Genomic DNA, 72,089 nt, shown 5'->3' with positions numbered 1-72,089 from the left:
ATCTTTATTTAAGGTATTTCTTGATGGTCTTTCAGGACAGGAACCCTCCCAGGGTGGCATACAGCAATAAAACACACATAATAAAAAAACCAATACAGTAATAAAAACAATAAAAACAGCACCACAATAAAACTCATGTAATAAAAACCAATATGGTAATAACAACAGCAACACAGCAACAGCAGCAAGCATCCTCAAAAACAGCAAACCCTAGTGTAAATGGATTAGAATTAACTAAATAAAGGTTTTACATTTGCTTGATATTATCTGCCTATTTCACCAATGCTTCGAAATATTCACATTCTCAACTCTACCTTCCTGGACTTTGATGCAGTATAACAATGAAAGCTGCAATTCTAAACCCTCTTACTAGCAGGGTGACCATGTGTCCTATTTTATAGAAAATAATCCTCTGTTTGAAGGCATCTCTATTAAATAGAACCTATTTGAAGTCCAGGTCCAGTTTAAAGATAAAAGAACCATCAGAAGGGAGAGTAGCAGGACAGCAAACTGAGCAGGCACATGGGTCACCAGGGGACTGTCTAAATGTTGTCTTTGCCCTGGGGTGGCTCTGAATCTGTGCTGCGTCGGTTATATGACGCAGCTGCAAATTTGGGGCCATCCTGGGGCAAAGAGCCAGCGATCTACAGCTGAAAAGTTGGGGACTTATCCCAAATTTTCCTGCTTGAGTGAGGTCAGCACGGCTCTTCCGCCATCTGTCCTTATTCTGGAGCTGTGCCAGGGATATTCCTGGGCAGAAGGCCACCTCCCATTGGTCGCTGGAGGGGTGGGGCAGTGAGCTTAACGGCCACCAGAAAGCCCATGCTGACTCCCCCAGTGGGCATTATTTGGTGTTGGAGTGGCACCCACCCAGCACTGTGAAGGCCATCTTCTGGTCACCATCTCCCCCACTATGGCGAGATGCACTGTATATATATTCCATTTTAAGTGTAGTAATTATTTCAAAATTTGCATTTGCCCATATAAATATGCAAATATTATGCAAATGTGTGTCCTCTTTTGTGATGTATTTCCCCTTTTTTGATGGCGCATAAGTGGTAACCATTGAACTCACTGGGGCTTAATTCTGAGTAATTGTACATAGGATTGAGCTGAAAATTATAGCTGGCATGCATTCTTTAATGAAAGATGCATTTGTGGTGACTGCTTCAATATTTAGCAAGCAATTAATTGCAGCCAATTGAAAAATGCAGCAAAACTTCCTTTTCTTTCTTTCCTCTTTTTCTTTTTTTCCCTTTTACAACACATGTGCCACCTCTGGATTTAGCCAGCCAGATTTTTTCTTTCTTTCATTGTTTTAGATTTAAAGATAACGATTCTAAAAACAGCATGGCAGTGAGGAGACTATCTTTGCCATTCATCAAACCTTTTTAAAAACATACTGATGGGAAAGTTTACACATCTGAGGTCATAGAAAACTTTCCTGTAAGAAAACCAAAACCATGGATATCCGGAACCAGATTTTTCTAAACTGGTGCTCTCTGGATGTGTGGACTACAACTCCCATTTTCCCCAGATAACATAAATTGTCATGATAGCTGGGAGTGATGGGAGTTGCAATCCAACATATCTGAAGGGAACCAGGTTGGGATCTTGGGGGGCGGGGAAGATATTTGCATGGCACCAAGATTTTTTTGTGCAAAATCGCGGGCTGATTTGTGCAAAACCATGGCTGTAAATAGTTCAATTTGTGCAAATTAGACCATGTACAGTCACAATTTTGTGCAAATGGCAAATTGCGCAATCCTCCCCCCACCCAGCAAAATCAATGATTTGGCCTGACTCAGCACACGTCAAGCCAGCCCAATTCATGGATGATCGAGCCAGGGCCAAGCTGGCGAAAACACACTGAGCTCCACCCCCAAAACAGATTCCTCCAACATCCCTACTGTGAGAAGGGGAGGATGCTTGAAGGCAAGAATTGGTGTGCAAATCCTATTCTTCTTGCCTGCCCCTGCCCCACCCCATCCCCGGGCTTTGTAAACCACCCAGAGAGCTTCGGCTACTGTATGGGGTGGTATATAAATGTTATAAATCATCACCACCATCATCATTATTATCCCCGGGCTAAAACTAACACTTGTTGTACCATTCACAATATTGGCCTTAGCCCAGGGAGAAGAGGGGAGGAACATCTCAGTGTTTGTCCCCATTTAAGGCAGCAAAGTGTCTTGAGTGGCACTGGAATATGTCTAAAGATATAGCTACATGAGGAAAGTGATGGCATCTAAGTCTGCTCATGTCATCGAGCTAAAATCCATAAAAATGTTTTTAAATAAAAATAAATGAATAAAATAAAATTCTTCATCTTCATCATGCGCAAAGGCCCTTACTCTCTGGGCACCTATTCTTTATGGTAAAATATGTATTATTTATTTAAAATCACCCCTTTTCACATATTCCCACCAGAAGCCATTAAGGTAAAATACTGCTGCTGGTATTCAGAATTTACTTGAAAGTGATGAAAATATTTTGCACATTTTTATCTCGGTAACAACCACCCTGTGTGGTGCATCAGGACTGCAGAGCAATGGTTTGCCAAAGGCCACTGGACTATTGACCATAATAAATAAATGTAGGGTGACCATATGGAAAGGAGGACAGGGCCCCTGTATATTTAACAGTTGTATTGAAAAGGGAGTTTCAGCAGGTGTCATTTGTATGCATGCAGCACCTGGTGGGCTTCCCTTTTCATCACAATAGTCAGGAGCTGCAGGAGCTATACTAGAGTGACCTGATACAAAAGAGGGCAGGACTCCTGCAGCTTTAACTGTTGTGATGAAGAGGGAATTTCACCAGGTGCTGCATGTATAACAATGATACCTGCTGAAATTTTCAATACAACTGTTAAAGATACAGGAGCCCTGTCCTCCTTTCCATATGGTCACCCTACATTTATTTATTGCAGTCAACAGTCCAGAAATAAAACTGAACAAAACAATGTAAGCAAAGAAAGACAACAAAGGCTCCATCAGCTCAGGTATATATAAATACAAAATAGCAAATGACCTGAAATAATCCCTCAAAAACAACCTCCCAAAGTCAGAGAGATAATTCCCCCCCCCTCTAGCTTGACCAGATACAAAAGAGGGCAGGGCTTCTGCAGCTTTAACTGTTGTGATGAAGAGGGGATTTCAGCGGGTACTACATGCATACAAATGACACCTGTTGAAATCCCCTTTTCTTTACAACTGTTAAAGATACAGGAGCCCTGTCCTGCTTTTCATATGGTCACCCTAGATTAGGGTTAACACAGAGTCAAAGCCCATTTGAGAATGGAAAGAAGATGACAACCCAATGCATACAACTTTCGGAGAGAGAGAGAAAGAGACAAGCCCTATTCAGGGGTTTGCTTGAATGCGTAGGGGCTCAAAATGTGTACTGAGGCAGGGCCATGCATGCTAGAACCATCCCCTCAATCCAGACCTTCCCGAGTTGATCCAGCAAGCTCTGAATGGGAGTTAGAATTCTCCATGTGATTGGGAACCCTGACTGGAGGGGCGGGCAGGGCTGGCATGCATGGCCCTGTCTCAGTACACATTTTGGCCATATCATTAGGGACATGGCCAACAAGCATGGGACCTTCCCTGTGCAGACTTTGAGCCCTCAGACATTCAAATGAATGCCTTAATAGGGCTAGGACAATGGATCAATCTCCACGATAGCTGGTACGCTAAACCCTCTTCATTCTTGTTAAGCAAAACAGTCATGCATAAACACTATGAAACTTTAAAAATGAAAGCCTGTTATTAGTAGTATTGATATGACTAGTATTATTATTATTACTACTACTTCTACACCTGAAACCACCAGGTGCTGACAATGCCATGCCACGGCAAGTGAAAGCAGATATGGGGGGGAGTTTTCTCAAAGCTGCCAATGGATAACATTGAATAATTAACATGCAACCAGAATGTTTGAACATTGAGATCTACCGTTGACTTTCTGTGGAAAGCTGCTGTTTAAGACCAGGAGAAAGAAGTGCAGAACGGAGTCTCTCCCGCCCACCCCCAACCCACATGGGTTTGTGCTGCTAAATCAAGCTCCCATACCATGAATGGGTCTGGCCATCACAATATGGATTTCAACATGGAACACTTCATTTAAAGGTTCTAATGAATACCTTGTACACTATGCTGTGCTAATCTTAAGATCTCTGCAAACAAAGCTTGCTTAACCTGCTATTGTCATTTAGTAAGAGCTAAACTCTTGGTCACAAACATTTTTGATAGTAGTGGTAAATGTGCAACCACGGATTTCCTGAGTTTGCCACAATGCAGATGAAAGAGATAGTTGATTTCTTAGAATTATATTTCAGTGTCCGTCCGTTTCTCTTTGAAGGAAGTTCATTTCCAGGTAAGAATATCTCCCCCACCTCTCCACCTTCCTGACCTTGAAAAACTGAAGGGGAAACATCTTTGAAATAAACCACCCAGTTTCTATGAGAGAGAGAGAGAGAGAGAGAGAGAGAGAGAGAGAGAGAGAGAGAGAGAGAGAGAGAGAGAGAGAGAGGCAGGCTGTGGGTGGGCTGAAGGTAGATCTGGACCAACTGATGGCCCTGAGATCCCAGCGATAATGGGCGGGATACAAAACGTTTTAATGAATAAATAAATTTAATAAATAGGTGATTAGCAGTAGATTGACGGGGGGGTTGACACCCAATTTTCTAGCAGAGCTACAGTTTAAAAGCTTTCTTTACCCCTTTCCCCTGCCCCCAAATTTTTGTGTGAAGTTCTTGTGAGCGTCATTCTGGTATCGATCTCACATTCCAGGGGCACCCCGTTCCTTAAATATTAGCACAGCTTTCCCGAAACTGGTGCCTGCCAGATGTGTCATCTCCTGTCATCTCCAGTCAGCATGGGGATTGTGGGGTTTGTATCCAACAGATCTTGAGAGCACCTCGTTGGGAAAGGCTGTCTTTAGCATACAGCTGCCTGTCTGAGCCTCTCTTTTGCATTGAACTCTGGTTAGTGAGCCTCAGGGTTCTAGTAAAAAGCCCAAACCAGATCCCATGAGCCTGAAATCTGCCCGTCCATCCCTGCTCACGAACAAACTTGCAGAATCCACATTCTTACATACAACGTTTGGGGCTGTTTAGCTTAGAGCAGTGTTGGAGAACGTGTGGTCCTCCAGGTGTTGCTGGACTGTAATTCCCATCAGCCTTTCTCAGCATAGCCAATGGTGAGGGATCATGGGAGAGCCATATGTTCCCCCATCCCTAGCTCAGAAAAAAGTCAAAGCAAGGGGATAGAGGTGTGTAATACTAGAACCCTGGGTCAATTCATGAAGCTGAATAGTGGGAGAGACAACTGGGGGGGGGGGTGCGGGAGGAAGTATTTCTTCATACGGTACCTAGTTAAATTATGGAATTTGCAAACACAAGATATAGTGCTGGCCACCCATTTGGACAACTTTGAAGGGGAGGTTAGAAAATTCATGGAGAATAAGGCTATCACTGGCTACTAATCATGGGGGGCGGGGGGATGTCATTTTAAAATGTCATGAGCATCAGTCATAAAAGTCACTATGCCTCAAATTTCAGCTCCTTTAGAGTGACCATATGGAAAGGAGGACAGGGCTCCTGTATCTTTAACACTTGTATAGAGAAGGGAAATTCAGCAGGTGTCCTTTGTATGCATGCAGCACCTGGTGAAATTCCCTCTGCAACACAACTGTTAAAGCTGCAGGAGCCCTACCCTCTTTTGTATCGGATCAATCTAGTATAGCTCCTGCAGCTGTAACTGTTGCGATGCAGAGGGAATTTCACCATGCTGCATGCATACAAAGGACACCTGCTGAAATTTCCTTTTCTATAAAACTTTTAAAGATACAGGAGCCCTGTCCTCCTTTCTATATGGTCACCCTACTCTCTGTCCATCAGTTTCCTTATTTACTAGGGTCTCTTTTCAGCCTGTACCATGCTCCATAAAGCTACTCTTATCTCTAGGATATCCCAGCCCTTACACATCACCAAAGAAAGAGAGAGGATATTCATCACTCCAAAGGAGGGTCGAGTTTTGCATAACATTTGCATATGTTAATTTATATCTACAGATGCAAAGTTAGGCATAATTATTAAAATTTAAAGACAAATGTAATACATCACACCATAGTGATGAGGACTGTAACCAGTGTGCCTCCTCAGTCTGCTGCTCAGGTGTTGACTATTGATAAGCAACTTCAAGGCCTCCGCTCTTCCTTCTGATGATTTTTTATGCTTCATCTGGGCTTGGATAGGACAGCTCTTCAAACAGAGGGCACTCTTGAATACAAGACTGTCGTCTGAAAGCCTTTCAACTCGAGGACTGTCCTCTCTGATGTAGGACACACCCAACTGGCAACATTTGCTTCACACACAGGATTGAAAACATTGACAGCTTTGAAACTGATCATCTGGAATGTTTGTGACCATTCCGTGCCATCCAGGGCCGGCCCTCTCATAAGGCAGAATGAACCCCCTGCCTCAGGCAGGGGAATGGGAGGAGCGATGAAATGCTTGTTCCCCTCCCCCATCAGGAGGACCTGCCACCACCGCCCGCCTGCCCTCCTTCTACTGCCACAGCATCTCCCACCCACCCCACCCTCCTACCCTGTTGCTGCCACCCACTCTGCAGATCCTCTTAGAGTGAGCTGTCTGGAGAGCCACCTCAGTGAGGCAGGTGGCTACCAGGAGGCGGGCCTTCTTTGCTTTTGGCACCCTGCCTGTGGAATGAGCTCTCTAGAGAGGTTCGCCTAGCACCTACGTTATACACTTTTTAATGCCAGGTGAAGACCTTTTTTATTTTCTAAGTATTTTAACAGTTTACCATCTTAGTCTTTTAACTTTGCTGTTTTAAATCTGTATTATAAATCTGTATAGATCTCTGCATTGCTGCTTGGTCTTATCCTAGTTGTGCTTTTATATTGTACTTTTATACTGTGTTTTTATATTGTGGTTTGTTTTATACCTTGAATTGTACTTGATGGTTTGATTTTTTGTGAACTTCCGAGAGAGCTTCAGGTATTGGGTGGGACTGAAATGAAATGAAATGAAATGAAATAAATAAATAATAGATAAAGACTTTAGGAGGATTCAGCATTTGGGATAATTCAGGGATCTTAAAGAGACAGTATGGTCACTTATATTTGCTGTGGAGAAAATCGGAAGTCCATCTTAACTTTGTATGTTTTTTATGTGTTTTGTGGGTGTTTTTTTCCCCTTTCTATATGTTTTTTTTTCTTTTGTGTTGTGTGTTTGTAAATTGGTTGTGTTTTGAAATAATAAAAAATTTATATCACAAAGGCTGGCTCTTTTATAATGATGAATACTGTAAAACATTTCTTCACTTTCAGTTGTGACTTTTCATATAATGATATTGCCAGCTTTAAATAAGTTTAAGAAAGGTAACACAGAGTTTGGGGGAAAACACTAATTTCAGAGAAACTAAAGGATTCCGCTCCGGAGTCCATGCCCTTTCTAGATAAATATTTCATGGTGCAGCAAAGGCTCAGTTCTACACCAAGGTTCTTTCCCCCAGGCTGTACTTCTGTTGCAGGAAAACCACATTTTCTCAATTGCACACCCAAGGTATAACATGTAATTGTAATTCCCGCCACCCCATCCCACACAGATAACACAACGCTGACCATTGTGAGCTTCCACAACCATGAGCTTCTGTTACTGGAGGCATGTAGACTTTTCCTATACATAAACATGGAAAGGATCAGGTATGCAACTGGTCTGGATTTTACAAGGTTGCTGAAGCCAAATCAGAGAAGCAGGATGTTTCCAATGGTTCTTAGTATTGTTATAAAAATGGGGGTATTTTGCAAGCCACACTGATAGCTCTTGCGCTGAGCATTGCAGTTTATGCATCGTGTGCGTATGGGTGGATGTGGCGCGTGACTTTTCCGATCATTTCTTTCCACCCTCTGTTACAGCCTTTCCTAACCTGGGTGCCTTCCAGATGTGCTGGACTACAACTCCCATTGTTTCTGACTGGGAGTTAAGGGAGTTGTAGTCCAGGCTGAGAAGGCAGCTCTGTTGTTTCTCTGCAGATAAAGGGGGTGGGGAGAAAGTAGACTGATTGCTCCTAGGGTCTTCCTTGCTCAATGCTCATACAGGCAAGAGCTATGCAGACTGACTGCAGACGTACTGACTGTTAGAGCAGTATGACAATGGAATCAGTTATCTAGGGAGGTTGTGGGCTCTCCCACACTAGAGGCATTCAAAAGGCAGCTGGACAACCATTTGTCAGGGATGCTTTAGGGTGGATTCCTGCATTGAGCAGGGGGTTGGACTCGATGGCCTTGTAGGCCCCTCCCAACTCTACTATTCTATTATTCTACTGCTGAAAAAGAAAGGGCAGCTGGGCAGACAGATAAATATGCAGAGGATCCAAATCAGGAAGAAGAGCTCTTTTCTGATCTTAGAATGCACGTGGCTGCCACCTTTTTGACAAGCCAATGATGAAATGGCAAGATTTCATGTAGCCTCTGGCAGGGAAGAACATATTTTGACTCACACTGTCCTCTAGTGGTACCTGCTAAGCCACATGCTAAACTGTGAACAGATGAACCGATAACATGACGGTGCCTGGAGCGATAGAAGCCCTAATCTCCAATTGAATATCCACTGAAGGCAGCAAAGGAAAACGTCCGTGTTGGTGCATGTGCACACACAGGTATCTACAGACCATTTCCGCATAATGGTTGGTTTCCCTAGAAGGTATCCAAATTGTGGAATTCGATCAAATGTTGGTTGCCATTCAAGCAAAGAAAAGGGTCCAAACTTTCCATCTGTTTCCAGAAGGGTGGCCATATTTGTCTGTAGCAGGAGAAACAACAAAGAGTCTTGTGGCGGCATAAAGCCAACTAACTTGATGATAGCGGAAGCTTTCCTAGACTTTCGTCCACTTCATCATCGGGTCACCTGTGGCTCATGTTCCTGATGGCCCCATACAGGAGCATGCCATAAGGTGCACCTTTCCACATTGGTCTGTGGTACAGGTAGCAGTGGATGGGGACCATGTTTCTTGCTAAGTACCACACTGTTCCTGTTTAACTGAAACCATTTTGTTGGCCTCCTGTTTATCCTACTTTAGGCGATGCAGCAGTATGGAAAAGGGCTCTATGTTGGGTTGCTTTTGAAGACTATTTAGAAGCTCGATTTGATTCAAACTGTGTGTTCACAAACCAAGACAGAGACAGAGAGAGACAGAGAGAGAGAGAGAGAGAGAGAGAGAGAGAGAGAGAGAGAGAGAGAGAGAGAGAGATGCCCCAGTATATTGTTTCCAGTGTATTTAAAGGCTTGCCTCTTTATCAAGGGAAGCTAGGCAATACAGTACAAAAAAAACCTATAGAACCATTTCTATACATCAGATACTAAAAATCCTTAATCACTTCTGAGCTGATGCTCAAAATGTCACCAAACCAATAAAAGTCACTCTGCCTTGACAAACATGAATAACGTTTCATCAACATTTGAAAGAAATATATGATTTGCTGAGCTACAGTTTGGAATAAAATAGAGAAATGTGTAACTTTTCAGCATTTGTTTAACTTGCTCTAACTGTGGCAATTTGTATCAGATCGGCTTGAAATTGCACAATTGTAGAGCTTGTCAGGTAGGTCATGGACACCAGTTCAAATTCAACAGGTGTTATTTTTATAAGCAGTAGAATGTTGAGACTTATAATGGTAGAACATTTTTGTTGTTGTTTTGACATCTCACCTTAACTAAAGGGGAACTAGAAACAGAAATATAGTTTGATACAATTTATTATGGTGCATAGAATTTTCTGTTATGTAGTTGTGACGTAGTTCTTTTCAGAAAGTTTGAACTTGTATTTGTAAGATTTTTAAAGATGTTTTTTGTATTGTCTTTTCTAGTTTCTCTTGGTAAAGAGACAAGACATACTTCTTCCTTTGTGGTGGCATGTCAAAGGAACATGGGGCCTTTGGAGCTGACAGATCAAAGAAACATCTCCCCTGACATGCCCAGAACATCACCTCCTCTGAAATGCTCTGTTTCCACCTCCAGCTCCCACAGATCATCTCTCTCTCTCTCTCTCTCTCTCTCTCTCTCTCCTTCCTCTTCCTCGGGTTATCCTTGGGCATGTCTACACTTGCCTTTTCCCCTAGGATTGTCCCGGGATCATCCCTGTGCACCCAAATGACACATAAGGGATCCCGGGAGCAGGCAGGGACGATCCCTCCATTTTCCTGGGATAATCCTTAGGTGTAGAAAGGGACCTCATCATTTTTTCCTCAATTGTCTTCCCCAGTGCCAACATTTTTACTGTAAGCTACTTGAGAGCAGGCACTGTCCTTTATAGCTTGTGAATGTTTGTGAAATGCCACATTTAATGGCATTTAACAAGCTGCGCAGGATCAGACCAAAGGCTTATGTAGTCCAAAATTCTGTTCCCAAACAGTAGCCTATATATGTTATCTCTCTCTCTCTCTCACACACACACACACAGTATCCTACACCACTGGGCTAGAAGCCACATCTCTTTCTTTCACTATTTTCCATTGAAAACCAGCAATTTTTAGTGCTGGAGCTATTCTTTTTAAATTATTTATCATCTTGAATGGATAGTTTGTGCAGGTTTAGCAGCTGTACCTCTTTAAATGTTTCATTATTTGGTTTGGTATTTTACGCTTCTAGCAATACTTCTGCATTAATTGCAAAGAGTGTTTTGTCCCTTGGGAATTATGAATCAAACTATGGCTTTTTTAATTTACTGATATTGAACTTTAGATTAATGACATCATTTAGGTCACAGGATGGTGAGCATCCCATTTTATTCCATAAATGTGGGGTTTTATTACCATGAGTCAGAGAAACTGAATTGCCTTTCCCTCACCCAATAAACTGAGGGTAATCTATCTTGCTATATAGGATATCACCATGGTAACGTTAGTAGTATTACTAAGATGACTTAACATTAAATGAGCCCTCTGAGCAGATAAACTTCTTATCCAAGACCTTTGATTTTTGCATTGACCTGCTATTCTCTTACCAGTAGCCAAAATACATTGTGTTGTAGCACTCAGGAGTGATTTCTACTCCAGCTACATTGATGTGAAATTGTGCAGATCTATGAATTTAGGTCTCAGTATGCCCACTTACCTTGGGATAATTTCATTGAATTAAATGGAGCCTATGGCTGAGCAGAGATGTATATGATTGCACTGTTACTTTAGTACACCCTTCACCAACCTGGCACCACAAATACCATAACCCCAGCCAGTATGATGACAGCTAATAGAGGTTGCTGAAGGTCGTAGTTTATCGCCAGGTTCAGGTGATGTGCCAGGTTCAGGCAGGCTAGTATAAGTAGTACTTTCCAGGTCTTATAGCAGCATAGTGCTAAATGAGAGTAAGCAAAACTGTGCTAGTGAGGATGTAATAATATGAATTCAACAGGGCTTACTTCCAAATAGGCAGCTTATGATAGAGAGTGGGCAGAAGGTGGATCAGGATCTACTGGTGGATCACTGGATGGTTTGCAGTAGATCAGTAGTTCCCTGTTTCAGCCTTCTCCAACGTGGTATGCACACTTGAAGAGGGCACAGATGACTGACAGCACTCCACACTGCAACATTTTGTTATGGCTCCCACTTGTAAAACCACATCCACGTTTCTTCGTGCTATGTGCTTCTTTGTGCAACCATTTACTCAAGCACAGTCGTTCTCTGGTTACCAGAAGTTAGGAAGAAAAACAAATATGGGTCTTGTGCTATTTGTTAGGGTTTTTTAAGCTTCCTCAAAGCATCTGGTTAGCCACCATTCGAGGAACAGTGGTGGCCCTTTGGTCTACTCCAGTCAGGCAGTTCTTATATCTCTAATCATGCCCCCCCCCCCCGCCAAAAAAGAACCGCTCAAACAATAACAACACTGCTCAAGGGTACAAAGCATCTTCACAAGCCAATCAAGGCGCATTCCATGCATTTGTGCCACAATCACAACCAGGCAGTGTCCGCCAAGCACATCGCTTTGTCATTCGCTTGTTATGAGTATCAATTGTAGCTTATAATTTACAAGATGATTTCTCTGGGGTCCTGTTCCTACAGTCGCGGAATTAGAAACATTGGCTCATCCTGCTTTTTCCTCTTTTCTCCTCATATATCAATTCCAGATGCCAAACAGAGAGTTGTGTCAAAGAAGCTGCCATCCCTCAGAGTAACAACAGAACGGCCCTAAAGGGATCAGTCCTTTTTCTTTTCGAAGCTGACAGTATTTGTCTGGAGCCAAAACTGTCATTCGTGATGTCAGTAGAAATGCAAAGCTGCTTTTGCTTCTCCATTTAGTTCTTCAGTTAGGACACAACTAAACATCACAAGACGTTGCGGCCAAAAATGATGTCCCCACGTCAACTTCTTCCTCTGTAATGTGTGGCAAAAGCATCTTACCCCATGATTTGATGTTGTCATGTTGTGCATTTCCCTGCCAGCAGCACCAATCATGTGAAGGATGGATGAGAAAATACACATCAGAGGTCCTGCACCATCTGCCCCCATCTGAGGTTTGATGGATGGGGGAGGGACAAGAGCCAGGGCCTTTTCAGTCATGGCACCTTTGTTGTGGAATACCCTTCTCAGGGAAGCTTGCCTGGGCCCAGCATTACTATTTACTTCTTGTCTCTTGGTGAACAGAAGGGGTTGAATACAGATTTAGTACATGCTTAGAGTAGACCTATGGAAATCGGTCTTGGGTTAATCATTACTAACTTGTCCAATTGATTTTGATGGGTCTTTTCTAAGCATGTTTAGGTCTGGTTCCAACCCACAGCTTCTTTGACAGACTTTTGGTGATGGTGTAAACCAGGAGTAAGCAACTAGTGCTCCTCCAGATATCTTGGACTACAGCTTCCATCAGCCCCAGCCAGCATAGTTAATGGTCAAGGATTGTGGGGGTTTTTAGTCCGATTGCCTACCTTTAGTATAAATTAGCAACTACTTATTAGCAACTACTGTGACTACTGCTGTGGTTTCTGGTGTGTGTGTGTGTGTGTGTGTGTGTGTGTGTGTGTGTGTGTATACACATGTGTACTATGGATGTTTTCAATTTGATGTTGTTAGCTACCTTGAATGTTCTTGTTTAAAAATGTGATTTCAGCAAAGAATTACTCTTTTCAGTTTCACCCACCACCCCACCCCAGTTCTCATAATATGGCAGTTCTACTCTTGCTTATATTTCTTGTTCTAAAACCTGGGGTGTCAATTTAAAAGCCATATCTAATATGCCCCACTGAAACCAGATTAACAAAAATAATGCCATTTTCATCTTGGAAAGGGCCTTGATCATCATCTCAGATAGGGAAGGCTAACTGGAAACTATTTATTGATTGATTGATTGATTGATTGATTGATTGATTGATTGCATTTATATACTGCCCCATAGCCGAAGCTCTCTGGGCGGTTTACTATTGGGGCTAGAGGCTATCCTTGGGAAATTGTACATGGCTCCCAACAGCCATATCAAATTTTAATCAAAGCATTGTAATGAGTTTGTCCATAGCTTTCACCAGAAGTAAAAGAAAAATAGTTCAAAGTTATAAAAGAGGTATTCCACACTACAATGTTATGTTTGTCTGCTGGATTTGTATGCAACACATACATTTACAGCATGGTTAATGAGCAGTGTCAAGGAAGTCATTAGAAAGAAGAAGGCTTCCTTCAGAAAATGTAAGACTTGTCTAAATGAGAACAACAACAGGGAGCACAAGGTTGCACAAAGGAGATGCAAGCAGACAATAAGAGATGCAAAAAAAAAAGCATTTTGAGGAGTACTTCTCTAATGGCATCAAGGCCAACTATAAAGAATTCTTTAAATATATCAAGAGCAAGGAAGCAGTTGGACTGTTGGTTGACAACAAAATTAAAGGAGTACTACTAAGGAGGATAAGGAGATTGTGGAGAAGCTGAATGAATTCTTTTCATCTGTTTCCACTGCAGAATATATAGGACAGATACCTGTGCCTGAACTGATGTTTTGGGGAAGGGAGTCTGAGGAACTGAGGCAAATAGTGGTGAGAAAAAATGAAGTTCTCAACCTTATTGACAAATTGAAAGTTAATAAATCACTGGGCCCAGATGGTTTCCATCCTAGAGTTCTTAAAGAATTCAAATGTGAAATTAGAGATCTTCTAAAAATACATTTGTATCATGTCCCTAAGATCAGCTTCTATTCCAGAGGACTGAAGGGTACCCAATGTCATGTAATGTATTGGGCCCAATGCTTTCCAACTTGTTCATAAATGATCTGGAATTAGGAGTGAGTAATGAGGTGGCTAAATTTGCTGATATCTCCCAATTTTTTAGGGTGGTTAAAACAAAAGGAGGTTGTGTAGAGCTCCAAAAAGATTGCTCCAAACTGGGAGAAACAAAATGGCAAATGCAGTTCAATGTAAGCAATTGTAAAGTGATGCCATTGGGACAATAAATAAATAAACCCCAACTTTACAGATATGTTGATGGGATCTGACCTAGTGGTAAATGACCAAGAAAGGAATCTTGATAAAAATGTCAACCCAGTGGGATGGGTGTGAAAAAGTCAAACTCCATGTTTGGTATAATTAGAAAATGAATTGAAAATAAAATAGCAAATATCAGATTGCCTTTATACAAATCTATGGTGTGACCACACTTAGAATATTGTGTACAGTTCTTGTCACCACACCCCAAAAGAGAGGGGAGATATTGTAGAGCTGGGGAAAATGCAGAAAAAGGCACCTAAACTTATTAAGGGGCTGGAGCATCTTAGGGCTCATCTACACCAAGCAGGATATTCTGCTATGAAAGTGATATATAAAAGGCAGGAGCCACACCGGTATATGGCATGTGTCAATGGGCCCCAACAGTTGTCAGTGCACTTCAATACCACTATAAAGCAGCATTGTGGCTCCTGCCTTTTATATACCACTTTCATAGTGGAATATCCTGCTTGGTGTAGATGAGCCCTAAGTCTATGGCTGCAAACTAAGGGAATTGGTCCTTTATGGCTGCTATAGAGCTATTAAAAAAGAGAGCCCCTGTGATCTTACCTTTCAATCATGGCTTGGCTCTCATGGAAGAGGACACAGGGAAAGGTAAGTCCCAGCGGCAGTGGGAGGTGACCGGGGAGGGCAGGAGGTGACTGGGAAGGGAGAGGAAGTTTAATCCAGTGAGTCCAGTGGACTCACCTGGACTCATGGCTGGCCTTGTGCCAGCTTTCTCAGGTGGGCATGGGGAGTGGCTCACGGAAACTTCAATTAGTCCAAAATATGGCAGCCAGGCTGATCACTGGTACACCTAGGGGTGACCACATTACACCAGTTTTAAAATCTCTTCATTGGCTGCCGATTAGTTTCCAGGGGAAGTACAAAGTGTTGGTTATTACCTTTAAAGCCCTACATGGTTTGGGTCCAGGCTACCTGCAGGATCACCTTGTCCCGTACAATCCGCCCCACACACTCAGGTCCTTTGGGAAGAATCCACTTCAGTCAACCAAAACTGGATTGACAACTGTTACCCAGAGGACCTTCTCTTTTGCTGCTCCAGACTGTGGAATGGCCTGCCAGAGGAGATTCGGCAACTTGACAGTCTTTTAGAATTTAAAAAAGCAATAAAGACTGATCTATTCCGGCAGGCCTACCCACTGAAATTTTAGAATGTTTTTAGAATGTTTTTAGGATGTTTTAAGGATGTTTTAATCATGTATGCTATGTTTTAATCAGTTTTTAATGTGTTTTATATTCATTGTTGTTCCCTGCCTCGATCCAAGTGGAGAGGCTGGTAAGAAATAAATTATTGTTGTTGTTGTTGTTGTTGTTGTTGTTGTCGTCCCGAATCAGCCCGAGGCTTCAGTACTGATCTGCTTCAGCTTCGGGGTGCCGAATCGGCGTGCCACAACTTGGATTTGGGCCAAGGCGGTGCACAGCCCTAATAGGGAGGTGGATTCATTGTTCAAAATCACCGCTTGGTTGATATCTGAAAAGAAATTCATTAAGCCTCTATGAGCAATTATTTGTACGATGGAAGCCGGTCTCATTCCTTGAGAACCAGTGCTTTATAACTGCTCCAACACCAGCAAGTTTAATGGTATGGTGTAGGGATGCGGAGAAATTTGTTCAGTTCACGTTTTTATGTGAATTTGCCTAATTTCACACTTTTGAACCACCAGGCAATCTGAAGCTCAATTATCCTTCAAAATGTGCACTTCTCTGAATTTTGCAATGGAGTGTGTCCCTACCCCCAAATGCGTATAATAGGGAAAATAACATTTATTTGGGGGAAATGTATATATTAGGCAAAAATGCATATATAGGGAGAATTGTGCACAAAAATACTTATGGATTTTTGTCCAAACTTAAAAAAAAAAAACCCGAAGTTCACAACGAACTGAACTTAAGACTGGAGAAATTCTCACAGCTTGAGACATATCAAACTTAAAATTGGAAAAATGAAAAACCAAAATGGACAGATTTGTCCATCGCTAGTATGATATCTAGAGGACTCAGCTGAGAATATCAGTCATGAAAATTCCAAGAGATCGCAACATAGACAGAGGACCATGTCTGTTACAGTCAGCTAAGGACCTTATATACACAAAAGTTTTTTTTTTAAAAAAGAACACAAGTACTCAGGGTAGTTGGACAGAGGGGTTATTTGTCCCAGGTGTAGGTCACATCTTGTAGCCACTTCATGGGTGAAGGCAACAGCAGATCAGTTGACGGATGATGGTTGTAGTGCAGTGTGGGTAACGATGACATGATGTTGGCATTAACATTGGAAAGAGGGTGAGGGTCCATGCAGTGAATTTGGATAATAGACTGTTAGGACATTTTTAGAAACACTACCAAGGGCAGGGATTGGGCAACCTGTGGTCCTCCGGATGTTGTTGGTCTGCAGACCCCATCATCCTTCACTACTGGCTATGCCGACTGGAGTTGATGGATGTTGGCAGTCCAACTATAACTGGAGGGCCACAAATGTTGCTCACCCCTGACCTAGGGCTTTTGAACGAGCATCATTCTTCCAGAGAAGGTGAATTAAGTCACACAGGAGAAAACATGTATTAGTCTTATTTTTATTATTAAAGTATCAAAACATAAAACTTAAGAATAGAAAACAAATTGCCTCTACTGCATTATTAAATGTTCAGAGGGGGGAACACCCAGTTACATCCATCCATGCAGGTCTCCTATTCAACTAGTCTCCCAACCAGTTTCAAATGGCCTTAAAGGAGTTCCCCTGTGCCCTGCTTAGCAGGAGGAAATTCTGCTGCAACCCTCATTCCACCTGTCTCCACAGACAGGCGAGGTTGCAGCCACTGAAATTCTCCCTGCCACAGAGCTACCAGAACACAGGGATTCTCAGGACTACAGCAAGAACTTGAAGTGCTGCACCCAGCCCCTCTGTCCATTGCTTCTCCCAAGCAGTGCAAATATGTACTGTCGTACCACCTGGAGATACACGCACACTCACACGGAGTCACACGCAAACACACACACGCGCGCGCGCACACACACACACACACACACACACAGAGGAAGCAGCCACAGCAGGACAAAGATTATCTTTGACAAAAGTAGCGGTGCTGTAGTAAACATTTGGCATGCTAGTTAACAACAAGTCTCTTTAACTTGAAGCGGCAACGGTAGCAGCAGCAGCATGACGCCTGCGTCATTTTAAATAAGATACAGGACAGCAATATAAAAAATTCCTCAAGGAGAAACATCAGATCTGTGATGAGGCTTAACAAAGGCGGTCTACATGATGCATATATAACAGCGTCAAGAGCCTAGTTTTTAATGTTTATTTGCTTGGGTTGCTTTTGGAAACATCTGAAATATACGGACAAAGCAGCAGGGACTTGGATACAGCATAGGGCATTTGTAGGTACCATATCCAGCTAGTGTTGACAGCCCCTTAATGCCACAGACAAGGGGTTCGATCCAGAGCAGCCCTTCCACATGCGGAAGGGGCCTTTGGCTCACTGAAGGCCTGTTCCTCAGCTCTAAAGCAGAACAACTGGGTTGGGTGCACTGGTGACAATATATAGATAGATAAAACAACATTAACAACAAAATATTATTATTCTCAGCTCGCCGGCACATTCCAGGAGCAAAGGGAAGCTCAATCCAAAGGTGGCCTTCCACTTGCTGACCAGTTTACATAAACAGGAAGACAGTGTTTGATTGGGCATCTCCCCAAAAGAGGGAATGAATGCATCACTATCCCCACCCCAAAGAAGCAGACAAAAGATGGCACAGATTTGCATGCGCTACTTTATATGTAACAATGCAAATTCGGATATAATAATTACTATAATTTAAAAAGAAATGTGATATATTTCCTCATGGTGGGGTCGTGTTGCTTGCTCAGGCCTAATTTATACCAAGCAGTGTATTACACTATGAAAGCGGTAAATAAAAAGCAGGAGCCACACTATTGCTTTATAGTGGTATTGAAGTGCACTGACAACTGTTGGGGCCCATTGACACATACCACATACCGCTTTCATAATGCTATATCCTGCTTGGTGTGACTCCTGCCCTTTATATACCACTTTTGTAGTGGAATATCCTGCTTGGTGTAGATTAGGCCTCAGTCTGCTGTCCCAGTCTTGTTAGTGGTGGACAACTTCAAGGCCCCTGATTTCCTTTCTTTTCCCTTCTTTAAACTGGACTTGGACTGGAGAGCCTTTTAAATAGAGGACCATACTCTGTAACGTAGAATACTGGGCCACCCTAGGAACAGAACCTATGATAGTACTATGAAAACACTTCTCCTAGTGTTTGGAGAATAGTGCTAGCTGCTACTGTCCTTCTGCTCCCAGTTCTTTGGTTCCAGCCCATTATATTCACAATAAATGGCAGTATGATAGATTCATCCTGACAGAAACCCACATTAAAAACGTTTCAATAAGGGTCTTGTTAGCAAATTGCACGTAACTATATAGAAAATTATCTCTCACACACCCTTTATACATTGCACAGTCGAGGCAGAGGCCATTATTGGGACCTGTCATCCAACATGGTATGAGGGACAGCTCAAAAGATGGCAAAGTGGATTTACTTTGCAGGAAGAAAAAATAAATCATTCTCTAATGAAACAGAATTTGGCCCATTTCCTTCCGTTTTTGTTACATGAAATACTGTATACATTTTAAAAACACAGCATTGGACATTACAATATATCCAGATTGCAAAAAGCTCATTAAGTAGTTCTGTTGCAGAATATTAAAAAAACCAAAGCAAGATAGAACAGGCAGCAGATTCAAGTGTATTAGTCAGAGATTCAAGGTCTAAATTTTAGACATTACTGTTCTGAGGTATTGTTTGTGTGTGTGTGTGTGTAAAACGGGTTGGATAAACGGGTTGGATACAGGATTTTGTACTGCAAGTTCCTTTGTCTACTGCACTGATTGTGTCATTACATTTAAGCAGATTAAAAAAAAAACACATCATAACAGAACCGAAAAGAATTAGGGAAAGTAGGGGAATTCTTACTAAATTGGCCCACATAAATCTTATTTGCAAAATTAAAATCCTCACTTCGGTTTCAAAATTCAATGTCTGAATTCAGGGTGGAGCTTGTTGTAGAGGGCAAATTGAACTTTTGTGGGGAGTCATTTGAGTAAAATAAACTAGGTTTTGAAAACAAACCATTTTTTTCTTTAGTTGTCAAAATTTGAAATCTAGAATTTCAACTTTTCAATGCTACAATCTACCAGTTTCATGGGTATCACAAAAGCAAGTCACTAGAATGTTAAACATCTGCCATAATATTTAGACCCAACTGCTGCCAGACCCAATTGGCCAGACCAAGATATTTTGCTGCCTAAGACAAAAAACAAGATGGTGTCCCCTCCCCAGTCAACATACAGAAGCTGAGTGGATTGGCAGCTGAATTACCTCAGCTCTGGAAATGGGATAACCTCCTTTACACCCAAGGCAGCAGGCTAGTTTAGTGGGCCCAGGACAGATTGTGTAGTGTACACAGCTCTGTCCTCCAAATGAGGGGAACAAACAGAGAATTCATGAGGGACAGCCAGGAGGCTGCCTCCACTGCCCCACCCACCCCAGCATCTGCCACCTGAGGAAGTTGCCTCACTCAGACTAATGTTGGGGCCAGCTTTGAACAGAGAAAGCAGCAATTGGAAACCTTTCTCTTATGTATGTCATTTACCAACGGGAATTAAACCTGGTGGAGTGACAGTAAGGGATCTGCAAATACTCATCCAGTGAAGCCCACTGACTGCTTGTGAAAACTCAAGAGAACTCATATGTGTGTAGATTTAAAAGCTTTCGGTAAGAGTTGCAGACCACTCTTGTTATGACTTGGGATCTAGTTTTGCAGTTTGCACTCAAAGTCAGTTCTTAGCTCCAGCAGCCAAGTTGGACAAGAACCCAGACTGCAATGCCCCATCACCCCCAGCCAATCATTGACCACTCAGCTTGGCTGAAGGTGATGGGAGTCCTTGTCCAACACATTTGGTGAGCACCAGGTTGGGGTGGTTGCTCTAACCACTACACCACACTGGCTCTCAGTACAATGATGGAAGGCATTTCACTTCCCAGGCCTGTGGTTAAGCTATGAAGGGTGCAATCCTATGCATGTTTAAATAGTAAAAAAATAAAAAGCCCTACAACCCCCCGAATTCCTCAGCCACCATGCTGGGAGCTTTTTTCTAGCTGGCTGGCTGGGGAATGCTGAAAGTTGTAGGACTTTTTTTCTGTCTAAATATGCATAGGGTGGCACGCTAAGAAGCTGACAGCCCTAACAGGCTACGTTTTCAATCTCTTTTCCTCGCCCAGCCACAGAGTTAGTCATGAGGCACATTTTGCATATACCTGCAGTGAATGCATACATTAACGTATGCAAATGGACAGCCACCAACGGCTCTTGCTCGGAAAAAGCTGTAGCCAAGGAAGGAACCTGAGGCCGAGAATCCAAGTTATGGTGAACCGCAAATCAAATGGGGCCATTCAGTTCAAGTCTGGCGTTAGCATGTCACTGTTTTGTATATTGTCATGTTCATTTAAATACTGTGTGGATGACTCACATATTGGGTTCTCACAGGGGAATTTCCCTTCCTTTTTTCTTTTTCTTTTTTAATAAAAGCCAAGGCAGGTATAGAGAAGGCCTAATGCTCCAGCTTGATAAATTCAGACTCAGTTGAATAAGCAGTTCTTCAAGAAGCTGATGCCTGTCATATCATCCCACAATTTCCCTCTAACATGAGTCATCAACAAAAAACACCACCCCCACAGTACGGTTTCTGTGAAAACAACAATAACAATAACATTTTAAAAAGTGGGGAGAGCACATTGTCGAAACGCAGTAATTCCCGTTATATTGCAATGCCTTTCGAAATCAAAAGCAGCACTTCTGGAAGTTGCAAACCTCCTTCTTTTTGAAAATACAGAGTGAAACAAGCAAACAAAAACGAGTCGCTCCGTCCACATTGCCTACCCGACTCGAGGACGGCTGAGCTCCGTTCCGTCTGGTTGGCCCTAAGGCGCACATCACTGAGAGTTGTAGCGTTCTATCAGAAATAACTCAAAGTGCACGGACCTCAAGCCAGCCGGGGCTAAACACATCTGTAGCTGTCGTGAGTACGGCTTCTAGGAATAGCAAGTATGGCAGATACTTAGACCTGAAGCGAACGCAGGGACGGGTCTCCTCTTTAATCCCGCCGAGTCTTTTTTCAGCAGGGAGAACCACAGCTAAGCTAACCACAGCCTTCCCTTCTTAGCCACATCACCCCCTCTGCAGGAGACCACAAATGCCAAGAATGCTTCTCTAAGGCTTGGGGCTTTTCTTTTGGTATTGTTTTTGTTTGGGTGTTAAAAGGCCGGCCCTCATTCTGGGCACTTTCGCATCGTCACTTAGCCTTGCAAGGTTCCTTCTTTGATCTGCTGAATGAAGAGGTTCCGCTCATCCTCTGGCGTCCGGCCGTTCTGGGCCCGGACAATGCACGTGGGCCTGTGGAGGTTGAGCATGTAGATCAAGTGCTGCTTTTCGTTCTTCAGCTCCTCGATCTGAGCCTTCAGTTCTGCGTTGATGGTTTCCAGTTTTGCCGATTCCTAGTCACGGGAGGAGAGCGTAAACACAAAAATGTACGTTTTAAAGCAGTTTTTTAAAAAAGAGAGCGAGAGAGAACTTAAGCTGTCACCTGGGGACAATTCACACAGCTTGTTTCAGTATGGCAGGAAATGGGTGGTGGGGCTCTCACCAGGTGCCCATCCATGCCCACCCTTGCAGCCAGCCCTACCAATATATCCCACTGTCCAGGTGGCAGATGGTGGGAGGTAACATTCGCATTTCTCTCTCCATTCCACTCTCTTAAGAGGACAGAGCTGTGTGCGCCACACAGCCTTTCCTGCACCCCCTAAACTGGCCTCATGCTGGAGGATCTCTCAGAGCAAGACATCAGCCCAACCCTCTGGAAAGCCATGCTGGGTGTTGTCTTCTATGGCATTTGCCAGTAGGAGAGCAGCCCACCTATGCCTGACTCAGAGTGAGCAACAGCTGCTCCAGAGAGCTCCAATAGCTGCTTCATGCAGCAGTAGGAGAGTGGCTAACAGGGCTCCCTTTGCCTCCCTTTCAGAGCCGTAGGGCAGCAGGGCCCATGGACTTCCCAGCAGTGGAGCAAGTGGCATCTGCCACCCTTCTGGATCTGCTGCCTGAGGTGGGGGATTCACCCCAGCTCGTGGGATGGCCAGCCCTGCTCCCCCAAGCTCTACAACTCTCAGGCATCCTCCTAGCATATTGCTGCTCCTCCCTTATGGAACACCAATGTGATGCCACCTCTTTCTTCAAATCCATATCAAAGCCCCTCTGTTTCTGGGAAATCACTGCTCAAGTCCTTCCCACCCCAGCCCTTGCCTTCATCTACAATCGCAACAGAACCAAAAGCATAAACATACCCCTGCATTCGTTGACATGTACACATCCATTGTTATCATTGCCTCCTTCAATCCCCTCCTCCCCCTATTGTCTCCCCACTGGTAGATTTTAAAGTACAGTCTACTTGGGGCAGGGACCTGCCTTTTCTGTTTATAATAAGTGACCGATTAACCCTTATCATCATTTCTAGGAAGTTATTTATATTTTAGGAGAAAAGACTAACATCTGTTATTTGATCTACAAGCTTTAATCAGTTAAGCCAGGAACGCTGAAGCTCTTTTAGCCCAGGGGCTGAATTTAATTTCGGAGAAGGTCTCAGGAGCCACATTTATCAGAGTAGTTTTAACTAAAGAACCTTTTCACCCTCCGTTATCTTGTCTTCCCTGCCCAGATACCAAAGGAAAGTGCCCAAGTTAGCTTACTTTCTGCAGACATTCTGTTTTCTCCTTCTTTTTGTTTCGACACTTTGCGGCTGCAATCTTGTTTCTCTCTCTTCGCCGTTTTTTCCTTTCATCTTCTTCAGGCACACACTATCAGAATGCAAAGACAGCAAAAGACAGAGACGTTTATTTCTAAATCCCCTACAGATGAAACTGCAAATGTGACAGTTGTGCAAGGCTAGATTTGTCTAGCACAACAAAAAGGACTAGCTGGTCAGTTCTGGATTAACCATTACAGTTGGTATGATTAGCATGGTGGTCATCTGGCACGTTGAGCCCATTGCACTTAGGTTGTAATCCTGAATCTACTTATCTGAGCACAAGTCCCATTCAACTCAATGGGACTTCTCAGTAGACATATATAGAATTGGGACCATAGGCTGCAACCTTGTGCACACTTAGAACATAAGAACATATTAAGTGCCATGATGGATCAGACCAAGGGTCCATCTAGTCCAGCACTCTGATCACACAGTGGCCAACCAGCCATCAGCCAGGGATAAACAAGCAGGACATGGTGCAACAGCACCCCCACACACACACCCATGTTCCCCAGCAACTGGTGCACACAGTGGGATTTATTTCTAAGTAAAAATGGACAGATTCAAGCTGGAACAGGGGTGGGAAACATCTGGGGGACCCGCATTGACCCTCTAACCCATGGGGGGCTGCAGCAGGCTACTGCCAAATTTGCCAGTTGTGGCCAAAATTGTGCAATGTTGTATTGAAACAAGGCATGTGGGGTATGTGTGCCTTGTATACAAGCACACTTCCTGGAGTATTCCAGAAGCCTCCTGGCAGCCTGATTATGCTTGTACATGAGGCACCTGTATATCGCATGCCTTGTTTCGATACAACATTGCCACCATTTTGGCTACTGCCACTGCCACCATTTCAGCAGCAAATGCGGCAGCGGCAGGGGAAGAGATGGGGGCACCAAAACATCTGTGGTGCACGTGGCTCACAGGCCCTGTGTTTTCCACCTTTGCTTTGGAGCATAGCAATTGCTTTGGTAGGCAAGTCTGGGTTAGATCGACCAATGACCTGACTTGACATATGACAGCTTCCTGTAATCCTTGATTTTGCAATGTCTAGATGGCCTAACGAAAGGAGTGTCACCGGAGCCAATGCATAACCTTGGAGAAATCCAGAGCTCATCAGAAATCAGAAATGGGGTGCTTTTAGAGTCTGGGTTGGTGGGGCGGGGGTGTATTTATAGATAGAGAGATAGAGAGATAGAGAGATAGAGAGATAGATAGATAGATAGATAGATAGATAGATAGATAGAGATAGATAGATAGATAGATAGATAGATAGAGACAGATAGATTTAAAAATATCAGACTGCTATTATTGAATTATTTATTTATTTTCACGAAATAAAAATGGAATACCTCTGCTTTTAAATAGGACATTTCACCGGGTCTATCAGAAACCATGACTGTGTCCAAGGTAGAGGACATCCTGTGGGCCAGGCGCTTATTCTGGATGGCAAATCTTAATTCTTCCTTCACCAAAGGAGTTAGATTAGTGAAGTCTTCGAAACCAAGTGACACTGCAGGAGACAAGCATGGGACGATCGCGGAGGCGCTGACCTCTGAAGCAGACACCTGACCTGGGTGTTGGAGCATCATTTTGCTGAAAAGGGAAGAGGAGAACAAGAATTAGTCTTGCTGAAGTTTAACAAGACAACAATATTTGCCGGAAGACAGTTAATTATTCTCAACTAAGACCCGGTACAGAAAATACGACCTTTGGACATGGGATCAGTCCAGCAATTCCTGGCCGTGACTGAATAAACATGCTAACATATTGATAGAATGTTTGTGAGTATGTGTGTGTGTGTGCATGCACACACGCACACACACACACACACACACACACAGTACCGTAGATGTTTGTCTTAAGTGCAATTAGAACCTGAAGGTTTTGTTCACAGGATCATCAGGTAGCAATCTCAGCATATAATATTGTGTGCAGATGGCAATACTGCCAGTTGAGTGACTTACTACCAAACAGGAAATGTGAAAAGCAGGACATCAAAAGAGGTAATACAAGGCTACTTGGATGTTGTGAAATAGTCCTACCAGAATTTGAACTGGTCCACCTGTACTGATTCATTAATCTCCCAATTTTATGCTTAGGGCACAATCCTCTGCATGTTTAGTCAGCAAAAAAAGTCCTACAACTCCCAGCATTCCTTAGTCAGCATGGAGTTGTAGGGCTTTTTCTCTATCTAAACATGCATGGAATTCCACCCTTAAGCTACTAAGAAGCTTCACTAGAAATGAATGTAGAAGGACTTAGTTACTAAGGCTCAGTTACTGTCAGTAAGAGCTTTAAGTGACAAGATGCTGGTATGTTTGTGCTTTGGCCCCTCCCCTTTTGGTTTCAGCCCCACCCATCACTGGAACATGACACACACACACACACTCTCCAAGAGCGTCTCCAAAACTGAATTCTGTCCTCAGGCTGAAAGAGATTTCTCACCTCTGATCCAGAAATGATGCAACTCTTTCACATGTAACTGCTGCGCATGTATCCTAACATAAACACCTTTTGTGAATCAGATCCATGCAATAGGTGTAATTAAACTGGTCTTTCCCGTACTGTCACGCTGAAATGGCCACCAATTTGGATGGCTTTAAAAGGGGGCTGGATAAATTCCTGGAGAAGAAGGCTATCAATGGCTACCAATCCTGATGGCTATATGCAACTCCAGTATCTGAGGCATCATTCTTATTTACACCAGTTGCTGGGGAACATGGGCAGGAGGGTCCTGTTGCACCATGTCCTGCTTGTGGGTTCTTGATCGACAGCTGGTTGGCCATTGTAAGAACAGAGTGCTGGACTAGACGGACTCTTGGTCTGATCCAGCATGGCTCTTCTTATGTTCTTAAATCTATCAGCTTTCTCTCTCTCTTTTTGACGGAGATCAGTGACTCTGTGTTCAAATAAACATGATATTTGCTCCTGGAGTAGGTCTTGAGATGCTCCATTTGATTTGAGGAAGCAATAAAAGTCTGCAAAATCCTATTAGAGCAAACTCTCTTCCAATTAGCATCACAATAGATAAGGCCTTTGGGCATTGGTGTACATAAATTAAGCCATCAGGCTGTCTTGCGAAACGTGATTGATGCAAGATCTTTTGTAAAGGCAGCTTCAAGTAATGGTTAGTTATACAAGGCAAATTACGGTTGCCCACACCAGTGTAAGTCACACCCTTTGACACTGAAAAGAACAACTAGTCTTGTGGCACCTTAAGGACTAACAAATTCATTATGGCATAAGCTTTTGCGGGCTACATAATGGACTTTATCAGATGCATGAGATGTTATACAAAGTTACAAATAATATACATGGCTGAGAGTGGGAGGTGTGTAACTGGTAAAGCCAGAGGGAATTGAAATGCAGAAACTACAGACAGTGATAATTAACTTATTAACATTTCAATTCCTTCTGACTTTAATGTTTGCAGCCCCTTCCACTCCCAACCATGTGTAACTCAGGATAACTCTTAGTTCATCTCATGATGTAGGTTGTAGGTCACAGAAGCTTATGCCAGAATACATTTCTTAATCTTTAAGGTGCCACAAAACCCTTTTATTCTCTTTGCTGAAACAGACTAACATGGAAACCTTTTGCCCTGGTACAATGGAGAGCAAAGGCAAGTCCAAATGTACTTATGAACGAAAATAATGATGTGAAGACACTGTGTTCCCAATCTAGAACACCCTTGTACAAATTCCACAAAATGAACTTATATCTGCCTTATCTCTTCAAGATATACATGACACATATCTTACACAGAAAGCACTTCTGAAGAGGAATAAATATGAAACCTAGATATAGATAGTCACTCTTTTTTATGAAACATGGCTTTCTACCTGTACACACACAAGGTTGTGTCCAATGTTAGGCTAACTTAGTCCCACTTATTTCAATGGGTCTACTCTGAGTAGGAGTAACATAGAATACGACCCACAGTATACATCTGTTGGAACCCTATAGCCATTTGTGACAGGAAAATGCAAGCTTGTGGCAACCTAGATAGGGCATTTTTATACCAATTCCTGCAGAGAAGTATATTTTCCATGTAAGGATTTTATTAATTATTTTCCATGCAAGAATTTTATGAGCTAACCTCAGACAATAAAAGCAGAAAACCAAAGAGTTCTTGACCTCTTGATTTATCAGTGAGAAGATTTCCTGGAATTGTTTGTTATTTCCATAGACCTTGAGAAACTTATGCAATTTTGCTCAGAAATCCCCCAAGCCATGAGTCACAGCTGAAAATGCTGATATCCTTCAGTCCCTTCAAAAGGTAGAAGATAGTCCACTCAAAACCAAGTCAACAAAAGGCCTACCATTGTCAGGCTTCTCATTTTTGAGCTGAGTGCTAAGGTTGAAAATATTAATACGGAGCTGATCCAAGAATTAAATTCATAATTCATTAACAGGCTCTTCACTGTTTTGCATTAACAAACTTTTTTATTATTGCTGATGGAAACTGCTTAATTCTACATGGGGTACCAAGATTTTTGCTTGATTGTTTTCATTTTCCAGGCTTATCTTCCTAGCCAGAAGGGCTCGGAACTTGTTTTTTAAAAAAGAAACAGAAAGCTGGGACTGTTAGGATGCTGATTCAATAGATAATTATATGCAGAGGAGGCACACACAGTGGCCCCATTTATAACCATGGCCCATAAGCACCTCGTGCCAATTCTTGGAGTCCCATTTCTCACATTGGCACTGCTGTAAGCATCAACACAACATTTCAAAGGTTTGGGAAATCGCCAAGGTCTCCTTACACCAATCTTCTGGCAGAGAAACTGCTGAGAATGCTAGCCACAGAATGGCTTTGGAGAGAACCACTACATTGCTAAACTGTAGTAATCCTATCCTAACAACCATATTAGTATTGATGAAGAATCTCAGCTGTGTTTCACACAAAGGATTGAATCAAGCGACACTCCCTCACCACCAAGTAAGCCCAAGCAGCCCATCACAAATCTCAAATTAGGCAGAGCACATTCCAAGTCCAAGGATGGGATTTCAAGAAGACTTCAGTCCTACATGTTGACGTGCACCATGAATGTCCATAGTTTAGTTACCCTAATTTAACCATTTGATCATATGTCGCACTAACCCTATTCAGACAATATGCTAAGTCACAATAGTTAAGCATTTTGAGCTAAACATTATGGCTTAGCATGTTGTGTGAACCATTCCTAACCACGGTAGCTACATAACCACGGTTTAAACACGCTCACAAACCATTTGCTGGAAAAGGGATAACAGCCTAAACATGGCTTAGCATGTTGTCTGAATAGGCCCATAATTATCCCAATCTTTGTCCTGTGAGGAGTTGAGAGGCTTGTTTTGCCCAATGACTGAATGGAACCTTGGATCTAAGCCCAATATTCTTTCTGCAGTTATCTCCCACAGACTATCCACTGGACTAGATACTCTTCACTAGTACTGTCTCTATTTAGAAGAACCATGTAGGCCCGAAGGCTAAAGAATGCAGAGCACCAGAACCAGATGTCGAAGTCTCTTATGTAGAAAGATGCTGAACACCACATAACGGGTGGAAACCTGGGCCCCTCCAAGACGTTGTTGGTCTATAATTCCCATGATCACTGACCATTGGACCAGCTGGCTGGGTTGATGGGAGCTGGAATCCAACAACATCTGGAGAGCTTCATTTTCCCCTGCCACATACCTTCTAGGAATCTAGACTTCTCCTGATGCAAGATGGTTGCAACCCACACATACTCATCCTGTAATCACTTAGTGACACTCCTATATCCACAATATTACATGGAGCCAAATGGAAACATTCCACAGCCAGTATCAAATACTGAATGTCCAAATGACTGAAAATACAAGATCTAACATGCTTTCTAATACCAAAAGTTTCCTATCTCTTTTTCATTTGTCCCCTTTTTAAAAAGGGTAATAGCAAATAAGAAAAAGGGAAACCTCTTCTCTCCCCATCCCCATAATCAAAAATACATGTCACAAACCAATAAGCCCAAACTACATAATATGAGCTTTGCTTATATCTATACTGCAGCATTATGCCAAGTAAGATCATCATCATCGCTTAATAAAGGCACCTTTTACACAAAATTTAAAGAGGCAAATCACTGCTCCATCTAGTCCAGGTATTGTCTATTCCAACCTTCATCAACCTGGTGTTGGACTACAAATCCCATCACTCCCAGACAGAATTGGGTGCTAGCTGGGCTTGATGGGAGCTGTAGTCTGACACAGTTTGTGCACACCAGGTTAGGGTGGTAGCTATTCAAGATGTTAGACAGGAGGGGGTGGGTTTGACTCAGAAATAGCAGTAGATTGATCCCCCGGGAAGTTAAACATACAAGAGATTTGCTCCACCATATCACTGCACTACCACCACCCACACCCTATATACTTCATGTATTTTCAAAATACATGATCTTTACTGTGGGATTGTCGTCTGTTTATAGCTTTATTCCAAGCAACAATGGGGAATCCAAATGTTCTCAGTTCTTTCAACCTGTGCCAATTTGCCCCCCAAAAAGGGTATTTTAGCGAGCTTCTTCAGAGGCCTGTCATTCAATATGACTGACACATACATGTAGCCATTTGTAGACAAAATAAACACTCTGTTTGCACATTCCTCATGTTTTTGATCTGTGTTTTAGAATTAATGTCCAATCATCCTGTTAGAGCGAACTCCTTCTCTAAGGCCAGATCTACACCAAGCAGGATATAGTACTATGAAAGCGATATGAGGTCTGTGCCAATTGGCCCCAACAGTTATCAGTGCACTTCAATACCGCTATAAAGCAGTAGTGTGGCTCCTGCCTTTTATATACAGCTTTCATACCACTTTCATAATGCTATATCCTGCTTGGTGTAGATCTGGCCTACTGTAAGTGTGGCTCCTTTTGTAGCCAGAAGAGTACACAAGGCGAGGAGAGTAACAGCAAATTCTGAGAAATCCCCAATGTTGCTATTATAAAACCTAAGGAGGGGGGATCCAAACAGCCCAATGAGAACTAGGTATGCTCAGTGACTACAGAATGCTGGCTGGTTCTCTCTGTGTGGGGGGTGGGGGTGGGATGGAAAGGAATATCCAGGGAAAGGGTATGGCCGGCTTGCTGGAACCCTGAACAGGAGTGCCCATGTGTTACAGGGCCCATTGTGTTATATTTTTATTATTATTATTATCATTATTATTATTATTATTATTATTATTTATTTATATAGCACCATCAATGTACATGGTGCTGTACAGAGTAAAACAGTAAATAGCAAGACCCTGCCGCATAGGCTTACATTCTAATAAAATCATAATGAAACAATAAGGAGGGGAAGAGAATGCAAACAGGCACAGGGTAGGGTAAGCAGGCACAGGGTAGGGTAAAACTAACAGTATAAAGTCTGCACAACATCAAGTTTTAAAAGCTTTAGGAAAAAGAAAAGTTTTTAGTTGAGCTTTAAAAGCTGTGATTGAACTTGTAGTTCTCAAATGTTCTGGAAGAGCGTTCCAGGCGTAAGGGGCAGCAGAAGAAATATTCAGAGCTCACATTTAATAATAATAATAATAATAATAATAATAATAATAATAATAATAATAATAATAATAATTTTATTTCTTACCCGCCTCTCTGTTTGGATCGAGGTGGGGAACAACAGTAAGTATAAAATACATAAAACAGATTAAAAGCATAGTAGACATTATTAAAACAGCCTAAAAACATTTCTGATTATAATCCCCCAAACCATTCATTCTGGAACATTCCCAGAGACTTTGAGTAGACTTGGTGATGGGGCAAAAGCTCAATTTTTTGAAAACCTGGATCTCTTTCAGCTAACTTGTTTGGCAGTAAGAGCTTCTCCTCCATATCAAAAATAGAACAGGGCACCCTGCCCTGACCCTTCACATGCCTCTTGGTTCAGTTTGTGGTTGCTTTGTCCAAAATGAAAAGTCGCTTTTGTCAAATCCATTTGCTTTTGTGTTTTCCTGAATATTCCCGCCCCCTCCTTACTGATGCAACAAGACCTGTTAAACCACAGAAGTTAATCTCCCACAGCTTTAAAAGCAATTCAAGTTCACCACCACCCTGAACTAAACTTGACCTTTTAGGATTTTGACATTGTGATTTGGCCACATTTATCTGCTGCTTTCGAAATTGCCAGCTGTTGATATGGTGAAGAAAATCAATATGGCACCGGAAATTGCTGCCTGTCAGCCATTTTCTGCAGTGGCCTCACTAAACCTTACTTCGTTGGCAAGTTGGACAAGTCTGTTTATCTCTCACAGCCTCCCCAACCTGCTGCCCTCCAAATGTGCTGGACTGCAACTCCAACACATCTGGAAGGCACCAGACTGGGAAAGGCAGATCTACCATTTTTCTTCAATTTGATCTTGTTATGTGCCAAATAGCTAAAGTAATTCACAGCCACAATGCTTATCACCAATAATTAATTTGCGAGCAGACCCATTGAAATCAATGGGACAACAGCTAGTCACGACCAGCAGCAGTCCCATTGGTTTCAATGGGTCTACTCTAAGCATGACTAAGCCTGGATCCAATTCTTACCACCAAGAACCTCTTAAGTGATTTGAGCCATAATCCTACACTCACACATACCAGAGAGTAAGTCCTATTGAACTCAGTGGGGCTTACTTCTCAGTAAAAGGGGGGCTTTGCGTGGGTCATGCTGTACATTTATGTTGTGGGAAATAAAGCAAGGCAGTGAACCTAAATGCATTTACATTAAACACGATGGTACTTACTTCGGAATAAATGTGCATAGGGATTGTGCTGTACAGCTGTAATTCTATACGCACTGTCTTGAGCATAAGTTAACTGAAATTCGGTGGGACTTGCTTCCAAGTACCTGAAAGATTATCTCCTCCCATATATATACCTGCCCAGACCCTAATGTAGTCTTCAAAGGCCCTTCTCCAGGTGCCCCCCACCCAAACAAAGTGAGGTGGAGGACTACTAAGGCCAGGACCTTTTCAGTTGTGGAACCTGGAGCCCTCCACATTGTGATCTTTTCGGCAGTGGGTGAAGAAGACCTTATTTTCCCAGGCATTTTAGTCTTACGTTTTCAGTTGTCTTTAAATAAGTTAAAATATTTACACTTCTGCTTTTTTTTCTTTCTTTACTTTGGTTTTATACTGCAATTTTAAACTTTTAGAAATTTTATATATTTGTTTTTGAGTGCCGGACTTTATGGTTTTAATTGTCGCAAACCTCCCAGAGTGCTTCAGCTATTGTAATGAAGAAGAAGAAGAAGAAGAAGAAGAAGAAGAAGAAGAAGAAGAAGAAGAAGAAATAATTAGTAGAATTGGGCTTCGTGGCAGCAATGGTACACAAATTTACTTTGGGAGTAAATCCCATTTAACTCAGTGAGACTTACTTCCATGTCAACTTGGATAGGATTTAGCCTGGCTCATCGTGACTCACCTTCATACAAATAAAACCTAAATATCTCTTTGTTCTCTTTCTAGCCACATGAAGTTTCCTTCGTTGAAATCAACAAAGCATTCATTCTTTAACTATTATTCATCATCTAACCATTATTCATCGGCTAAACTACCCTATTTCTTCGATTCTAAGACACACTTTTTTCCCCATATAAACATCTCTAAAAATGGGATGCGTCTTAGAATCGCGGGTGTGTCTTAGGTTTTTTTTTTTCCTGTTGGTGGTACTGAAATTAGTGTGCGTCTTACAATCGATGGCGTCTTACAATCGAAGAAATACGGGTAGTTCCAAAGTTGAGAAGTCCCCAATATCTTTCCATACGAAGTCCTGAAATAGTCCTATCGATCGCCTGTAAGCCTACTCTGTCTAAAATGGGTTGTATTCCGAGACCCGGGCTACTTTAGCCGGCTGCCTCGTTTTAGCGCTGGGTTGAAAACCAAAAAGTGACAGGTCGACTGGGAAGCATCCGACGAAGCGGCGGCGTCCGCGCCACCACACAGCGCGCCACCCACCGGCGGCCGGTGGTATCACCACATAGTAAAAAAAAAGAAGTTAAGCCTAGAATCTTTCCGTCAACTCTCCCAAACTTACCGTAAGTGATATAATCATTGATTATTATCACTTATTAGATATTCTCGAAAAAGCACTGGGAAATAACATCTTAGCGATGACCTGAGGATGGGGTGAGGAGAACAATCGCAACAGCGTCTTCGACACCTCGCTTTTTACGCAGTTCCAACGATTCGATCGTGGGATTTAAAACTTCACCGCTTCTCTTGGGTAAAATCCATCCCACTCAGTGTAGACCCGTTGAAATGAATGGGACTTCAGCTAGTCATAACTAACTCACGTCCCATTCGTTTCAATGGGACTACTTTAAGTAGGACGTAATGTTGAATGTTACCCCTTGCTTCCCCCTCCCCCCGCTGCTCTTTTTCTGAGCTATAGGGAAAACCGCGGCTGCCCGTTCCCCAAAATGAAATATAAAATAAAATAAACCTGCGATCGCCCAAAAAGTGTAAGACGGCGACGATCGAAGCTCCAGGAGAATTTCTGAAAGGAGGAAACGAAGCGGAAGTTTCTATTGCTTAGGTGTGTCTCTTAGCGATCGCTCAAAACTCCATTCGGATGAATGAACTTTTACTTTCAGTTCCTCGGCTCTGCGTTTTTGTTTTTTTAAAGACTATTTGATTTAGGACTTGCCCAACTCATCAACATAACAGAAGCCGAAATCTCGCCCATTTCTTTTAAATAGAAGTTCGCTCCCCCTCACAAAGACAAAAAAGTCAAAAATTGCTTTTAAAAGTTATTCGGACCGAGAAGATGGAAGGACCGGCACGCGCGTATCTCGGCCGACACGCGTGGCTCTCTACATACGACTCTCTCCTCACCACACACCTCAACCCCGTCAAAGAAAAGAGCTGGGACAAGGACCGAAGCCCCCTTTCGCCCCCTTCCCCCGGTCCCTTCCGAGTCCCCCTGGGTCTGGCTGCCTTACCTGTTCCTCTCCCCGCCTTCGGCTCTCCTTTCCCCCTCCCAGCGCTCGGAGAGTTACACGGCCAAAGAACAAACGCGCAAAAGCGTCGTCGGGACGAGGCTGGTCGAAACTTGCGCGGGGAAAGAGCGCTCTTGCCTGGGCTCGAGCCGAAGCAAGGCGGCTGTCGCTGCTCTCTGGTGGTGCTGCTGGACGTCGGCGGCCTTCGCGTCTTCGTCGCTCCGAGCGCCTCTCCGCGTCTCTGGCTCCCCGCGCGGTTGCATCACCCCCTTTATATAGCCCAGCAGGCAGCGCTGGTATTTACGCTGGCCGCGAGTCCCGGGTTGATGTCATGCTATTAATAGACCCTTCAGCGAGAAAGGGTGGGAGGAGGAGGGGCGGGGCCAGGGAGCCTAGGGGCGGGGCCTCCGGGTGATGCAAGCTCCCCTCCCCTCCCTGGGCGAGGGCGGGCTCTTAGGACGCGCCGCGCACGGCTCACGTTCCATAAGAGGCCGCCGGACGGGCCGGTGGGCGGGCGGAGCGCTCGTCCGGCTGGGCCTGCGGCCAAGCGTGCGCACCCTTCGCAGGGCAGCGGCGGGGCCGCCCCATGAGCCAATGGAGCCCAAGCCAGCGCATGACTCCAGAGCGCTGGCATCCCGGCGCGCAGCAAAGCGAAGGAGACGCGCCCGCGGGGGGGGAGGGGGGAAGCAGGAAAAGAGGAGCGCGGAAAGGGCCCCCCCCCGCTGCTGCTTCTTTAAATTAGCCATGGAGAGGAGGCGCCGCTCTTTCGTGGAGCTATTGAAAGAACTGGGGGGTGGGATGCCCCTTTCTTCTTTTGGTTCTGTGTCCAGACGGTCTCTCTCCCCCCCCCTCCACCACCGCCCCTCGTCCGTGTGTTGTGTTGAGGGATGGGGGGGGGGTCTTTATCTGACTCCCGGAGACCCTCCGATCACTCAGGGGCGGCTGGTGCCTGTTGGGCAGATAGTCCAGTATTCTGAGATTGTCGGAGAAGACATGGGAAGATCCTTCCACGCATTGGGACGAACGGACCCGGCTGTGGCGGGATTTCTCCGCCACCAATGGGTGGGGAAGAAGAGGCGGAGGGTCGCCGCCCCATTCGCCCCAAATCTAGCGCCACCTCTGCGATTGCTCCCCGCGCTCCCTTTCCTCCACCGCGCGCGTTTGGGTACGACCAAAGAAGAGAGAAAAGTCTCGCTTTATTTTGAAAGAGAGAGAGATTCCCCGGCATTCATGTCGGCGTGCCTGCGTGCGTGTAGTCCTTCGGTCCACGACGCGGCTCCTCCGGGATCGTTTCAGTCCAAAGGCCCTCTACGGTGGCAGCCACCCCGCAGGCGCCCGCTGCAAAAGAGCGTTTTTGTCGCAAAACAAAACGTTCTTTTGCCGCATGCGGCGTTGCTGCCATTGCAAAGCGCCGCTCGTTTGACAACGGAGTGGGAAGGCGATGTTTCTTTTCCAGTCAGATCCCCGCACGCGTCCTGCCCGCCCGCCCGTCCACAATGTGTTCCCCCAAAACCCTGGAACAGGCATCAAAGCCTTTTCTCCGAGAGAAAACGCGCCCGCTCCTTTCCGAGACGCTTCCTCCTTGCGTTGATCGTTTCTTGATCTTACATTACAGGGGTTATCCCACCCCCACGCACCCCGCTATACGCCACACACACTATCTATCTATCTGTATATATATATATGAATGAAACGTTTGGTCTCATTTGATTGAGGTGGCTTGCGACGAAACCCCGAAAGATAAGTTCTCTTGGAAATCAACTGGGTTTAACGTCCCAATCCAAATAAACCCACTTTTAGTGTCGTGGAGGTCGCCTGATCTCCGGATTTACTCAGAAGTCGCGCGTACTTTCATTGAGCTTACTCCCACGTAAGTGTGCGGAGGACCGCAGCCCAGGTCTAGGTGCACCATTTTCAAAAGAAAAGTGGTTTTCACGATGTTGATGTTGACTAGCAATAATAATAACAATAAATAAATAAACCCAAATACATCCACTCCAACATCCAGAGAGCAGTCATACTTAAAACATGTTCAATAGTTAGGGAATTCCTGAAGCAGTAAAAGATAACACTGTCATGTTCATCTAGAAAAACTGCCACGAAGACGAAAAGTGATGATAATGCATTATTATTATTATTATTATTATTATTATTATTATTATTATTATTATTATTTCGCGTCAAATTTCGCTCCCTTTCTGACTGGTCATTTAAAATTTCAAGCCCCGCTTTTCTGACAGTTTGGGCGGCAGGGGATATCTTGATTTGGGAGGACGTGTGAAAAGGGACTGATCCTTTTAAATACAGATGGAAGTGTCTCCCTCCTCCTTCCCAACAAAAAGTTCCCGTCAGAGTAGTGGGCGGTGAGGGGGATGGGGGTGGAGGTGGCAGTCAATACAAGAAAGGTGGTTTGGAAATAGCCTTTCCTTCCCCCACACACTTCTCGATTTTCTTACACCACCAGGAAAATTGGGGTGGGGTGGAAAAGCGCCACAACAGACCGCCTTAAGGCATTTCCGTCTGGGTGCAAAGAATCTGTTGACTGCAATTCAATTTACCTCCGAGCAAGCCTTTTTACGATTTTAGCCTTCACGTCAGAAGGATTATAGTCATTTCCCTACAATGCATGTGTATGTTTAAGAATGGCTGGATATATCAGACGTTCGATTGAAATGGAGCATGCATCTATTTCCATGCCTATGGCCATGTGAATAAGCTTAGGAGCACATGCAAATGGACCTAAAACAATTGGGTTGGATCCTGATTTAGTGAGGAGATCCACCAAAATGAGTGAGACAAGTTAGTCTTGACTAACTTAAAATCTCATTTAAGGTGTAATGCTATGCATTTTCAGACAGAAAAAAGTCCTACAACTCCCAGCACTGGGGAATGCTGGGACTTGTAAGACTGTGTTTCTGTCTATAGGATTGCACCCTTATCTAAGTCTGGCTCCAACAACCATATTAGGTGCAAGTAAATCCTATGAGAACCCCTGAGCTTTAGGCATCTAGACTTACGCTTTGGGGCTTTTCATTCCATTTGTATAATGAGAATGTGAAATCTACATGAATTAGATTTTTTTTTTAAAAAAAGAATTTTAAAATGGCTCTCTTTCTGCTTTGTACCTTCCACCAACAACATTGGCATGTGCATATGCAGACAGAGGCTTCAAAATGAGATTTTAATATCATGAGTGGTGCAGGGGTGGGGGATAAAGTGACTCAGAGGGTCGCTTTAACAATTGGTTCTAGGACGGCATTTGTGTGCACATATGGCCCACTCTTCAGATCTTAGGCCACTTTTACAAAAGACACTTAAAATGGTTCTGCATTTTCCATTAAAACAAAAAGACACCATGGATATGGTGTTGACATATCCATAATGGGAGATTAGCTAGAACTGAAGGGGAGGTGGGATGGGGAAAGACAGACACAACAGAATTGCCTCTGTTTATTTGATCTGTCTGTTCTTTGCTTGATGGGTGGTTACAGCTGCCATAATCTAATAACAGGGTTTGGGCATTTTTATTTTATACCTCACATCACTGCACCTTTAGTTCTGAAAAAAATGGGAGTCCCTTTCATCAATAATACTCTAGCTTAAAAGTAATTTGGTCTAACCGTTTGTTGTCAAGCTGGTCCTAGAAAATAATATAAAACAGGAAAGAGAGTATCTTATTCACCAAATGTTGTGTTGGTATGAGAGTATAAGAACTTTCATCATCAAGCAGAATGGAATAGCACTTCTAGCAAGCAGGTTTCTGGCTATTATCTACCTAAAGTAATTTAAAACAAATTCATATGTATCCTGCTTTTGCATTATATGTAGCTAAGAATGTTAGCTTCCCATTCTGTATGATTGAAGTGTTTTGCAGAATTGGAAAGTCTGCGCACTCATGCCTTAATAGAAAGTTAGCCAATAGAAGATATCACTTCTTATTAGGGGTGTGCACGGACCCCCGATCTGCTTCTCTTCCAGATCCGCAATTTGCGGATCGGGCTGCTTCGCTCTGCCCCACTCCGCCTATAGTCTGCTCCGCTCCGCTGCGGAGCTCCGCATTGGAGCTCCGCTTTTTCCTCCCATAGGCTTGCATTGAAATCCAAAAAAATATACAAATTTTTTTCTGTTAAAGTTAGAAACCTCAAGTTTAGCACCATGACACCTCATGGACATATACACATGCATGCCAAGCCTCAGGCCAATCCAAGCGTCTCCTGATTTTTTGGGAATTTATGAAAATCGGACACCCCATTTTCAGACATGGACTGTTCTCCGACATTTTGACAGATAAAAAAATTGGAAGTGGGCACTGTGGCGTTACACCCCACAAGTCAATTCCAAATGTATGTCTGCAGTTTGTAAGTCTGGTTTTTAGAATGTTGGCCTGAGTGGGCGGAGTTAGAATGTCTTGGGAGGGGGGAGGAGTGATATATAAGGGCATGACTGAGGGGGTTGAGAGTTCTTGTTCTTGTTCTTTTCAGGGAAACTTTTCAGGGAGACTTATTAGGTACTCTTAGAGTCTGTAGTGCTCTCTGTGTTTATGGTACTTAAATTCTGGGAAATTTGAGAGTCAGTGTAGTGAGTGGTGTCTTTAGAGTGTGGTGTGCACGTAGTGGATGTATATTAATACTGATAATAAAGAAAGTTCAAGAGTGATTGTGTGAGAAAAAGGAAAGCGCGAATGTGAGAGTGACAGGATTGTATGGAAGGTTTCAAAAAGGTTTTTAAATGTTGTTATTTGAAACAAAGCTTATGAACTTTTAAAAATAAATTTTGATTGTTTGTTTTTAAACTACCACAAAAATCCCACGTGTCTGTTTGGCGTTTATCATCTTAAGTTTACACATTCAGCACCCACTCTGACAATCATTCACCTAAGCAGATATAACTCACAGCGCATTATTATATATATTAAAATCCATTCTCCATTTTTAACCCCTTTCTCCATGTAGTTTGGAGGAAGGTGGGTTTTATCCCTTGCCTCAGGCGTATCAAGTGGTGGTGCTTGGCTTGAGCAGGGAGTAGCCTCGGCCGGGTCTGGTGTTCAGAGCCTGTGTCGCCCCATAAGAAGTGGTGGCAAACGGGAGGTCTGGTGTTCAGAGCCTGTGTCGTGGCAGGCACCCTCACAGATGCCATCTAGATCCACATTCATGCCAAGTTTCAAGCAAATCCCATCATCCTCTGATTTTTGGCGGGGCTTTAACCTCTAACGCACCACCCTTAACCCCAATTCACACCCCTTTCGATATCTCCATCAATTTTCACGTTAGAAACCTCAAGTTCGGCACCATGACACCTCATGTATGTATACACATGCATGCCAAGCCTCAAGCAAATCCCATCATCCCCTGATTTTGGGGGAATTTATGAAAATCAGACACCCCAGTATCTCAGGGATTTAAAGCTGCAGACAGCTCAATGGGGCCATTTCAAAGGAAATCCCAACATGCCATGAATTGGGGAGTAGATAACCCTAAATATGAATCTTCTTCCACACTTGAAAAATTGATTTGGAACTTCAAAAAGTCTAAGTGAGCGCAGGAAGGACTTATCCCCTGAGTCAAAGCAAGACACACAAAAACCATCCCTGCGAGGTGGGCAGGGGAGGAGGGAGGGAAGGCAGGCAGGCAGCAGACATTTCTGGGGGCACAAGGAAGTGAGCCAAGGATAGTTTCAAAGCCAGTAATGCAAACCATCCCTGTGAGGTGGGAGCAGCACAGAGAGATGCCTTTTCTTTTGCATCCCATAACTAGGAGGCTAGGAGGATAAGAGTAAAGCTTTGTGATCCTTGCTTCAGAGTTGATTGACTGCACTGTGATCACAACCATTATTAACAACAACAACAACAACAACAATAGTAACGTTAATAATAGCAGTACTAATTAATATTAATAGCAATAATAATAATAACAACAACAATAAGGAGTTGAACCACAATGAAAGCCTGCCTGACTTCACTGAAGAGGAAAAGCCAGGAGAGCTTGGGCTATGGGGTGTAAATATAAAATGGAATAAATAAATAAATAAATAAATAAATAAATAAACAAACAAACAAACAAAGGAGGGGTGGAATTAAAAGCAGCAGTGTTGCTGAATAAACATCAAGAATAATTTTTTTTAAAGGCTATATCTGTCTTTTACCAGTAAGAGGAAAGTGGACTTGCCCAGGGGGAGGGGGAATTATTATTATGCCAATTTGACTGGCCCTGTCTAGGGACCAGTCTTTAAGAAGCGACCTGCGACTTCAACTCATGACAGGAATTAGCTTCAGTCTCTCTCCACGGGTTACTCTTTGGAGGGCTCTGATGACCCTCCAAGGGTGGGAGAGTGTGTGCACTGGGCACATCCACATGCCCTAGGGGACCTCATCCCCTTGCACCACATCTATTCAGTTGTTCACCAAGGTTATGGTGGGTAGCAGTGCTGTGTTTCCTATCTGTTATTTATTTGCTTAGTATATGATTTCAGGTTGTGTTTGTGCATTTGGTGGGGCTACTGTTTTAAAAAACACTGGGAAAAGTCCGTTCAGACTAAGAAACAGAAGTTTCCCAGTATCCCAAGTTACCAGTATCCCGTTTTGCTTATCCCCTCCTCCAACTTTGGGATCATGTGATCATGAATCTGCCTCTCAGCACTTCAAAAAGGTACCTCTCCTGCTGTTTTTTACCCGATTTAAAAAAAATTATAGCAAGCGAACCGCACCATGCAGAGTGCTGAGAGTAGGCTCAAAATGACCCCCACCCACGACTCTCTAAGCACAAGAAATTTCAGAAAGATAGCTTAAAAAACAACACAGTTATCCCCTATTCTTTTCCACAATGCAATCCTATGGGCGAAATTTTTCAAAATGGCGATTGGAGCACTCCGCGGAAAGAGAAGCGCTCCGCCTATGGGCGCTTCTCTTCGCCTTGCTTCTAAGGGTCCGCGGTCCACTTCTACTCCACCTCTGGGCAAGGCGGAGCAGCCCAATTCGCTTCTGATTCTCCGATTCTAATCGGAGCGGAGCACATCCCTACTTCTTATATATCTATACTGATATCATAATCCCAAACTTGAATCATTCTATTTATTCCACTGAAAAGCACCCATGATCCCAAACTTGATTTATTTGCAAGTGCTCCTGAATGATTTTTCACAGCAGTTACATGCAAATAAATGTACTGCAATGTACTGCCCAAGGCTGCAATCCTAAGTGTTCTTTTTATGAAACAATTCCCACTAAGTTCAGTGAGATTTATATCATGAGAAAGCACATTTAAGAACAACCTGCAAAAATACAATGTTGCTAAAAGCTCAGTCGTGAAAGGTACCTGTTCTTTCTCTGAACCACAGAGTTCATTTTAAAGCCCCTAACTAATTTATTACAGATACCAAGCTCTGTTTAGACAAAATAAATTAAATAAAATATGTGTGAATGAAGTTGAAATGTATTTCTCAGACCACAATCCCGAGCAGCTGGAGAGATTTGTCTAAAGTCATATAATAGGTAGAGAGTAGGTTCACTGGCAGGAGTAACAGGAAAAATCTGTTAGTTTGGAGAGGTGCCAGTGGGTAAGCAAACCTGGTGCCCTCCAGATATTTTGGGCTACAACTCCTACCATTCCTGGCCATTGGTCCTGCTGGCTGGGGCTGATGGGAGTTGTAGCCCAAAATATCTGAAGGGCAACAGTAGGAAGTAGTGAGCTAAATCAGCCTTTCCCAAACTGCTACACTCCAAGGCCAAAGCTAGACCTAAGGTTTATCACTGGATCATCCAGGGGTAAAACCTGTTCATCTAGGTGACACACAGGGGATCCAGTGCTCAGGCAGGGGCGAACCCTGGATGATCCCAGGATAAACCTTAGGTCTAGCTGTGGCCCAAGTGTGTTGGACTGCAACCTCCATCTTCCCCAGCCTGCATGGCCATGCTGCTAATGATGGGAATTGCAGTACAGCACACCTGAAGGGCATCAGATTTGGGAAGATTGATCGAGATGGTCCGATGGCTAGATGGCTTCATAGGGATGCTTTTTATTCCATTGACTTCTGTATGTTGGTCCAGATGATCTACATGGACTGGCAGCAGCTCTCCAATGTTTGAGACCGGGATCTTCCCCTGCCCTGCCTGGAAATGCTGAGAATTGAACCTGAGACCTTCTCCACACAAAGCATGAGCCATACCAGTGAGCTATGGTAGTATGGGCCCCAAAAGAGGTGGTTCTAAACATATTAAGAAAGGATTTGCTTTCCTCTGTGGTCTTTTTCTGGCATACTGCTGCTGCTACAGCACTGTAGAATCTGAAACGGCAAAAAGATCCCTGCCAATCTTTCTTTTAGAGGGGTTTTTCAAGAAGCATGTTCATTCCATGGCTTCCCACTGGAAATAATGGCCTCATGTGCTCCATAACAGTGAAGCTCTTACAACTAGGTAATGCCAACCATATCATGATAGAACCTGACCATCATCCCCAAGTTCTGTTCTTCCAGCTCCTGGATCAGCATCCAGAGGAATAGACACTTGGCTCCAGAGAATCCAGAAAATTGGCCCTGATTGAAATAGTGCAGGTTTGCCTGGCTCGTACAATGTGCTCTCTTCTGCTCGGGGTGAAGACCCTTATTCCCCTCAGGCATTTTAGTTTTTCAGTTTCTGTTCTAAATCTGATATTGTATTTTTAAATCTTTGGACTGGGGAAAGGTTCTATTTGGTTATTATTTCTATTTTTATTCTATAGTTTGAACCTTTTAAATGTTTATATTGTATTTTATCATCTTGTATTTTATAGTTCTAACTGTTGTGAACTGCCCTCAACCATTGGGGGGTGAGGGGCATACAAATGAAATAAACTAACAAATAATAAAATAGAAACAAGACATAAATCAATGCGTACTTTCATAGAGGTGAAACACAATGTATGAAAATGCAAAGCTCCAAAGATGCATATAAAAACCTGGTGGAAACATTTGTTTGGAGTCTTTGTAAACCAGGGATAAGCAACCTGGTGCCTTCCAGGTGTTTTGGACTACAATTCCCATAACTCTTGAGCATTAGCCATGCTGGCAGAGGCTTATAAGAGTTGTAATCCAAAGCATCTGTAAGGTATAAAGTTGTCTACCTGTGCGATAAATACTAACGTGATCTCACAGGGGTAACACAAAGTGCACCTACAGGGAGATGATCCATAGCTTCTTAAATATTGGAAATGTATTATAGAAAGGAATGTGATGGGGATGCAACAGAAACATGGAAAATGAAAAACTTTAACCTGTTTTTGTGGATAATTCGTAATTAACATGCTGCAAGGTTGTTTTTCTAAAGACTGTGAAAATGATCCCAGAAGAACTCTTAAGATTGCATGCCAAAATACGCTTACCAGGGAGAGAGAAAAACATTCAGTACAGCAGGGATGGGCAATTTCTGCGTGGTGGCTCCCCTCCTGTGGAACTCCCTGCCTCTGGAGGTCTTTGTACTCCTTTCAGCGCCTCCTGAAAACATCATTATTCCAGGAAGCCTTTCCTTAATGTTTAGCCATGAGTCACAGTCTTTGCTTCTTTTAAAACCTGTTTTTAAGTGTTTTATTGTTTTTATTTTCATTTTATCTTGTACACCACTCCGAAATTTTCAATGGAGAGCGGTATGTAAATAAATAAATAATTTGAGGCCCTCCAGATGTTTTGTCTTACAATTGCCATCAGCCCTAGCCAGCACAGCCAATGGTAGGGGATGATAGGAGTTGTAGGTCAAAACTTCTGGAGGGCCGCAAGTTACCCACCCCAGTGCATAGGCTTGCACTGTAAATGCTGTATAACGCTAACAGGATCAGTAGTTATATTGTTAAGAAATACCAGTAATACATTTTTTAAAAGGTGTACATCTTCATGACTTTAACTATGACTGGCTACATGAATAATAAGCACAAAGAAATTGAACATGAAATCAATGTGAATCATCCAATATGCAGGCAATGTGATGCACATGGTACAGCACTCAAAAACAAAACAAATGACCACAAATAGCACATCCAACTTATATATTTTTTATAGATTTTAAAAAATTAAATTCTAAAATTTTAAATTTTTACAGCTAATTTTTTTTAAAAAAAACATATACACATATAAACAGATTTTAAAATGTGAAACGGATTGGTATAAAACAAAGTTTCACTCACAAAGAGCTTGCTACAAGAGTATGCTTATAAGTTATATTATAGTGTATTCTTGTTTGAGACTGAAGCTGGTGTTTTATACTGAAATGTTTCACATTTTAAAATCTGTTTACATATGTATTTGTTTTTTAAAAAAAATGCAAAGCCATAAACATGTATAAACTGGATATGCTATTAGTGGTTATTTGTTTTGTTTTTGAGTGAAATAGATGTGTTCACCAAGGTACTGGATCAATGTACATCATTAGAGAAGTATTATACACTATTGTTCAATGTTTTCAGTGTTATAAAGTTGAACTTAATATCTAAATATGCTGCTAGTCCTTAATATTGTGGCTGTATGATACTATTTTTTGTTATGTTTAATACAAAACTTGCATTTTCTATTTTCAGCTTTTACTTTTTCCTACTTCCCAGAGGATGATACATGTCCTTAAATATCATAGGGTGCAGCAGCAATATTCTCTCTCCAGTATTGGTTATTTTCAAGTGTTGATTGTGCAAAACTAAGGCATTTATATTTTTCAGGCTGTAAATTGATGTATGCTTACCTGGGAGTAAGCTCCACTAAGCAGAATGGGACGTACATCTCAATAATCATGCATAGGATTCTTTTATGTAAGCCACCTTGTAAAGGTTTTTACCCTTAAAAGTTGGCCTACAAATATTCAAATCAATAAATAAAATGTTCTGTACATTTCATAAATATGCCAAATAGTACACATTTGTATGGTAATTGTTATAAATTATGCATTTTATGTTGTTAAAGCAGTAAAATATGTTTAGGATTGATGAGAAAGTAAAGATTACATATATTTCCATATTTTGCAAAAAATGTCTATTATTTTTTTCGGGGGGGAGGGGGAGAGTTTTTGCCCATGGTTTCAAAATATCTCGCAATTTGACATATCTACTTCCAGTGCATGTCGGTTCAGAAGTAAGTCTTATTGGGGGAAAATCCAACATAGATCCTACTTAGAGTAGATCCATTGAAATGAATGGGACAAGTTAGCCATGACTAAATTAAGTCCCATTCATTTCAATGGATATACTGTAAGTAGGCCTTTCGTTGGATTTTACCCATTGAGTTCAGTGGGGCTTACTCCCAGAGAATTGCGTACAAAATTGCAACATTAAGATCTGGGATATAAACTATGATTAAATTGGCTAGAATAATACAAACCAGTCAAGAAAGACAAATGAACCATTGTTGTTAAGGAAATGGGTTTTATGTGTCATGTACGGACACAGCAAACTACATAATAATGTCAAACCACATGCTTTGATCACAATTAAACCGTTAAAAATGTAATATACAAAGTTAGAATTTAAAGCTTTTTAAAAAATGAAAACAGTCACATAAAAACAGAAATAGTCATAATCCAGGGATGTCTTGTCTAAAAAGGTGCGTTTTCAAGAGGCGTTTGAAAGATGATTCATTTTCCACCTCACGAACCGCACGAGGGAGGGTTTTCCAGAGGGTGGGTGCCACTACAGAGAAGGCCTTACGCTGAGGTTCTTCCTGATGGTATTCTGTTCATCTTGGACTGATGAGCAGGACCTCCTCTGGTTTGTAAATGTTGTCTGGGCGTGTACAAGGGAAGGCAGTCTGCTAGGTATCCTGGTCCTAAGTTGCTTAGGGCTTTATAGGATAATAACATAACTTCGTATATGCATGCACACACTGCGCTCAACATATAAGGTCCTCCTCCGAGTGCCTACTCCGAGGGAAGCTCGGAGGATGGCAACAAGGGAGAGAGCCTTTTCAGTGGTGGCCCCCCAATTGTGGAATGATCTCCCTGATGAGGCTCGCCTGGCACCAACATTGTTATCTTTTCGGCACCAGGTCAAGACCTTTCTCTTCTCCCAGGCATTTAACAGCATTTAACAACATATGCTAAGTTGGGATTTTTTTTAATGGACCTCAGAACTGTTGTTGTTTAAAAATGGATACTGTATACTGTTGTTTTTATATATTTTTGATGGTTTTAAATTTCGTATACTTTTTAATGTCCACTGTTGTTTAACTTTTATAAACTGCGGTATATAAATTTAATAAATAAATAAATAAATGCATGTACACACACATACACACAATGCATGCATGCACATGTGCACACACATTCCAGCAATCCTGACACATCTCTCTTTCCTTGCTGCTAGTGGAGAGAATGGTAACCCCTGTATGTGGGGCTACATACATTCCCTGGTCTGTGGGTTTTACACCCCTGGTCTAGGACTAGCGATCTGACTCAGTATAAGGATCTTAATATGTTCTTATCCCATTTGTATAAAATGTCATTTCCACCATCATAATAGGAATTAATGCACTACTATATTTATTTATTTATTTATTGCATTTCTATACCGTCCAATAGCTGAAACTCTCTGGGTGGTTCACAAAAATTAAAACCAAAGTATAAAACAACAGTATAAAAACATGATATATCTGTGAGAAGTGTCACTATACAAGATCATTCATGTCACTGTTCTGAAGAAAGTGCAATAACGACCCCATAATAAAAAGAACTTTCCTTGTAGAAAGTCATTTTGACTAATGGGAAACATACATTTATTTATTTATTTATTTATTTATTTATTTATTTATATGATACAAAGAAAAAGTATGTGTTCAAAGCCCCTTTATCTTTTGGTCATATTCTGTGTTAGGAAAGAGGCAGTCCCAGGAATGCTTTCCCTAGGAATATACACCCATACACAGCATAACTTATTTCTGTATCTGTACGTGCACAAGACCTGCATTAATCAAGATGTGATTGCAGAAAAATAAATAAGAGATAATGTTGGCCTATTATCTCATGTGCATGCTCTGGGTTTGTGAAAGAGCTTTTCTAGGTTTCAAGAGAAGGCAACAAATTGAACCAGCTCACTCTTCTCCAAAACTTTCCAGAGACTTTTTATCACATGGACTTTGTACACATACAAAGCAATGGGATTAGCGTAATAGGCTGCGATTACAACTGTTGTGAACTATTCGTTCGTCCTGTCAACAATCAGCAAAAATGTTCTAATGCAATCCTCACAGAGTTTCAGGGTGTGGTATGTAAGAAGGGACTATCCCCAACCTGCTGGGAATGATAGAAGTTGTGGTCCAAGACATCTGGAGACACCAGGTTTAGGGAAGGCTGGATGATACTATATTCATATATAAGGCTGCAATTCTATACGTAATTACCTGGGAGCAAGTCCCACTTGCTAAATGGGATTTAGTCATGTGTAGGGTTAAACTATAAGGGAAGCAAACCTTTTTTTCTTCAACATTCCATTTGTGATGAGTGGGTAAAATATTTGGCATATTGCTTCACATTGGTTTCCCCATCACCCCCTTCTTAACTTATCCGCTAAATACTGAAAATGTTATCCATAAGGAAAGGCTAATGATCCCACGAATGAGCAGCATTATGTAGGTGATGACATGTATATGAATAACACAGATTTTATTGATATTCATTATACCTACTAAAGTTATATGGGGAATAAATAGCATTTTACCTACATTGGGAATAACTACAAGAGTTGCAAGTTTTTATCAGTCTATGCACAAGCCTAATGGAGTTTCCTTCCAGTTAAGTGTGCGTAGGAGTGAATCTTGCAGCACCATTGAATTTAATGGGGCTTATTCTCAGGTAAGCGCTATAGGGCTGCAGCCTTTCAGTGCAATATATATATTCACAAGTAAGTTCAGACTTCATTCAGTATCTCAATAAAACCTGCTATATTTTTGTAACATTTAAATTTAGTAAATATTTACTGATATTTAAATATTTAAATCTAAATATTTCAATTTATTATAATTTGTTAGATTAGTAAAACAAATAATTAGTTAAAGAGCAAATTATTTATTAGGGCAGTTAAGAGTCCTAATACGTATACATAGGTGTGTTGTATATGTATAAACAAAAATATACATACATGGATGTTCTCAGTATAGGGCAGCCTTCCCCAACTGGATGCTGTCCATACATGTTGGACTACAACTCCCATGCTATGATGGGATCTGTAGTACAACACATCTACAGGGTACCCAATTGGGGAAGGCTGGTATAGGGTATTCTAGTCTTAGAGGAGAGAGTGCACTACTTCCAATTTCAATAGATGGATATAAACAATTTCAAGACGGCAAAAGGTTCAGCACAACCCAGCTAGCTCCTGGATAATTCAGTGTTAAATGTTAAAGAAGGGTATATTTTCTGAGCATTTGTTACAATGGTTTTATTGTTTATTCTTCCTAAATAACTATAGCAATGTTATCGACACAAGGGGACTGGGCAGGGGAGCTTTCATCAGTAGTTCCTTGATGAACTGGCACAGAACTTTGAAAAGACAGCTGGAGATTTAAGATTGCACCTGCCCTCCAATTTTGTTTAGATCAGATTGGGACCTTTTCCTCCCAACAGCAAGTCTGGAAGGAGAAAAGGCTTGAGCCTTTAACATTCATTTTCTTAGGCTTGCCAGCTTTGCCTTTAACACGTCCAGACAAGTTAATAAATGAAAGAACAGCGTTTGGAAAGTGAAACATGGACTGCTCTTTTCAAGATCAAAGGTTTAATAGCAAGATTAAAAAGGGGGAGGGGAGCTCTTCTAGAGCAAATTCATGTTCAATCCAAATGGATGGAAGTGATGAAGCAGAGAGTAAGGTTTTCTCCTAGCCAGCCTTGTAGTGCCTACAGGGGAACAGGCCAAGAGCTCAGTTATCATGTTTGGGATGTGCGATACAGTGTTAGCCTTTTCCCCAACCCCAACAGGACTCTTGCACAGGTATGACCACCTTCGCCTTAAAGTTGGGATCCGACAGGGTTGCCAGATCACAACCTAGGGATAAGCCTCTTGGCTCTTTTAACATCCCTGATGCTATGAGGGAGGGTGCAGCCACCTGTATATCCCACTCCTCTGAGCAAATCCCAGCTAGGTGAGGGGATTTCAATTGGGGAAGGGATGTGGAGGAAAGGGACAGACTAAACCAATGGTAGGAAACTTTGTGCCTGCAGGTACCAATCCACCCCCAGAATACTTTTATTATCTGCCACAGTGCTTTACCTCTCCCACTTTCAATGAAAAATGAACTTTTTTTCTTACCAAGACCAGGGATTGCTATGAAATAGATTCCTGTTGCTGGTGAAAACTCTGGGTTCTAAGGAGTTTAGCGTGTTGGGAGTCAGACCCAACCTCTGCCTAGTGCTCAGTCTTTTAGGTAGGTTATTTGACCTTTGCCACAGTTCCAATAGCAGCCATTTTGTGATGGTGACCACGGCAGTTTCTCAAATTGCCAAATTTGCCCAACTCCCCAAAAGGTTGCCTACCCCCGAGCTAATCCCCTCTCCTCTAGTGCCATGGTCCTGATCAACTCTGCCCATCCATGACTAAGAGACCTTATTTTATTTTTTAAAATAAGGGATCCCTGGTGGGAATGTCAACAGGTCAAAACTTTTTGGTCAAGGGTTTTCCAAACCATTACAAACATTATTCATGCTGAAGTAGAAACTGACCCAACACTGGCTCTACTTTCTATTTTTAGGAATGCCAATAGAAACATTATTCCCAAAGCCTTGGTCACCCATTTGCTGGTTGCAGCCAGGTGGGAAATTGCCCAATTCTGGAAAAGCGACAGAGCTTTTGACCATCAACGCTGGTTTGATAAGATTTGGAAACTAGCTTTAAATGATAAATTGACACAACATAGCAGGTTAGCAAAAGGGGAAACAACATCAGACACATTTTTGGGAAACTGGTTGGACTTTTTCACATTTATTAATGTGAATCCTAGCGAACCTAGACCCCCAATGACTCAGGAATCCTTTTGGTCAGAGGTTCTAACCTAACCTGCATCTTTTTCTGTACTAAGTGCTTATTGAAGGAATGAACACCCATGCTTTTTTATAGTGGTGCTGTGGGAACATTTATACTGTTGTTGAGTGTTTTCTTTTACTCTCTGTGTGTTTATTGTATTTGTCCTTCCTTGAAAATCAATAAAAATAGTATTAAAAAAAATAAGGGATCCCTGTAAAATAAGGGATTTTATTTTAAAATAAGGGATGTGTTGTGGAAGATCCATAAGGGGTCATGGTGGCAGTGCATCTGGTGGCAGGCTAAGAGTTCTGAGAAAGGGAATGTTTCAGCAGGAGTTTCTTTTCTCTCTCTTGCATCACAAGCTGTGTTTTTTATACGTGGGGGTGGAAGCCCCCTCTGCCTTTGCATCATCACCTGACCCCGCTAGGACAGAACATTACTTACGTCAAGCATGTGGTGGAAATAATGTGTTCTCTTTCCCCCCCATTCAAATGTTTAAAAAGAAATATGGCTCAGAACTTTGAGCCAGGGATGAGGAACTCGTGGACTCCAACTCCCATGCTTGCTGAGGCTTATGGGAGGACCACAGGTTTCCCATTTCTTGCTTCAAGCTAAATGTACCTTGAAGTTTTCTACTGGGATCCAAAGCTGCACACACACAGCTCTGTGCCCCCAAGAGAGTTTTAAAACTGTTTCAAAAGCTGTTTGTGTTGCAATAATGGCATTGAAGGAAGTGTCTTTTGTTACAGGAAAAATAGTATAAAAATCCCACTTGGCATAAATCACCCTTTTGACTTGCCTAGCAACCCAACCGTGTGTATGCTTACTTGGAAGAAAATCCTGCTGTGTTTACTGGGACTGACTCCCTCCTAAGTGTGTTTAAGATTGCAGCATTAGACCCTATCATGTTGACTCCTATATTTAAAAAGCAAGCTGGTTAGTGTCCTGCTTACCACAGTCTGTTGTATATTTGCCAGCTATTATTATTAATTATGATTATTATCAGTCATTCATCTGGCACCTGTAATTTACAGGGAGCTTTTTAACCTTTCTTATCTTCAGCTAGGTTTAATTACATTCATACACATTTTATATTACATTTTTGTTCAATGCGCAAGCAATTAAATCTAGAAGAACAAGGTTAGGAAATGTTATACAAACTCTTTACAAATTAAAAGTGCAGTGTACATGTTGAAATCCATTACAAAATAATAAGCAGAATGGTTGCCAAGTACATTTAACATATTTTAAAGCTGATGCCATGTCTTTCCTTCTTTAGCTTAAACATGAAGATAAAACTGGCTGAAAAAAGGATTAAGGGTGGAATCTTATGCATGTTTAGACAGAAAAAGGTCCTACAACTCCCAGCATTGCCCAGCCATCAACATCAGCATTGTATTCAGTCTATATATTTTTTTATAACTATACAAACCCTGGAATGTTTAATAGCAAATATTTGGTAAAGTAAAGAGTTTTTTATCCATACCCTGCAACTTTTGAGAGAAGCAGATCAGGGCCATGTTCTACTGTTATATGAACATATTATTTATGAAAAAGTTATAGCAGAGGAGTGGCTGTATTTATTCATTGCAGCAAAAACAAGAAAGAGATTTGTGGCACCCTAAATGCTAAAATATATTGCAGTGAACACTTTCACAGACTAGACTCCACTTCATCAGATGTACAAAGAATTATTCACTGTTGGCAGGCATACAGGTATGTTGGTATAGAGAAGAAAATTGTAAACATTGGGTTGAAACCAATGTTAGTGCTACTTAGAATAGATCCACTGAAATGAATGGGACATAAGTTAGTCATGGTGCGCATTGGCTTGGTTCAGGCCTAAGTGAATAGAATCAAACTTCCTGACAAGTTCTTCACCTTCAAGGATGAATGGGTTAGTGAGTTCTTGGTGGAGTCAGAATTGACAAATGGGTTTGTTGCCTATCTGGTCCCTGGATTTGTGTCTCTGTTATGTGGCCACAAATACAGGGAGAATTTAGTTGATCATACAGCAGTACACAGGCACCAGGACTCTAGCAAGCTCAATGCTGATCTGAAAGCTGCCATTCTTCAATGGAGGAACATCAAAGGTAGACTCCATGAAGTCTAACATAGCAAAGCTAGGATGATTGCGTTATCACCAATTACAGCTGTTGTGAATTGTTATTGTGCTTAACTTGTACACTAGAGATGAGCAGATGGTAGTTCTGGATCTACCAGTAGATTTCTGGATTATCTGCAGTAGATAGGCAAGGGTTTCTGATTCCCAATTCTCTAACAAGAGCAATCGTTTTAAAGCTTTCTCTCCCCCTCACCCAGCCCCAAAATTAGGTTGCTGAAAAATCAGAAATGGATTTTGTGTGAAAGGACTTGTGAGATTGGTTCTGGTACTAATCACAAATTCCTGGGCTAAGCACTCTGTTCCTTAATCCTTAGTATATGTCTGCCCGCATGAGACACTATTTTGCACATGTCTCCATTTGGCGAATTTTAAGGTGTTGTTGGTAAAAAAAACAAAGTAGATCAAGCAAGCCTGACGTATACATGTAAGTCTTATGTTGACATGTCACAAAGTATACCATTTCATAGCTACTGGGCCTCACTTATGGTTTTTTTCTTAATATGACGGTGTTTGGGGGGGGTGTACATGCCTGGCTCCTTGCCTACCAACTGAGGATAATGCTTCATGTATTTGATGAAATAGACTACAATTTGTAAAAGCTTATTATGCTACAACAAATCTGGTAGCCTTCAAGGTTCCACAATACTCTTTGTTATTTTTCTAGGTAGCCGTGATGCTCCTTTAGAAAGGTGGGTACGGGGGAATCCCAAAGCCACTAAATAGTAATATTAGGGCCTAACTACTAGTGAGCAAGCTTTTAAATTCTACAGAACTCTTCTTCAAGCTGAATGTTAAGCAACAGCAACTGGGGGTGAAACGGTGCATGAGAGAAAAGCCCCAACAGCTGCAGTTTGTAACAAACTTAAGATGGAGTACAAGAAGTGTTATGCAGACTTAGGCAGGGCCAGGCAAAGCTGGTGGGAGGCCTGGGCCAGATGGGAAATGTAGGCCCCATTTCAAACTGCTCATTAAGTATTTTTTAATCAGTTCTAAATACATATGAACTAGAACTATTTATAAAAAAGGTAATGGCAAGCACTGTTATTCAAGATGTATATAAGACACCACTTCTTCACATTCAGAAATGCTTTACATGCTTTTCTTTGGGCAAATTCATCATCAACAACAGAAAAATCAAGCAACTTTGCCCAAGGGGACTCAGAGTAGCCCCCCATAAAATCGTAGGCCCATGCCAACTGCCCCCCCCTACCCAGCCCTGGACTTAGAGCACAACCCTATCCGTGTTTAGACAGAAAAAAGCCCTACAACTGCCAGAAATCCCCAGCCAGCACTACAGGAGTTGCAGGACTTTTTTCTGACTAAACATGAATAGGAGTGTGCCTTTAATTAAATTAGACAGTGTTAGATCTAAAATAGATTTTAGGTTGAACCCAGGGCTATTAGGACAATGAAAACACAATTGTTCTTCTGCCATTTTTTAAATATAAAATACAGGCTTTTGTGTGTTTGGCTTATCAGAATCTACAATATTACTGAATATTGCTATTAAGATTTTTTTTAAAATAATAATAATAATGTAGTGTTGGTATTATAAGACTGCTATGATTATGAGAAATTGTAGTTTAAACAATCTGGTTGCATAAGGCAAACTCTGCAGACTTTATGTATAAGTCGTGCAGATAAAACCAACGATTTTTGGACTGCAATAGAAAAAGTATTTTAGGAGATTTCGAAAGGGGAAAGAAGTTCTCTTTTGCTAAAGCAGTCTTTTTAAATGATAGGACAAGGCTTGTTAAGGGTAAAAACACAACCTTTAGTGCTAAAACGAGAATGTGATAGCAAAAAGCTGGGGGAAGTTTTGTCTTTAAGGGGATGGTTCAGAAAATTTGGATGTGTTATTATGAACAAGGTTACAGCGATGTTTCATAAATTATTTGGCAGACTAAATTCATTTTGACAGATTTTAGATGATTGGCCTTAATTTGTGGTTAACCAGAAAATAGACTTGAACTCAATAGGATGCAGATATAGGGTACACTGTAAAGAGATTAAAATTATGTTGGCTTGTAATTAATTGTTTATTTGTTGTTTCAGCCATCATGATCATATCAACTTTACAAATGCATACCCCAGCAATACAGGTAAGCACACAAAAATTTATACTGTGATTTTGGATTGTAAAGGCTTAAGAGGAATGTTTTTTGTAAAAAAGTGTATTTCATTTAATGTTGGATAGATTTCATATATAACATAATCAAGTCTTGCAGGGACTATTCTCATTGATGGGGGTGGAGAAGGGGGGTGGGGAAGTGAGGTACTTATCACCAGCAATGTCATAGGCACTATCAAATAGTTCTCCATAAGAAAAAATACACACAACTGTTTCAGTAGTGCTGGCTAGTAGAGCTGGTTTCAGCTTTCCCTCCCAGTACCGCTTGAAGGTCTCAAAACTAGAAAACTGGTTTGGCCATGATCTCCAAATCCCATGATTGAAAAAGTTCCAAAATCCCAAACTATTCCACTTGCAACAATAACAACAGCAAGGGTACAAAAAATACCCTCCCTGCATGCTGCAATCCCAACTAGACTGGGGTACCATGATTTATTTATTTTTTATTAATGTACCTGCCCGGACCTTAAGATCATCTATAGGGGCCCTTCTCTGTGAGCCCCTGCCAAAGGAAGTGAGGCAGGTGGCTACTAGGAGGAGGGCTTTCTCCGCTGTGGCACCCCGGCTGTGGAATGAGCTCCCCAGAGAGGTCCGCCTGGCGCCTACACTGTACTCCTTTCATTGCCAGCTGAAGACCTTTTAATTCTCTCAGTATTTTAACACTTAATTTTAACTTAAATTTAAATTTTACTGTTCTAACTCTGTATTTTAATCTTATATCAATTTTTGCTTCGTGGTTTTATCCTGGTTGTGCTTTTTATACTGTATTTTGTATTTGTGTTCTTAAACTGTTGGTTGTTTTATTATGGTTTTAATTTTTGTGAACCGCCCAAAGAGCTTCGGCTATTGGGAGGTATAAAAATGTAATAAATAAATAAATAAATAAATAAATAAATAAGTGTTGTGTAGTTATAAGCACACTTCTATAAATGCTCGCTTAGTGTAATGTGCATTAACAATCGAAAGGCATTGAGCAGCTATTCCATCTTTTCTTCCTAAATGAATTTTTTACCAATAAGAAAAAAAACCAGAAGTGATGGCAAGGTTTGGGGAAAAGACTTGAAAAAACACATGTGTGTGGGGGGACGGACAGACTGTGTACTCCTCCATTTTTTCCAAAAAATCCTGGAAAGAACAGGGGGGAGCATTTTTCTTTCTAATTTTTTTTTGGGGGGGGCTATACATATTTCTGGGTTTTTTTTTTCAAGTCTTAACATCTCTAAGTGGGCTAAGAAACTGAAGATGACAACATCCAGATCCCGTGTAAAATTCCATAAATGAGGCAGTATGATTGCACAATAAAAGCCATATCTGGAAGGACCAAGAGAGAAAGAGAAAGGAAAGATTTTATAGAAGTGGCTACTGGAGGCCTTGTAGATTAGGATAACTGGCAAATTAATAAATGAGGAAGCCCGATTCTACTATCCTAAGAAGGAAATGGAATAACTTTGAACTTCCCATGTTCCTCTGCTTCCTAGTTCTCCTTCTGTTTGCACTCTAGACTTCAACTCTTACATAAGTTTCGAACACGGATAGTTTTACATTAAGACTTCCATTCTTCAGCTGCTATCAGCAGGTGGTGATTACTTCAGCCAACTGATATGCCTAGTCTCTTGTACATACACACACACACTCATTTGTGCATTACTCATAGTTTGAAAATCACTTTGACTCCTATAACATAATTATGTTAATGTCAAATGAGTCAGAGAGGAACAGAAAGCTCTGTATATCTGACTGGGGCTCCGTGTCATTTTCTGAATACAGTAAACTCCTGTACACAAGAGGAGAGAGCAGGAGGTAAGCAGCCAAATTGCTGGGTAGCGGGACTGATGTTAAATTACAAACTGTGCCTCAGAAGGGAGGTTGTTTTTAACTGAAGGTCACTGGAATTATTGTTTGGAAAGTAATCCATGTAATTTCCAGTAAAAAAAAGTAGAATTAAATGGTACGGAAAGTTTAGAGTCTTGTTTCTTCCCCTCACCTGTCCACGCAATCTCAGCAGATGGGGGTCTAACGCCAGCACATGGTTAAGAATGCTTAAACTCAGTCTACCATCTGTTTAACTCTGGGCTGGATTGTGGCTACAGACCAGGAGTAGGCAATATGTCACCCGTGGGCTCCAATGCACCCCTGGATACGTTTCTTGGCACCCCCTAAAGCAGTGGTTCTCAACCTTCCTAATGCCGCGACCCTTTAATACAGTGCCTCATGTTGTGGTGACCCCCAGCCATAAAATTATTTTCGTTCTTCTCTACATGATCCATTGTCATGGGATGGTTTGCTAATGAAAATAATACATAACAATAGCTTTAATAATATAAAAGATGATACATGACATAGTTCAGTCAATACAGTTTCATAAGACCATCAGAAATATGTGTTTTCCGATGGTCTTAGGCGACCCCTGTGAAAGGGTCATTCGACCCCCAAAGGGGTCGCGACCCACAGGTTGAGAACCGCTGCCCTAAAGTGTTCCAGACCTTCCACATTTTTTCTTGAATTAACACATTTTCTTAGTGGCAACTGTGAAACAGGTTTCTCTTGGTGCTGAAAATTGGGGTTCAAAAGAGTTGTTTAGTGTGTTAGGGATCAACCCCATCTTTGCCTTTTACTCAAGTTTTTTGGGCAGGTTTCTTGTCCTTTGCCACATCTCCCTCCACACCTTCTTGTCCTTTCCCACGCCTCTGGTGGTGCCCAGGCTGGTCTATCTATACAGCTTTTTATACTGTATTTTGTATTTGTGTTTTTAACCTGTTGGTTGTTTTATTATGGTTTTAATTTTTGTGAACCACCCAGAGAGCTTCAGCTACTGGGCGGTATAAAAATGAAATAAATAAATAAATAAATAAATAAATAAATAAATATCAAATTGCCAAATGTGCCCTCAGCCCCCAAAAAGTTGCCTACCTGTGCTATAGACTGTTCTTCATAATCAATGTATTCATTTATACATGAAACATTATTTTGTGTCAAAGATGTTTCTCCTCTCTTTTTGGGGGAGACCTTATCTAGCATTCAAAACTCATTGTGAAGGATAGGTGTTTGTTTTATGGACTATCAGGAAAGTATTTATAGCCATAGCAACTTGTATGGTAAGGCCGTCTTGAATTTTGTCCTTAAGAAAGAAGTCTGAGGCCTTAGCTAGACCCAAGGTTTATCCTGGGATCGTCCCGGGGTCATCCCTGCCTACTCCCGGGATCCCCTGTGTGTCATTTACATGAACAGGGATGACCCCAGGACGATCCCAGGATAAAATTTAGGTCTAGCTAAGGCCCGAGTTTTGAAACTGGCTGGAAAGGAAGTTTTTGAAGATCATGAGGTGCTAGACCATGGTGCTCCCCAAATGTTTTGGTCTACAACTCCCATCATCCATAATTATTGGCCATGCTGGCTGATGCTGATGGGGACAGTAGTTCAAAGCATCCTAAGGGTACCACATTGGGAAAGGCTGGATTAGACTGATACTACCTTCACATCTGCTTGAGTACCTACCTGCCTGCTCAACGTATAGATTCCCCCCCCCAAAAAAACCCCACAAATACTACAAAGACTTCGCTTCTAACTCTCTCCTCGCACAAGGAAAATGATTGTGTAAATCTGCCCTGTATGGGGAAGTGGTGAGCATGGTTATATTATTTAAATGATACTATTGAATAAGTTGATCCAATATACCAGCCTTGTTTTGAGCCATCCATGTATTCACTTGGTGCAAAATCAAGACAAGTAATTTCTTAGACCAATCATTCAGCATGCCCCCAACCTCAACCAACCACTCACACATGGATTCATTCTTATATAACTAGTATAAAGCCCATGTCACCATGGGCGCTAGTAGTCTGAGGTGAAACATACTGTTCCTTGACTCCCGCTATGTCAGTCCTCCAGAAGCTGTACAGATAGAGGTTACTCTCCTTCCATGCAACCAATGACTTTTGACCATTGCTTCATCTCATCCATCACGGCTGAACAACATTTGCTTCTTCCCCTCAGGCCTCAAGCCCACCTCCTTCCCTCTTCGCCCACATTTTAAAACCCAGCTTTCCCTACTTTTCCTCCGCTGCCACCTCAAGGCATTCGCCACCGCCTTCACCACCATCCCCGCCACCAATATGGCCACTCTGACAGCAGGCTCAACTCACAAAGTCCAAGCCCCCCTCAACTTCCCTGCTTTGTGTTTTTCTCCCCGTGTGCCAGTGTGGCATGGAACTATGTGAGAGCTGAATTTTCCCTGACTGCCTCAGGTTCCTGGCCAGGGTGCGGAAACATACTGTTTGGCTATTAAAGCTCGAGCTTTGAACATTTTCAAAGTGTCAAAATTTTCTGCACATCTTTACTGCTCAAGCTTCAATTTCTTTAAAAAAAATAAATGAACAAAATAGTCTGGTAGATATCTAGTAATAAATATATCACACTAACGTAATCTTATATACAGTAGATAGCCTACAATATAGTCTACATTTTTCAGCAAGGATGCAATGTATATAGCATACTCTTCCTTTTATGTCCGTGTGCATTTACTTTTAAACATCACTAAGTCCCAAAGTTTTTGATCTATATGTAAGCACATGCCCGTGACAGAAAATGGCAGTTAAATGAAACTAAGTATTAGGGCCAAACTCAACATGAGATCAATTGCATGTCTAAATGTAAATAGCTGTGGTGGGACGGCAGGGGGGGGCAGACAGGGGAGGAGAAGGTTAACTCTATTCACCGCATCCCAATCCTGACTAAAATTGCCTTCCCACCTGCTATTTACAGTACATCAGGATGGAAGTCTCTGTGAGTGCCAATGGGACCATCCTTCCTGATACAAATGCCAACTGGTGGGACAGGATTTTCCTCAGTGTAAGAACAAGGGGAAGGAAGAGGTAAGCTCCCTTTTCTCGCAGGTCTGATCCTGCATAATCCCCCACAGCCACTACAACCTCTGCCTCTATTTCACTGCTGTTTTTATCCTGTTGTTCTTATGTTTTACATTTTGCATACTTTTAATGTTTACTGTTTTTAACTTTTGTAAACCGCCCAGAGAGCTTCGGCTATGGGGCGGTACATAAATGTAACAAATAAATAAATAAATAAAATATTTGTCATTGGGAGGGAGGGTGCTGTATCAATTTGTTAAGCAAAAATCCTACAACACATTAAAAAACAAGAGCTGTAAGGCACACTCCCGCCAAAGTTAAGCATTTTAAAATCTCAGTTGATACAATGGAACAGATTTAAGTATGTGTTTATCTCTGCAACTGAAATCAGTGGGACTTAAAAAAAAGATTTAACTTTTTCACCAATTTTCTTAGGGCACAATCCTATGCATGTTTAGACAGAGAAAAGTACTACAACTCCCAGCATTCCCCAGCCAGCATGTATGACTTCTTTCTGTCTAAACATGCATCCTAAGTGACATACTGAAAATCTCAGCTCTAAACTGTGACTGCTTCCCTCCCCATCTTCAAATATTGATTCTTTGGTATTTATTTGTGAAAGATGTATATGTTCAGCAATAAATACATAGCAACTAAACAGTCCAAAACCCTCAAGTCTCTCTCAAAATCAACCAGCAAAAACATTTTACAGTGTGATACCAAGCAATATTAAACAAAACGAACATTGTTAAGGAACTTCAAATAAATATATTAAAATGGTTGCCTAAAGTGTGGTGAACATTAATATCCACAAGCTACTAGACACAAGCCCAGGTGATTTTTTGTAAATGTCTCCAAAACTCAAAAGATACACCAGTGAATACTGCTTGTCACCTAAATATATCTGTCAACGTTCGCTTGTGTATTTTGCATATTTCTGAAAAGTGGGGAAACATATCTCTCTTTTCAGGCATTCACAAAATCAATCTAGGATGAGCAGCATTTGACATTTACTTTCACAAACAGAAACACGGTTCACATCAATGAAGATGGCACTACCTGAGGAAGTTGAGAGATGAGACGTTCAGGACCTGAAGCAGCCTTCCATCTCTTTGAGGGCTCCATTCCTCTTTCTTATCCTGACTTCTCGTCTCTCTTTCAAGCCTCCCCATCTGCTCACTTATCCCAGAACCTCTGTTAATAACCTCAATCTCCTTTGCCCCCCACAGCCCTCAAGAAACCAACTGCTGTTACTAAATTAGGTGGGAATATGAAGTCGTATCATAGGTGACTAATACGTGCCCTATAATTCTTCACTAGCCATGATCTAAATATGAAGTAACAGCATCATCTCGACCTTGAAGTGAGTTAGGGGCTGCATTTGAGAGCAGTGCCCCTTGTTCCAAAGATAACCTACTAGGGAAAACATCTCTAGTTTGAAACCGGCTAGTGTGACAGAGTTATAAATATTTTGGGGTGATCCATTACTCCTCTACCTACTTAAGTCATTTTCTGCTTTTTAGTGTATGGAAATGTACTGCACATAGTTCCTTCTATACAACCCAAAGAGATTTCAAGAGAGACTAAAAAACAAAACAAAACAACTTACATTTGAAAAAGAAAAATAATGAAATATTTCATTATAAAATTAGTTATAAGAGAGTTATTTATAAAGTGAGTTAGGAAAATTAATGTGACATAATGTTTAGTGCATTGGAATAGGAACTGTGAGGATTTGAACTGGGTTCAAATCCTCACAGCCATGTAGCACTCCACATAACCTTGGACAAGTCACTATTACTCAGCATAACCTACCTTGCAGTCTTGTTGTGGTGATAAGAATGTTGTGATGTGGGGAGAATTGGATATAAACTAGGGTGACCATATTTTGGAAACCAAAAAGGAGGACAACATGGTCGCCCCCAAGGGGGCGTGTCCAGTACCAAGGGGGCGTACCCACCTGAACATAGCCTTGGTCATGTCTGATTTTACAGCACACATTTAAGACAAATCTGTTCTATATAACATCTTAATGTTAAAATCACTGAAATAAAGAACAAGTGAGAGATTCAATGTATCTGAAATTAACTTCGCTCACTCCTACTTTTGCAGGTTTTGCTGTACTTTGAAGCTTTTGCTATACTCTGTGTGTTACATTCTCCCCTTCCCTCAAATAGCTTTTCTGACTGTATCTTCACTCATTGCAAGCTGCTGTTGTTGTTAACAGGGTTTGCTACTGGCCCCAGATCTGTTTCAAATTTGGTATGGCTAAAGCTCTACCTAAAAGCTATCATGGTGCCAACTTTCAGCTCTTTATCTTTAAAAATGATAGTTTAAAAATAATAATTTTAAAACCCCATTTTTTAAAAAAATCCTAAAAAAATCAATGGATGAACGGATCTGGTTCAAATTTGGTGTAGCTAAAGCTCTACCTAAATCCTATCATGTTACAAAGTTTCATCTCTTTATCTTTAAAAATGACGATTTTAAAAATAATAATTTTAAAACCTCAATTTTTAAAAAATTCCTAAAAAACCAATGGATGAACGGATCTGTTTCAAATTTGGTGTGGCTAAAGCTCTACCTAAATCCTTTCATGGTGCAAAGTTTCATCTCTTTATCTTTAAAAATGACAATTTAAAAAATAATAAGTTTAAAACCTCAATTTTTAAAAAAATCCTAAAAAATCAATGGATGAACGGAGCTGTTTCAAATTTGGCATGACTAAAGCCCTTCCTAAGAGCTACCATTGTGCCAAGTTTCATGTCTTTATCTTAAAAATTGACGGAGTTATAAGCATTTTTGTTAATTCCCATTAGAGCTGCTCCTTGGGGAAAAATCCAGATTTCCCCTCCCCCTCCCGGATTTGCCATCAAAACCCTGGGCAAATCCAGGCAAATCCGGTCATATGGTCACCCTATCTAAACTTCTTGATGGGATAAAAAAAATGTCTGAAGTTAATAAATAAAATTCTGATTGTAAATATATACACTAAAAGCTCTGTTAAGACAGGGAATGTTACTATTACTAATAATTGTTGTAAACTGCTCAGAGAGCTTTGGTATTGGACAGTACAGAAATAATACAACAACAACAACAGTAATATATTTATTTGTTACCCACCTCTCCCTCTAGATCAAGGCAGGGTATAACACAAATGCAAACACCATAAAATACATATAATTGATTAAAACATTTAAAACGAATACGTTATTAAAAGCAGCACATTATTAAAAGGCGGCAGCAACAACAACAACAACATATATCCAAGTAGGGGGCAGGTCTTAATCAAGCACAAAAATAAGAATTTTACAGCGCTACTCAACAATTCAACCTGAGGGCATAACCTATCAACCACTGTTGTTTAGCAACTAGGGCTGGCTCAAAGGTTGCTGCCACCATAGGTGGGATGAGGAAAAGGCATCATGGTGTAAACAGGAACTTAAATATTCCATAAGAAGAGCCATGCTAGGTCAGACCGAAAGCTTATTTAATCCAGCATTGTGTCCACATAGCGCCCAACCAGCTGCCTATGGGAAGCCTACAAGCAGAACATGAGGGCAAAAGCACCCACACACCTGCCATCACTCTTGTTCCTGACCAACGGGCATACAGAGGTATACTGCCTCCAATACTGGAGGTATTATATAAACTCATCAACACTGGTAGCCATTAATAGCCTTCTCCATGAACTTGCCTACCCCCTTTCACAGCTATCCAAGTGGTTGGCCATCACTGCATGTTGTGGTAGCAAATTCCATATGTACTATGTGAAGAAGTTCTTCCTTCAATCTGTCCTGAATCTCCCCCCAGTTTTATTAGATGACCCCAAGTTCTAGTACCCTAGACTAGCATCCTGTTTCTCACAGTAATCAACTAGATGACCCTGAGAAGCCCAAAAACAGGGCTTTAAACAGGGCTCTTGCTATCACTCGCCAGCATCTGGTATTCATGTGGCATATTGCCTCTTGAACTAGGACATCACATGTAACTGTCATGAATATTTGCCATTGATAGACTTCTCAATACATTTTCTAGCCTTTTTTTAAGCCTCTAAGCTAGTAGCCATGTATCACACATGGTTTGGCAGCAAATACTATAAATTAGATATGCGCTGTGGGAATAAGTTTTTCTCTCTCACAGTAGCTGGTAAACAAAATAAAGATCCCATTGAGTGAGGCCATAGAAGCCTGTGGGATTCCTACTCATATAGGACAAAGCCTCAACATGTTTATTTCTTATATTTATGTTTCCCTTCCTCCAAGGATCCCAGGGTATACATGGTACTTCCCCCATCCCCTGCTTGCTGCCTTTTACCTTTTTAGCAACCCTCTGAGCAGGGCCAGTGCCAGACTATTTTGCACCCTAGGCAAGGCGAGCTACTTGCACACACCCTCAAATTGCACGGAAGTCCGAACGTGTGCGCTGAGTGGAGAGCTGGGACTGGCTCACTTCGATTTGGGACCAAGCCATCTGGAATTCACCGGGACTTTCTTCCATGCGAACGCAACCCGCTATGCAGCCTGGCATCCCGATACCCTCCGCATGTTTACTCGGGGGAATAAGGCTTCCGAGTAAGGAGGCATAGGCGGATCTGGCTGCACTGGTGCCTCCCGGTGCAATGCTTTCTCGGATGCAAGTCCCATTGATCCACGCACACAGGATCGGGAAGCAGGAGAGTTTGCCTTGCGAGGAGTCCACAAGTCCCTAGCTTTCCTGGGGGAAGGGAGAGGGAGTCCTGCTTGCCCGCCTGCCTGGACATCGCGGCCTGTTTGAGGAGAGAGGCGAGGCGACCCGGTGCCCTTTCCTCGGGAGTAAGGCAGAGGCTGGGTTGGGCCAGGGTCGAGCTCACCACGTGCTTTTTCTTCTTCTTCTGGCAGCGGCCTCCCGGCTCTGGGAGGGCGGCTTCTGGGCGGAAGTCCAAACGTGGAGCCGCCCACCCACCCAGCGTCCCTGGCTTCGCTTCAGCTGAGCGGGTGCGGGGTGCCATCTCGCCCGCCCAGGCGAATCCTCGGGCTGGGCCAGCCTGGCTCACAGCCAACAACGCGCGTGAGTGCTGCGGCGCCTGGTGCCCCTTAGCTTGGCACTCTAGGCAGCTGCCTGAGTGGCCTCTATGGTAGCACTGGCCCTGCTTCTGAGGTAAATTATACTAACAGATAGGGAGAGACTGGTCCAAAACTCACCCAGTGAGTTTCATGGCCAAATGAGGTTGTAATCCTGTGTCTTCCCAGACTTAGCATGACACACTAACCACTACACAAGAGTAACACGTACTTGGGTGCCCCATGGATTCACCATTATTGAGAACTGTGGCACATTGGACTTTAATCCATGACATAAGAACAAGCTCTGAGTGGTTTTACATACATAACCCAACATGACAAATGCATTCTCACCATTGTTCCAACAATATGTGGACTTGCTAAGGGTTGCCTGCTATCAGCTTCATCAATTCTGTATTTTGCCCTCGTGCATGGCTCTATTTTGTAGTGCAGATACATGCACAAGTAATACTTTCCATGAAATGACCCTCAAAAGATAGAAAGGCCAAAGTATACATCTTTAAATTATATACATGTTTCAAAATCCATATTAGGATAATGCCTTTATTAGGCCAAGCAAAATGTCAAAAAAGTGTGCAATCTCATGTGAAAATGTGGGAGGAGGTTCATCGAGGACTGTCCATAGGAGTGCTGGGATTAAGAAACAACCTGTGGTTTGTCCCATTTAAAAAAAATACTTTGTTACGGATTTGAGGTTAGTCTTGAGTGACCTTTCAAGGATCCCATCAACTCAGGCCGAGAGCAGGAGGGAGGGGAGATGGGGCAAATTCAGAAGATTCCCCTAGTGTACAGATCAACCAGAGCCCAGCAGCTGGTGTTAAGAGAGTGCAAGGTACTGTGGGATATGTGGAGGGCAGCTGGGATATGTTCCTAAGCAAGCCAGAAGACTAGAGAGGAAGAAGGGGCGAAATAAACTATGTAGAGTTGGCTAAATGCCTGATTGTTTGGTGCTCGAAACATCCACACACCATTTGTTGTTCACTAAACTTCATTGTTGGTTGGCTTGTCTTACAAATGTGCCCCGTGGGTCTGTCTGATTGTGCAAAGAGATTTGTTAGAATGATTGGCAAGTTTAGCCTAACAGATTACCAGTTGTTATGGAGATTAGTTGATGGGTGGCTGTCTTCAGAGATGGCCATCGGTAGAATGTTCCGGAATGGAGCTTACCTTTATCTACCCGCTTCCTAAAGAATGTATTAATTCAGAGGTCTCTGAGGACAATAGAAACAAGCTGTGTGTATAGCAGTTGGTCTGAGCTAGATCTGGGAACAGGAAAAGAGAGATAGCTTTGCTCCCTGCAGGAAGTCCTATGACATCTGAAGGGAGAACAGGAATCTGTTGGAGCATTAACCCTATGGATTTCAATTTATGCTCAGCCTGTATGTGTGTATATAGACCATATATCACAGAAATGTCCTAAATTTCCAGGGACCTCCTTCTAAGGAAATTGAATCCTAAGTAAATGCTGTAACCCCTGGAACTACTTACTGCTTGGAAGTGGAGGGCATCCACATAACAGTTTAAAATCTAGGTGTTAGCTGGATCTGTCTCCATCCCATGAAGGTGGAAAACAGAGGTAGAAAGCAATTAGATAGTCTTCTTGTATTTTAATTTAACAACGCTTGACATATTAGGTGGTGTACCAGGGAAATAGAGTCAATAGAAGCCAAATTGGGTAGCTTAGTAGTTGGAGAGGGTGTACCCTCAGAGAATAAACTCCTATCTTCAGATGGTATAAAATCCTCCTTCTCCAGCATAGGATCTCGCTGTTGAATGGCTAAATTCAATATTCTCCAAGTCATGCCAAAAGCAAAGGTAACCGTGATGGCTATAAGAAAAGCTGCATATTAGGGCAATCACTTTTTAGGCAACCAAAATGTTGTAGAATAGTGTGTAAGGAAGGGATAGCCAATGCAAATACATGCAGTTAAACATGGTTATAATTGGGAATTAGGATTAAGGAGGATTTATAACAAGTGAACCTGCAACAAAATGTCACAGTTTGGCATGATCTTGTTCCAAGTTTTCAGCCATTCCATTCCTACCCCCCATTTTTCCACTCTTCCCCTCCACCCCACAAAAGTCAGCTAGCATTCCATGCCCACTGAGTGCTCAGTACTCATTCAATTGATTGTGGAGGGCAGTTCCTCCTTCAGGGAGGCAGAAGGGATAATGGGTAGAGTCATGTTGGAGAAGAAATGACCAGATATCAGAAGGTGTAAGTAAAGAGTTTCCACAAATGGAGGGACATCAGTAGTGGAGTCCCAAGAAGATCTGTATTGGTGCTATTAAGCAAATGCTATTTATCACTCATAAATGACCTGGAATCAGGGGTGAGCAGTGCAGCAACGAAGTTAGCAGATGACACCAAATGAGTCAGGATGATGAAATCTCAAGCAGACTGGAAAATTCTGTTTAGGATTCTTTACAAATGGTATGAGTGGGCAAATCAATATAAATAAATATCTAGTGATATACATTTTAATGTTTCAAATCCTTAACTTCACATATTCACTAATGGAGTCAATTCAGAAGAAAGATCATGGGGTTATAATGGCAGCTCACGTCATGGGAAAATGTACACAAATGGGAAACTCTATGAGGAAAGACTAATGCATTTGATGCTATGCCGATTGCCACTACCTTCAAGGGCTTTAAAAAAGAATTCGGTACAATCCTATGAAGGATACAAGAGCCATAGGATACAGTGAATCTCCCTCTCCAAGGGTAGAAAAGCAGGTTCTTGGATATTTCCCCATAGTGACAGTTGAAAGGTCTTCTGCCATTGCTACTCCACTAATGCACCAATGCAAAAAGGAGGTATTCTGGGAGTTTGTTGGTCAGGGAGACTTTGTATCCAGTGGATCTAAAGCCTCCCATTCCCCAAACACGCCCCCCAGAATGGACAGCAGGGAGGAAAGGCACCAAAGCTCAGTGGTCGAGCACATGTTTTCCAAGCCCAATGGGGTTCGATTTATTTTATTTATTGCATTTCTACACTGCCCAATAGCTGAAGCTCTTAATCGCTAGCATCTCCAGGGAGGGCAGGAAAAACTACTACATGAAACTCTGGATAGCTGCTGCCAATCAGGGTCAACAATACTGGGCTAGATGGAACAACGATCTGACTCTGTGTAAGGCAGCTTCTTACGTTCTTAAAGGAAACAAGCCCTGTAGCTGGCATATTTATTTCACCACCCATTGGGACAAAGGTAAATGTAGGGGGGAGGGGGAGTGGCCAGTAGAAAGGAAGGAATCCCACCCCCCCACCTTTCACCTGGCAGGTCATAGGAAATGGTGGTCCATCTGCCACAAATCCTCCTTCCCCCACCAGTTGGATTGCTGTGCTGGACAAATTCATTGAGGACAGGTCTAGCAACATCTTTTAGCCATAATATGTACAAAGACAGTATGAATACCAAATTCTAGAGACAAGTAGTGGAGAAAGTTGCTTTTGCCTCAATATCTTGCTTGTTAAGTTTTTCCAAAGCATCTGGCTAGCCAATGTTGGGAAAAGAACATTAGGCTAGACAGGTCTTTGATCTGATCCAGCAGGTGACTTCTTATGTTCAATTCATCTTTGGTTGCACAATGTTGGCTTATATTAGAATATACTCACCTATATAGAATCCTGGTTAGAAGTGTTGATGGTTCTAGCAGTTAAAAATCATAAAATATTGAACAGATGGGATGGTAGTGCTAAATGTTATGCAGTAGTTGTATTAGGCTGTGGCAGCAAAACAGCATATTGCAGCACTTTAAAGAAGCATTCCCCAACGGGATGCCCTCCAGATGTTTTGGACTTCAATTCCCATCAGCCCCAGCAAGCATGGCCAATGGTCAGGAATGCTGGGTGTTGTCATCCAAAACATCTACAGGTCACCAGGATGGGGAAGGCAGCCTTAAAGGCTAACACATTTACTGTGGCATAACCTTTCATTCATTCAATATATCTCACCCTTCCTCTCAAGTGCTTAAGACAACGTTCATGGTTCGACCAGCCTTCTGATGTTGTACTAACTAGGCTGAGAGAATGCAACTGGCTCAAGGTTTCCCAATGAACTTCATAGATGCAAGGGGGTGAAAACCTGGGACTCCCCAGCCATAGTTCAATACTCTAACCCAGGCTTCTCCAACCTGGAGCTCTTGTGTTGATTGCTGGGAATGATGGGACTTGTAGTCCAACACTTCTTGAGAGCACCAGGTTCTGCTATAACCACTATATCACACTTATTATTAATACCACTACTATTCCATTTCTATCCCACCTTTTTTCCTCCAAGGAACCCAAGGCAGCTTACATGATCCACCCTCTCTCCACACAGTAGAGGCTGAGAGTCAATGAGTGGTCCAAAGTCACCCAGTGAGCTTCATGGTCAAGTGGGGACTAGAAACCAAGTCTTCCGAATTCCAGTCCAACACTCTAACCACCACATCGGCTCTCACATATGATGAAGTGGGCTTTTACCCACAAATACATATAAGTGTACAAAGCCCTAAACAACTTGGGACCAGGATACCTATGAAAGTGCCTTTTCCCTTACCAACCTGCCCAATCACTGAGGTCATCGGAGGGCATGGTACTGGTAGCTCCACGTGGACCTGTGGCCTGATTGTAATCCACCAGGAGAAGAACCTTTAGTGTAGTGGCCCCTTCTCCATGGAACTCTTTGCCCCTGGAGGTCAGGCAGATGACAACACTAGGCTGCTTCTGGTGCCTTCTGAAAACTGTGTTTCAAGAAGCCTTCCCCAACTGACTACTAGCCACTGTTTTTCTGGCTCCTTTGTTTTTAAATTGAATAATTTTAACTTTCTTTTTTAATCTTCTTTCTTTTACTGTTTATATCTATGTTCACCGCTCTGGAATCAGTGTTAGTAACTGAGCAGTAGGTGAATGTTGTAAATAAATAAACGATTTAGGCGGTATTCTTATGTACTTACTTGGGTGTAAACCGTATTGAACACAATGGGACTTACTTATGACGTATGAGGAGCATACTGATATTCATTTTTTAAATGACACAAGGCTTTAGAATTCTTAACATTTGGTCAGGTGTTTTTTGAAGCTCTTTTGAGATATCAAGGGTTATGTTCCTGAGCCATGTTTACTTCACCTTTTCCTAAGCATGCACTAATTGGCAGCTATGGATTGAGGTTCAGATTGGGGGAAAGTAACTAGAGTGGGTGAGTGCAGGATTTTAAGGAACTGGTTATGAAAGTTTCTGGGGCGGGATGGGGTTCTTTTGTGATTTGTATCAATACAAATATTTTGTATTCTTTTTAAGGAGGAGATTCTAAGCAGATTGTTTGCAGACTTTTATCAATATTTGCTAACATTTTAATTAAAAACAACAACAACCTTGTACTTGCAGTCAGCTTTAACTCATAGGCTCTTAACTACCCCTTTCTTCTGCACTTTTAGAACGTACAGGGCAGGAGAAAGGGTCGCTGTCCCTTTAAGGGTTCGGTACTCCAATGAAGATTCCAGGCTTTCTCCGTCCCTCCTTAACGCAGACACGTCATCGGCATTTCGGGAAGCGGATGGCGTTAGCCTCTTCCGTCCTTGTTGACGGGCGGGTGGCGACTCAAAACAAAGAAGAAAAATAAAATAAGACCATCGTCGCAGAGAGCAAGGTGCTCGAAGCTTCGTCGGCCGGGCCGAGTATTTTCTATGCGGGCGGTGCGGAAAGCAGCAAACCCCCTCACTCCTCCGGATTCCTTCCATCTTCGGCTCAGAGCGTGCAGGTTCGCGTTGGGTGATGACTCACTCGGGGGCGTGGCTGCAGACTCCTGTTTCCCTTTCTCCCGTTATGACTCATCGGTGACCGCGGAAGCTCTTTACGCATGCGCAGAAGCCTTGTGTATATATAGCCTTCCAAAGGAGGGTGAATGATATCATGCGGGTGGCAGTTGGACAGCGGCCGAGATTCAGGGCTTTGTGCGCGCGGCCTCACCCCGCGTGTTGCCTAGCGCCACAGTAGTGTTTACTGAATGGAGGGTGGCCTGTAGGTTGCCTAGCAACGCAGCCAGGCCCCATAGAACGGAGTTGGCGGAAAGAGGGGAGATAAGGAGGTTGGAGGGGGAGGACACCCCTTAAGCAAGGATGTCTTTATTTAGTGTTATTTATATATTTGAAGTATTTTTATTCCGCTGCTCGGCCAAAAAAGGCTGTCAGAGTAGTTTAAAACAAGACAATCCCTGCCCGCAGGCTTACACTCTAGACAGACATGACATACAAACAAAAAAACCACAACTATTTTAAAGTGTTTTATTCTGTTTTTATTTTATCTCTGAAATTTTCAATAGGGAGCGGTATATAAATATTGTAAATGAAATAAATGAAATAAGCTGTCTTTTAAAGTCACCCCTCCATTCAATGAGTAATTGAGGCGGTTGACAACAAAAATATAAAAACAATAAAATACAACAATTTGGAAAACTGAAAACGACAGATAAAAAGTATCCATTATGATAAAACGGGAACCCTCTAAATCAGGGGACGGCAACCTGGTGCCTTCCAGATGGTTTGGACTACAACCCCCATAATCCCTGAGCACTGGCTGTGCTGTTGGGCTGATGGGAGTTGTATACTAAAACATAGGGAGGACACCAGGTTGTCTCCTACTCTGCATAAATTGAGGCGTGGCAGAGAGCCACAATCCGGGATAGCCCCAAATAGCCAGAGGGTATTCCACAGCAGCCTGGCTAATTTATTTTTAGGGTCAGGGCTCATGTTTGGCTAAAAGCTCTGCCCACCTGCTAATCAGAGGAGTCCATTGCGGGTGGATGCTCAAAGGTTTTCTGTGCATGCCAAAGGGAGTTTCTTTATCACTGTGTATATTCCATAAAGAGCCCTGGTATTTTTAATTTAAAAACAATGATAATGGTTTTGAGGAGGCATAATAAAGGAGGATCATTTTGTTGGGTTAGATTAATAATGTACTGAAATGTTTACATTTCTGGGGAGGTATTTCATGAAGTGAGGTTACTTTTTATGTTTGAGGCAATGTTTTAATTACTGTTTTCTTGTCTAAAATGCAGTAGTTTCTGAGTTGCCTTTTTAATTTGTTTACTGTGTTATTGAGAAATACTAATACTATAAATGGATTTTATATGATGTATTAATATGGGCTGGATCCATCCTTAGTCACACGGGGTAGACTCATTGAAATCAATAAGACTTCAGTTATTCATGGCTGGTTTATTTCTCATTGATTTTAGTTACGAAGTCTGGATCCAACTCATTATTTGTAATTCTTGATTAGGAGTGATTAAAAAATGAATCTAACCATTTTTTCAAAAATTCTGGAACTGAGCTTTGCCTTAATGATAAAACAACATTATAGTCTGCTTCATATGGGATGCACACAATGGAAATCTGTATAACTTTGGCTGTACCAGGTGGTGAATGTCTGTGCTAGAATTTTTATTTATTTGTTTATTTTATTACATTTTTATATCACCCAATAGCCGAATCCCAGTACAATTTTAGATATCAATTATCTATTTATTAGAAAGCAGATGATTAATAAAATTAAACTTATTTAATCAATGCACACGTCTAACAGAGATGGACCGTAGGAAGGTGGGACATTAGACATAGAAGCTGAGGAACTAGGAAC

General features: G+C 42.1%; 1 protein-coding gene across 1 annotated transcript; it reads right to left on the bottom strand.

Annotated features, from left to right (window-relative positions):
* Nucleotides 1-17,063: 17,063 nt before the first annotated feature.
* Nucleotides 17,064-34,522, bottom strand: ATF3 (activating transcription factor 3). Its single transcript, XM_063124033.1, has 4 exons — nt 34,337-34,522; nt 24,739-24,982; nt 23,328-23,435; nt 17,064-22,082 (listed from the first exon to the last, which is right to left on the bottom strand). The coding sequence occupies exons 2-4, from the start codon at nt 24,976-24,978 to the stop codon at nt 21,885-21,887; spliced, it is 546 nt and encodes a 181-aa protein (XP_062980103.1). The 5' UTR covers nt 24,979-24,982; nt 34,337-34,522; the 3' UTR covers nt 17,064-21,884.
* Between the last annotated feature and the right edge of the window lie 37,567 nt (nt 34,523-72,089).

Source organism: Elgaria multicarinata, chromosome 4 (assembly GCF_023053635.1).
Source record: "Elgaria multicarinata webbii isolate HBS135686 ecotype San Diego chromosome 4, rElgMul1.1.pri, whole genome shotgun sequence".
NCBI lineage: Eukaryota > Metazoa > Chordata > Lepidosauria > Squamata > Anguidae > Elgaria > Elgaria multicarinata.
The sequence above is the reverse complement of the archived record's forward strand: the minus strand, read 5'-3'. Positions and strand labels throughout refer to the sequence as shown.

Excerpts from the sequence above, each read along its gene's own strand:
- ATF3 (XM_063124033.1), bottom strand. The coding sequence starts at position 24,978 with ATGATGCTCCAACACCCAGGTCAGGTGTCTGCTTCAGAGGTCAGCGCC. Across the intron at positions 23,436-24,738 it reads TGTCCTATTTAAAAGCAGAG|TGTGTGCCTGAAGAAGATGA; the intron begins GTATTCCATTTT and ends GCATTCTGATAG. Across the intron at positions 22,083-23,327 it reads AAACAGAATGTCTGCAGAAA|GAATCGGCAAAACTGGAAAC; the intron begins GTAAGCTAACTT and ends TCCCGTGACTAG.